Here is a 72,089-nt window from a genome sequence, read left to right on the forward strand (position 1 = left end):
ATTTACATACTTGTGGCTAGATAGAGAATCAAACAGTGTAGAATGGCAAAAGTAGCAGGGCATAACAGCAACAATGAGGCAAGATTGTCATGTCTGAGCCTGTTGGTGCTTGTGTAGGCTCAGTTCATCCAGAAGGTGAGTGCACAGGATTGGCTCAGGGCACAACTTGCTTGCCGGACCTTAGCTCTGGAAAATTGAGGGTCTCCTACTACCTTGACACTCTAAATTGATGATGTTTTGGTTTCAGCTTAAAGAATTAAAAGCAGAGTTGGGGATATATGACATAAAGTATATAAAGCTACATACAAATTAAATCAAAATGTCCACACAACATGTTAAGTGCAAACTAAAATATTATAAGTAAGGTATACAGATGCAAAAGAAGTTCAGAATAAAAGAACTATTATAAAATGGAGAAAGGAAAAGAGCTCCTAAATGAAGTGATTACAAAAAAGGTTTTGAAAAAGAGATGGGATATGCATTTACAGAGAGAAGCAAAGTGGGGAAAATGTCACATGCCAAAATCCCAGGATAGTAATGAAAAGGTATATGAAAAGTCATGCTGATTTTCTTTCACACTTCCACACTCTTTCACACTGTATTCCTCATACTTGAATACTTGCCACTGTGTCTTTACATTATTAGCCCAGACTCCATGCCTAGAATGCATTTATTCCTGAACTCCTCCTAAGATGTGTGTGTTCATCCTTCCTTGCTGTAGAAGACCATGCCATCAGAGAAATAATGACATGACTTGCACTTGACTTTGTTTTGAGTGAGGGAGGACTGTGCAGGTCACCAGCCTCACTTCTCCTCCAGAGCCACCTGAATCCAGTGACCAGATATTCATCAGGATGACTGGAGATGACCCAAGATGAGGCAATTGGGGTTAAGTGACTTGCCCAACGTCACCCAGCTAGTGAGTATCAAGTGTCTGAGGTGAGATTTGAACTCAGGTCCTCCTGACTCCTGCACTGGTGCTCTATCCACTGCACCACCTAGCTGCCCTACTTCTCCTAAGATAATTTTATCTTCAAGATGCAACTCAAGAACCACCTTTTATAAGAAACCTTTCCTGAGCCTCTCAACGAATGCCTTCTTATCCAAACTACCCTGAATTTAACTATTTTGTAATTATTTTTATTTCTCTGTATTTACACTCTATATACACATGTGTGTATGTGTGCACATACATGCATACGTAGAAACACACACTTATGTATTCATATTTGTTGTCTTCTTGTTTTAACATACATTCCTTGGGAGAAGGGACCGTTTCATTGTTTGTGTTTGTATCTCCAGAGTGTAGAACATAGACTGGTACATAATAGGCACTTCATAAATGCTTATCGATTGATTGAATGATTAGATATAATGACTTCTGAAAGGACACAATATAGATTTTCAGGGTGGATGATGAATGAAAACATTATTCTAGCAGAAATATACACGTGAAGTAGGAGACAGGGAAAATGGAGCCAGGAAAACTACTTGATATTAATATAATCCAAGTAATCAAAACACTGGTGACAAAGGGCCCTGAATAAGACAGTGATTGTGGAAATGTAAAGAAGCTGTAGACCCAAAGGACAGAATAAAATGCTACAAGAACTGATTATTTGAATGTGAATTCAAATCAATTAAGATATGAATGTGATAGGCAATTAAGACAGAAATTGCCTTTTCGATCCAGAGATCAATTTGGGACAGGGAAGGGAGATAGAGAGATGACATTTTCATTGTTCAGACCACATTTGGAGTGTCATATTCACATTATAAGAAGGACACTGATGAACAGAGAATGAGGACAACCAGAAACCATGTCATAAAGGAACTGGTGATCATAGTTCTAAAGCTGGAAAGAATGTCGGAGTCCATCCTCAAACTTCTGATGGTTCCCTTCTCCAGTCTCTTAGCTGAGAAACTTGCCTCATGTTTGACTGAAAAAATTGAAGCTAGTTGCCCAAAGATCCCTTGTCTTGCCACCCCTCCACCATCTCTATCACTCAGATTCTTTCTCCTGATCTATTCCTTCACCCATCTTACATGAATACTTGGCCCTTCTCCTACACAAAGCAAATTGCTCTACATGCACGAGGGCTCCATCTCACCTTCTCTCACAGATTGGCCTCTCTCTCAGCCTTCCTCTCTCATTTTGTCCATTCTCTGTCTTGTCTGTTGACTGCTTCCTTACTGCTTGTAAACATGTCCGCAAGTCCCCACCCTTAAAAAACCCTCACTTGACTCATAGATCCCACTAGCTACTTATATTGGACCAGCTACCATCTTGGTTCAGGTCCTCATCAACTAATATCCGGACTACTGTAATGGACTTCTAGTTAGTATCCCTACCTCAAGTCTCTCACCACTCCAGTTCACCTTCCACTTTGCTACCAAAATGGTTTTAAAGCCCAAGTCTGACCAGGTCACATCCCTTCAATAAACTTCAGTTGAGTTTCCTATTACCTTCAAAATCAAATGTAAAATCCTTTTTTGGCTTTTAAAGCCCTTCATAACCTGGTCCCTTTCTACCTTTCCAGTCTTCTTACACCTTAACTCCCTCCTCTAGGTACTCTGCCATTCAGTGACAGAGGCTTCTGCTGTTTCTTGCACAAAGCAAAAAACTGCTGGTTCTTGGGCATTTTCACTGGTTCTTCTCCATGCCTGGAATGTTCTTTCTTCTTATCTCTGATACCTGGCTTCCTTTAAGTCTCAGATCAAATCCCACTTTTTGGGAGAAACCTTTTGTGTTCCCCTTCAATTCTAGTACCTTTCTTCTGAGATTATCTCCCATAACTCCTACCTCTATGTATAGATTTTGTATATGCATAGTTATTTACATGTTGTCTTCCTCATTAGAATATGAGCTCCCCAAGGGAAGAGACTGGTTTTGCTTTTTTTTGTATGCCCAGCATGTAGCACGCTGTCTAGGACATAGTAATTGTTTAAAGTAGTAAAGATATAGTAAAGTTAGGATCATGACTCGTGTTCAAATATCTGAAGAGCTCTTATGTAGAAGATGGATCTGACTTTTTTTTTTCTGTTTGGTCCCCCAAGGCAAATTTGATTGATCAGTGGAATTTACAAAACAGCAGATCAGGAAAAAGAAAGAACTTTCTGACAATTAGTCAGTCAGGTGAAAAAGCATTTATTAAACTATTTATTTAAGCTATTACTACGTGCCAGGCACCGTGCTGTACCAAGGGCTGGGGATGGAAAGAAAGCCCAAAGACAGTCCCTGCCTTCAAAGAGCTCACTGTCTAATGGGGGAGACATGAAAACAACTATGTACAAACAAGATAAATTCGAGGTAATCCAAACGAGGAAATCGTCTGCCTTTTGAAGAAGTGAGCTGTTACTGGAAGTGTCCATGCAGAGAATGGATGAACCTCTTTCAAGAAATTTCTGTGTAGGCGGGAGGCAGTGCTAGAGGACATCAGAAGGTTCCTCCCAATCCTAAAAAACGATGTGGGTCAGAGCAGGTGACTGAAAAACCAGTCTTTTCTCAGCCCCTCACACTGTGCAAGGGCATTGCCGTGACAACGCTAAGAGCCAGCAAGCAGGTGTAGATGCCCTGGCCACGCCCGTGGTAGATACGGCGAGAGACACGATTGGTGGTGGGGAAAATTACCTCGGGGAGGGGACAGGTAGGTGAGAGAAGGCGTAACGGGAGGAGCGAGTTTGGAGACTCATTCTCCTTCGCTGCCGTGGGTTCACCTGTGCTGCTGCGTCTGCAATCCTAAGGTTCAACTCCTGGCTGGGGAGTCCCAGGCAGAGGACCGAGCGAATTCGAATTCTAGAGCATCTGGCGGGGGAAACGGCAGCGGCGTGGAAAGGGACCAGTTTTGAGAAGGTAAATTCTGAGTGTTCATGAGTCCCTAGAGGACGGTCTGAGAAAGATAGAAAACCTGAGCGCCTTTGGGCGAAGTGGTCCAGGGGAGTTGCAACCCCATTCCAGCGGGACATCCCGAGCTGGTTCTGAGTCCAGGAGGTCCAGGGTGTTGGGGTGAGGGAGAATGGAGGGGGTCTTGGGCAAACGCGCTGCTTCCGAACCGGACTGCTGGTGAGGCGGACGTGTCTCTGGCTCTACTCCCCTGACCTAGGAACATTCGGGCTCCTCAAGAACGCCTGCCTCCCGAGTGTTCTTACTCTTGGAAGGAAAGAAAACCCCTCGCCCTTTAAATAAAACTAGGGCTTAGATGTTATAGGTAGGGGACCCTGTGTGTCTCTCCCTTGTTAATCAACTTTTTTTTTTTTGGTGCGGAGTCACATTTGATGATTGACAGGTAATATTTCTAGGGTCTCTGAGTACTGGATAGCTCCTGGGTACTCAGTAAGTTTTGAATAAATGCATTTATCACACAGAATAATTATGAAAATTAATTGGATTTAAACCAGCTTCAAAGATTATCCAGCTAGAATTAAAACTCGATGTTTTTAAACAGATATTCATAGTTTATCAATTCAAGAAATAATTTATTAAGCATCTAGTAAAATCCATTTGAGCAGCCTGCGTAGGCTGCACAGTAGAATGCCAGGTCTAGAGTCAAAAAGACCTGAGTTTAAATCCAACCTCAGACACTTACTTGAACCCTGGGGCAAGTCACTTAACCCTGTTTGCCTCAGTTTCCTCATCTCTAAAAATGAACTGGAGGAGGAAAGGACAAACGACTCCAGTATCTGCCAAGGAAACCCCAAATGGCATCACAAAGAATTCATTTCACAGGACTGAAATGAAATGACTGAGCAACAGCAAAAACAGCTTTAATGGCAGGAAGAATATGTTTATAAGACCTTTGAATTTGAGCAACATTTCTATTATGTCTGGACACTATAGAAGAATTACTCTCTAATTTTACAGGTGAGACTTGGAATCCATCCAGGCAGTCTTTAGCAATATGAATGGAAAGGCTTGTGTTCATTTTTTCAAGCTCTCTGTCCTTTTCTTCTGCTGTACTTTTTTGTAGGACAGAAAATTAAATATTTGGAGGGGTGTGTATCGGTGTTTGAATGTTTTTTTGGATACTTGGGACTATACTGGTATCAGTAAGAGCTTAGTAAATGCTAATTGAATGACATATACTGTACTAAGAAAAAAACTTTTAAATGGTCTGAGACATGGCAAAAAATTGTTTATTATATCAATTTTTTTGAAATGCACATGGAGCAGTCATAAAGTAGTGATTTGGAAGGATGAGAGCAACCAGAAAGCAGATTAGATTACATGACTTTTTACGTGTACCTTACTTAGGAAAGGCTGTAGGAAGAAGGGGCTAGATGGAACTAGAATTAGCTTTGAGAAAAAGTTGACTTGTACATCAGAGTTAGCAGTGCCTTTCCCTGTCTCTATACAGCAAGCTGCCACCAGAGAAGTGTGATTTTTCTAATCTGAAAACAAAAAGATTTTATCTCATATTAGTTTTTATCATAACACTATTATGTTAAAAGCCATGGAGTACAAATTCGCTTTTAGCATTGTATATTAATTCAGATCAAATGCCCTATATAGTTCAGTCTTTATTTGGTAGAAAGGTCAATAGTGGTTGATTATGATTGCTGTATACATTTTTGGTTGGGAATATTTATAGTTAATTACATTTATGAATAGGAAAGAATGATCTAAAAATCTGTGAAACAAGCTTTCCCATATGTAATTTGCTACTGCCAAAATCTTAGTCTGTACTGAAGATATTGAAACTAATCATTGGCGTGGCTAGGCTGATCATGTTTTTCCTGTCTTTATATTACTACTTGCACTGATAAGTAAAATAGCTTATCTCATTGGATTAGTCATGAAATGGTTTAGTTATTTTATACATACAGGTACAGTCTGAATAAGAATCTAAAACTTTTGTACTCAAGTACAAAAGAAACATGTATTGGAAGTGATGAGAAAAGTGTCTATGTAGCATGCAGAGCACTATTTCTAGGATGTGGCAGTAAAAGTATTCACATGCTCCCAAAACACGTCTTTTCATAAGCCCATCTGCTTATCTTTCCATTAAAGGAATAGTATTTGTGCTTTAAGCAAGCTTCTTTTGCTTGGTTAATTTTAGAGGTAATATGTAGGAGACAGCATTGTCCTGTAGCATTCCTTATTGGAAAACAGATTGTTTGTGACTATCCAACATTTATTAACTCATGTAAGCGTTTGAATGAAATGATAAATTGGAAAAATACCATTTCAAGCCAAAAGATCTACTTAATCCCCTATGTGTAACTAATGTCTGCTAATTCCTCCTACAGTGACTCTATTATACTTTGATCTTTTTTTTCTGGTCAGCATTTGGCATTTTATTATAAATCTACAGTATCTTAAACACATCTAATAGCTTAGTTTTTAAATTCTGGGTAGTGATTGAGCAGATTAACCTGGGCCAATAGCTAAATAAGTGTTTGTTGAAAGTATCTGTGGTACTAATCAATTCTGCTTCTTATCACAGGACTATTTGAAATAGAAAAATGTCATTTTGGTTGCTGAATCGAGTTTTCAACCACATGCTACAAAGACCTTCTTGTAGGTATCTGACTCCCATTGTTCCTGTTCAGTTTCTGAGTATTTCAACTCGCCAACTTTCTGATGCCAACTTTCATTCTGTATCTTTTCCTGATACAGAGCATCCACGAGTACTAATTACAGGTTGGTTTTCAGACTTTTTGTTTCATTCTTGTTTTCAGTCATTTGTGTATTACTATATAGTTATTTAATTTTTCTTCATATTCTCCATATAGACTGCTAGGTGATGCAGTGGATAGAATGCTGGGTCTGGAGTCTGAAAGACTCATTTTCCTGAGTTCAAATCCAGCCCCAGACACTTACTAGCTGTGTATTTAACCCTGTTTGCTTCAGTTTCCTCATCTGTAAAATGAATGGAGAAGGAAATGACAAATCACTTCAGTATCTTTACTAGAAGAACCCCAAATGAGGTCATGAAGAGTTAGGCATGACTAAATGACAGCATTAACAAAATTAATACATTCTTCACCCTTTACAAAACACTTAAATTTACATTATCTCATTTGATCTTCTCAGCAACCTTGTGAAACAGAGAAGACAAGTCTCTCAATTTTTAAATGGAGAAACTTGAAATTCAAGGGGAAAGGATTTGTCCATGATTCCAATGTTAGGAAAGGACCCAGATGGAACTTCAACCATAGCTCCTTTAACTCTGAAATTCAATGGTCCTATCTCTATGCCATATTAGATGACATTGATTTATAATGCTATTCATGTGGAGTTGAATTTGGTACAAAGAGGACCTGGTGTGGTAAATTCTCCAAGAATAATTAAGCACTTAAAAACTAAAGGACTTCATAAGACAAATATCCATCTAAGGTGTTTGACTGCTTGGACCCTAAAAATTACAAGTTTTTCATAAAACCATATAAGTCCCGTGGGTATCAATACCTTTTGTTTGTTAATTATATGAATCAGAAATATTTTTCCAAAATTTTAGTTACGTAAAAATAGTTATGCAGTTGGAAAAGGACTTGCCTTTTCATTATTTCAATTGCCTTATTACATAACAACATAATGTTGGCTGTGTGATCCTTAGAGCAGGGATTTAATTACTCTGGAAGACATGGTGCTTGAGAGGGATCCTGAAGGAATCCAGTAATTCTAAGACACACAACATCTAGGCAACCTGCAACCATTGCAATAGCAAAGAAATGGGAAATAGAATGTTGTGTGCAAGAAAGGCACCAGTGTGGCTGGGGTGTAAATTACGTGGAGGTAAATAGAATGCAAGAAGATTGGAAAGGTAGGGAAGACCCAAGTTGGGGAGAATGTTAGAGGCAGGCCACAGAAGGACTTTACATTTGATCCTGGAGATGATAAAGAACCACTGAAGTTTACTGAGTGGGGAGAGAAGGAAGAAATGATCCATTATAATCCTCTCCACAAAAGGAATGGGCAGCTAGGTTGTACAGGGGATAGAGGCTAGGCCTGATGTCAGGAAGACTCATCTTCCTGAGTTCAAATCCAGTCTCAGATATTTAGCAACTGTGTAACCCTGAGAAAGTCACTTAACCCTGTTTGCCTCAGTTCCTCATAGGTAAAATGGGCTAGAGGAAGGAAATGGCAAACGACTTTGTTTTTGATATTGTGTTTGAGATGCCTGTGGGACATTCAGTTTTGAATTTCTAATTGGTAATTGATGATGCAGTAGCAGAAGGGACCCTGGGGCTGGATAAATATATCTGGGAATCATTTTCACAGAGATGATAATTAAACTGGTGAGAGAAAGTAGAGAAAAGATAAAAGGGCCCCTGGACAGACTCTTGGGGGATACCCACATTTGGGATAATGGTAGGGATAATGCCCCACTAAAAGAGACTGAGAAGGAATGGTTCGATAGGTAGGAGAGCCTGGAGAGAGAAGCAATGTCTCCTGGAGAAGAGAGAGTATCCAAGGGAGGAGAGTGATCAACAGCGTAAAAGGCTGCCGAGAGGTCATGAAGGATGAGGACTCTCAAACAGCCATTTGATTTGACAATTGAGAGGTCTTTATAGCTTTGGATAGAGCATTGTTGAATGATTGGTGGAGAATAGTACAGGATCCATGGAGAACTGCATTCCTCTCACACCACCAGTCCTGTTTCCAGTCAAATCCCCAAAGCCATCATTCCTGGGAGCCACCAAGATCTGACCACTGCTACCAATGGGCAGATAAGTCTAAACCCCTCAGGAATAACAGTGCTCCTCAGACCACCAACCCTGCTGTCAGCTTAGCCCTGGGGAGCAGCCCTTGCAGACATGTGACTTGTCAACTGACCTTTCAAACTAAATGTAATGCAGGAATTTCAAACTCAAAAAGTCCAAAAGCGTGTTCCTTATCTTGCATTTCACTTGTTCTCTGTCGCCCCACCTAGTTTCCACTCTCTGGAACCCTTACCAGTTAAACTCATCGTAATCTCATCACCATACTGATAACTCAAGCCTTGATTGATACCACCTTTCTCCAGCACCTTTCCCCTCTATTTCACAACTGACCCTCTGCAGGGGTACTGCAGCTCCTGCCTTCTTAATAGCCACATCTCCTGAAGACCTGGAAAAGAAAGTTCTCACCACCAAAGTCCTTGACACTATCAAATGCTTAACAAAAATGAAATAACTGCTATGCCACTATACACTATACACTGTGGATTACTGGGCTTTTCTAGCTAACCTGCAACTGAAACTTCCAATATTGCTATCTCTGCTCATTATAGATTTTGAGTATTCAGGGACCTTTGCTTTTCTGTTTTATACAGTGCTTTTTTGCATGATAATATATTGTACATAATAATATAGTGCTTAATAATTATAAAGAATAGACTATAATAAAATAATATAATAAACTAAGCAATAGATAATAATAAAATGAACAATAATAACATAGTGCTTAATAAATGTACCCTTGATCCCCACCTGTTCTGGTTTTTCCAGCAGATTGTCCGCACATCATCCCTACTTTTTCTCTCTCATTTTCAGTTTCTTTCTACTGGATTCTTCACTCCTACCTGTAAACAAGCCCAAGTCTCCCTCATCTTTAATAAAAAAAAACAAACCCTCACTAGATACTAATAGCTATTAATCTATATCTCTCCTCTCCTTTTGTTAAATTCCTTGAAAAAGTCGTTTACAATTGTTGCCTCCAAAATCTCTCTTCTCACTCTTTTCTAAACCCTCTGCTATCCGAATGAAACAAAACCATTTATTAAGCGCTATATTATTGTTTATTTTATTATTATTTATTGATGAGTTTATTAGTTGGGGACATTAGTTGGAGCAACTGTTTTTTACCATAAGGTGTTTTGACTCTTCATCCTCCTTAACATGTTTGATACATTGATATTCTCCCTGAATTCCTACTTGAAATGTTTTCCTTTGGCATTTATGATTGTTGTTGAATCATTTCAATAATATCTCACTCTTCATTGACCACATTTGAGGTTTTCTGGGCAAAGATACCTGCGTGGTTTGCCATTTCCTTCTCCAGATCATTTTATAGATGAGGAAATGAGGCAAACAGGGTTATATGACTTGACCAGGGTGATACAGCTAGTAAGTGTCTGAAGCTGGATTTGAACCCAGAAAGATGAGTCTTCCTGACTCCTGGCCCAGCATTCTATCCACTGCACCACCTAGCTGCCCTACATTTATGATACTAAGCATTTAACAAGTGTTCATTGACTGATTTTCTACTTTTTCTGACTTTTCCTATTTCTTTACTTTTCCTCCCCTGCTTCTTAACTGAGTATATCACCTGAAGATTTGGTCTTTGTTCTTTTGCATATCTATATACTATATCTATAGAACAGATAAAGTTAGTAACTTTGGCTACTAACCTATAACTGGAAGAAACCTTAGAAGTCATCTAACATAACTCCTTGATTTCACAGTTGAGGAAAATGGGGTTTAGAAAGATGGTTGCCGAGGTTTATGCTGCAATTAACAATGGCCTTAGAACTGGCCTTAGGACCTACATCTTCTGACTCAGTTAAATGCACTTTCTGTAAAAGCAGAACAATTTAATGTGTTTCTAAGATATGGCCTAGTTCCAATGTCTTATTTCCAAACGCTTATAAGAAATCTCAACCTGGACATCTCATTGTCAATTCTAAGTTGGTGTCTCAAAAATCAAACTTACCATTTTCCCATGCCAACATACTTTCCCTTTGGCCAATTTCCTTTTATCTGTTATTGACACTGCTATTACACTATTCTTCCATTGGACTGTGGTGGATATCTTGGACTTTTGGAGTCTTCTTTTATTCTCTCAGTCCACTCAATCACCTGTTAATTCTTCCTTCAAACACTCAGTTTTATTTCTTCTCTTTTTTCATTTCCTCTACCCTACCAAACTGCTTTTGTCCTAACAATTCTGTAAGAGATAGTAAGAGCAGTAGTGTTTTCATTTTATAGAGGACAGAACTGACATAGACTGTGATCTCATAAGTATTGAACAAAGGATTCTAACCTACTTCACATATTTCACTATAATAGCATCTTTTCCATGATGGTAGAGAATCTTATAGTGGGACAGTTATAAAATAGTTAATATTTAACTTTGGGATGTGAATTTTCTTAAACTTACATTTGAATGTACATTGGGTAATGTTCTGGAAATTCACAACACTTTAAAACTTTGAAGTCACTTTGTGCATACATGAGATTCTAGGAGATTAAGTTTTCCATTCTACCCCCATATCTCTCCTTGCTTTCCCACTCCATGAAGGGACATTGTTTCAGAATTTAGACTAGTTCCCTAAGCTTACCTATCTGGTTCATATTTACCCTGGATTGAAGGAGATAAATGTTTTAAATGTTGACTCTCAAGTAGAAAGTGGTATGAATTATGTTAACTTGGAATTGTGTCTAGCCTGCTTAATTGTGGGTCATAGTGAACTTGGACTTGGAATCTTGAAGACCTGGGTTTAAATCCCAACTCAAATTCTTATGTGGTGTAGGACAACTGTCTAAGTCCCAGTTTTTCCAACCGTTAAATGGAATAATAACGTTTTTGTAGTACCTTTCTTATATGGTAGATATCAGGCTCAAATGAAATAATAGATGTTGAGTGCTTGGCAAACTTGAAACCAACTCTATAATAAAAGCTGGTTATTATTTTTAATGAGCAAAACATTCTTAATGTAGATATTTCACACAACGGTAATTAAAAGTTGATTGAATTTGAATTTAATTTTCAATTCTGTTTTCCTTTTTCATTTCAGGGGGTCTTGGACAACTTGGAGTGGGACTTGCTAAACTTTTAAGGTAAAGAAACCCAAGAAATTAACTCAGGCTAGATTACATTTTTTTTCTCTTGTCTATTGTCCTAGATAAATTGTTGGGTATTGTTACTTTGGATTGCTTATCTAAACTGGAGTAAAGAAAAGGAAAGTATAGACACTTGATTGAAGAAAAAGTAGAAATGGAGCAAAGGAAAAAGGAGGAGCAATGAAAAAGATGAGGAAATGTATTATTTGGGATAGAATTGGATAATTGTGTGATGAGAGAAATCAATATATCATTTTATTAATAACTAATTATTAATTTGTGACCCATCCAGACCCAACTCCTGAAAATATCAGTTGGTCTCTGAAGGACTTGACTGAGTAATAAGATTACTCCTAGCCCCCTGGGACCTCACCCAACAGGAAACCTAATTTCTGTTTAGTCTATGAACCAAAACCAGTCTGGGTGAGCCTTTGCCTAGGAAAGGAACTCCCTGTCCTTGATCCCTTCCATTAGAGTTAAGGGCAACCCAACTTATGAAGGTGAAAAGTAGTTGGGGAAGTCCAGATGGAAATGGCTTCCTCTGACCAGATGGTGCCTTAAGGCTGTTGAATTTCATGATCAAGCTCAGCTGGAGTTCTCATTAAATGTCCACCAATCAGAGTTGAGTTTCATTTGTCAAGGGAGTTCTCTGTCAGAAGGTACACACCTGATAAGGTCTTTCTTGGTGTCTGATTACTGAAATAAATTGATCATTAATTTATTGATTACAGGTTTGCCTAATTAACAAATTGGTAACTAATTACCTAGAAACTCAGTCTCTTGGGGTTTTTATTCATCACAGTGGAAATGGAGCATTTTGGATGAAGGAATTTCTTAGGCTACAGAGTAGACAGAGTGATGGACCTGAAGTCAGGATGATTCAAGTTCAAATTCCTCCTGACCCTTAGCTATGTGACCCCAGGGAACTCATTTAACTCCTCTTAGCCTCAGTTTCCTTATCTGTAAAACAGGAATAATAATTGAACCTTCATCAGAATTTTTATGAGGGTTAAATGAGATACATGTAAAGTGCTTTGTAAATCCTAAAACACTATATAAATGCTAGCTATTATTAATAAAGATGGATTAGAAGGGGGATGTCAGGACTCTCCTAAAATTTGTAATCTTGTTAAAATGAATGTATTACCTGAGTTCAAATCTGGCTTCAGACACTTACTAGCTATGTGACCCTGGGCAAATCACTTACCCCTAATTGTCTCAAAAAAATAAAATAAAATAAAATAAAATAAAACGAATGTGTTTGAATAGTAATGTAACAAAGTATATTAGGTAATCAATCAACAGGCATTCCTTAAGTGAATAAAAAAATCCCTAGGGGCAGCTAGGTGGTGCAGTGGATAGAGCACCAGTGCAGGAGTCAGGAGGACCTGAGTTCAAATCTCACCTCAGACACTTGACACTCACTAGCTGTGTGACCTTGGGCAAGTCATTTAACCCCAAGTGCCTCATCCTGAGTCATCTCCAGTCATCCTGATGAATATCTGGTCACTGGATTCAGATGGCCCTAGAGGAGAAGTGAGGCTGGTGACCTGCACAGCCCTCCCTCACTCAAAACAAAGTCAAGTGCAAGTCCTGTCATTACTCTGATGGCATGGTCTTCTATGGCAATGAAGGACAAACACACACACACACACACACACACACACACACACACATCCCTATTCTCAAGAATCTCGCATTCTGTTGGGAATAAATATGTGCATATAGAAGGATACATAGAATAAATAGCAAAATAATTACAAGATGCCTAAAAGGTAGTTCGTGAGAGAAGGTGTTTTAACAATTGGGATCAGGAAAGACTTGGTGTAGTAGTGAGATGTTTGAGTTGTGTGTAAAAGAAGGAAGGCAAAAATTCTGTGACCCAAAGGTGCAGGAAGCATGCATTTTGGGGATGAGGGATGGATAGTGAATGTAGATGGAGTGCCATATGAAAGGAACAGGGAGAAGGCAGATTTGGTTGGGTCATCAAGCTCAGAGAGGGGTGTAGTATCCAGTGAGGCTGGAAAGATAGATGTGGGCCAGGTTATTGATTTGCTTGCTTTTTTTCAGTCATTTCAACCCCATTTGGGGTTTTCTTGGCAAAGCTACTGGAGTGGCTTAGCATTTCCTTCTCCAGTTCATGTTCCAGAAGAGGAAACTGAGGCAAGCAGGGTTAAGTGACTTACGCAGGGTCACACAGCTAGGAAGTATCTGAGACCAGATTTTAACTCAAGCCTTCCTGATCCACTGTCCTGCCACCTAGCTGCCCCAGGTTATAGATGGCTTTGAAAGCTTCTCTTCCCTTCCCTCCCCCCTAAAAAAGAAGAGTTTATTTTTTATTCTAAAGACAATCAGAAGCTACTCAAGTTAGTGAGTAGGGGAATGACATGGTCAGATATTATGTTTGAGAAAGGTGATTTTAGCAGCATTATGGCAGGTGTACTGAAATGGTGAAAAACTTAAGATGGGGAGACAAACTAGGAGATTTTTGTAATTGGAAGACAAGAGGTAATGAATCCTGCACTAAGGTAGTAGTAATGTGAATAGAAAAAATGGGACAGATTTGAGAAATGTTATAGAACTAGAAAAGGGCAGTATTTGGCAACTGATTAGGTACGTGGGCCGGCAAAAGAGACAAAAGTGGGATGCTAAGACAGGTAAGAGAACTAGAAAAAAAGGTAGTGTCACGAAAATCCAAAGAGGAGAGGATATCTAGAGGGAAAAGGTGGCAAATACAGTCCATAGGTCAAGAAGAAGAAAGACTGAGGAAACACCATTAGATCTAGTCATTTAGAGATAGTTGGTAACTTTGGAGAGAGTGGTTTCATTTGAGTGATGAGATCAGAAGCCAGATTACAAAGATCTGAAGAATGACTGATAGGAGAGAGAGTCGAGATAGCTGGTGTAGGAAGCTTTCTGAAGGAAAGAAGAGAGATAGAGGAAGATAGTTTGAAAGAATAATAGAGATTAATGAGTGGTTTTGAAGAATGAGAGAGTCAAGATATGTTTGAAGGCAATGTGGAAAGGCAAAATAGAGGGGCAATGATTGCGGGGAGCAGTGTTGGAAAAGATGTTATGAAGGACACATGTAAGAGTTGGCTTTGGGCAAGGAGAAGGGTTTTGGGGCAAAGGAGGAGTGTGGAGAATGATAGATATCAAAGAGCTTTTAGATAAAATGGAGGGAGAGAAGTTGGAGTTTATGGTGAATGACCTTAATTCTCTCAGTAAAGTAAGATAAGATTATCAGCTAAGTGGATGGGGGAGAGACTGGCTTGAGGGGAGAAGAGAAAATTTAACATCTTTTGTGAGTGAGATGGGGAGTCACTTAGAGAAGAATTAAAAAAAATGCTTTTGCAGTAAGGGTCCAACTGAAGTTGGGTAACAGATTTATAATGCATTATAACCGTCATTAGGTGGCTTCTTCCAGCTCCATTCAGTAGCATCTGAGCAGGAAAGCAGAGGCAGATGGTGCAAGTAATCCAAGGCTGTGGTTTGATAGTTAGTGAAGGGCAATAGGATAAAGAGAGAAGGTATTCGAGAGTAGAGGACAGTCTAGTTGAATTACTAACTACTGGTTTGAGCCTGGAAGAGGAAAAAAGTGAACTCGGAGCAGGGTAATGATTTGACAATGATCTGAGGGATTTGGAGGAATTAAAAATTGATATGGACAAAGAATATATTTAGGAGGAGTGACATATAGGAGAGATGACAATAGGAATTTATGATGAGACAGAAGAATGTTAGTTTTTGATTAAGAAAATGGAACATTTGTGAGTAACTATGATATCTAGAGTATGAATATATCTAAGGTGAAATGCAGGATTAGATAATAGGATTTAAGTAGATTGAGGAATTGGAGATTAGGGAATTTGAGAGCATTTTCATGAAAATTGAAATCCTCCAATATGAGGAGTTGTGGAGAAGAGGGACACAACCATTCAAGTGCTGAATTTCTTGAAAAAAGGAGAGAGAATGACATTTGTACAGAATGAACATTAGCAGGGAGGTTGTTGAATGATCTTGACAAAAGGAGAGGGTGGAAGTAGTGGTGGGGGAGAGAAGAGAATTTCAACTTCTCTAGAACCAGTGGGTCAGGGCATGTGGATGAGGGGATAGACAATGCAGGAGCTCATGACCAGGACTGTGGTGTGCAGGAGTTGTCTGTTGCTACAGAGTTGTCTGTAGGAAGTACTTGTACTCAGTGATAAAGTATGAGAGGAAGAAGTCTAAAATAATGGGAAATTTGTCCATGGAATTCCAGAGGCACAGTGGAAGAGTATATAGGATTAGAGTGGTACATGAACAGGGACAGATGATGAAGATGGAGATGAGAGAACAAAAGGTAGGGGGTTGAGGATTAGTTTGCTCCTTCTAGGTAGCCAATGATTAAATTATGTTGGGGAAGGCAGAATAAGAGGGAGTTAGAGTTTGCCAGTGGGTGGCAGGTGAATTGTAATTCTCACAATTGGTTTTCCTTCCAGGAAACGATTTGGAAAGGACAATGTGATATTATCTGACATTAGGAAACCTTCTGATCATGTTTTCTACAGTGGTAAGAGACTTGGCAAGCTTATTTTGGAGGGGTGGGGGTAAAAAGAGGAGCTATTTAGCTGTTTGTCTCTCATATTTTCAGTGTGGTTAAATATCACATAGAACTTTGTAATATATAATATTATAATATGCGGTATTATATATAATATATACTATATAGTACTATACGTAATATGTAGTAATAACATCGTAACTTTGGGTAACCTTAAACTTAGTTTTAAGAATGAATGGGTCTGCGGAATTTGACACATTTTTGTCACGTTTCTATGAAATCCTGTCACTACCACTGTTGCTTCTTCAAATGGTAACAGAATACGACAATTCTTTTGAATTTGGCTGGTGTCTGGTCATGGTAAAGTTTTTAGGATTAAAATCCAGTGGATTTTATGCTCTTTGATTCCTTTCATTGATTATATTAAAATTATCTTTGTAGGATCTGAGTTAGTAAAAATGAAGGGGAAAAAGGTTTCTATTACGAAGTAATGGCAGAAGAAATGTAAAATTGTAAAAAAAAAAAAAATGTAAAGCTCACAGGAGCTGTGCAACATAAACTGTGCAACATAAACTTTTGTCTGACTGATGTTAAAATTTCTGAGGAAAGATCCACCAGAGCTTCCCTTCTGTAAGGATCACATTGAGCTTCACAGAAGTTCATGTATATTATTACCTGAATCTTCTCTACTTTTATGTAAATTCATTATTGTCTTTTATTCTGTGAAAATAAAGATTTAACACTTTATGAACTAAGCACTTGTTTATATTCTTTGACCTTACTTTTTTCCTATTAAAAAATAATCTTAGTTTTCTGAATATCTTTTGTTTTCACAATACCCATATTTCCAAACATGTTTTTCCTTCTCCTTTGTTACTTGTTACATCCCTTGTAATAAAGATTTAAGAAAGTAGGTTAAAAAAAAAATCAGATAAAAATTAACCAAAAGATTCCCATTCCTAGTCTCTCACTTTTGCCAAGAGAAGGGAGATGAATTTTCCCACTTGGGGACCAAGCTTATCAACCTTAATTTTTAAAAGGCTTTATATGTCAGAATAATGTGGTTTATAAATAACTGCTCACTACAGATATGTATTTCTGCATTCAAGTATGTAGTCTTCTCCTAGAATGTATTTTTTCCCAAGAGTTTCAGCACTTGAAGTAGACCTTTAGACTGAGATCCTTGAAATATATTTCTATTTTTTCTTTTTAGTTAAAAGCAACAATTATTCATTTAAACATTTTATTAAGGACTGTATGTTGAATATTGCTAAGTTCTGAGGAAGATACAAATAGTCATGGCTTACAATTCAGTACTGGGATATGACAAATTATTACAATAAAAACATAATACATAAGTTCATTAAAGAAGTGCAGATAAAGTGCTGTATGAAATAGGAGGGAAGAAAAAAAATGAAGCTTTGTTATGGGAGTGGGAATAGAATAGAATTAGATATAGGATATGGGAAAAGAATAGAATTAATAGAATGGTGGCATAGAGAGGAGGGAATGCACACAGACAGTATTTCAGGGGTAGAATCGATAGAGTCAGTAGAAGTTTATGAACTAACAGCACTTGGATATGAGAGAAATAAGGAAAGGGAAAGAGTCAAGTAAAATATCAAGACTTTTTGAACTTGGGCAACTGGATAGTGTGGTACTTCTGACGTAAATAGAAAAGTCTGGAGGACAAGCAGGATTTTAGGGAAAGATAAGCTCAGGTTTTTGAGGCATCTTTGGAACATGAGAATGAGGTACTATGTAGACAAAATATGATTCTGGAGCTGGAAAGCCTAGGCTAGAGGAAAAGTTTGGGATTCAAATACATAGTGGTGGAAATCACTTCGGAGTAAATGAGATTGTCAATGAAAAGAATATAGACAAGAAAAGAAAGATGAGGATGGATACTTGGAAGCACCTATCTTTAGTGGCTTGGGAGACTCCTTAGTGACTATTCAGTCATTAAGTGAAGGAGACAGTAAGTAGAAGTTCCAGAAAAGAGGAAATAAGAGAGGAAAGACTATCCAGAAAAGGGGGAGGAGGGAGCCAGCCATTTTAGCTGTTACAGAGAGATCTAGGAGAAGATTAAAAGAAGTCCCATTTATTTGTTTTAAAGTCATTTGGCACTTCAGTTAATTGGTGAGGAGGAAAGCCAGATGTCAAGGGGTTTAAGTGACTGAATGGTGAAGAAATGAAAGAAACAGATGTAGAACAATTTTTCAAGTTTATCAGTGAAAGGGAAGCAAGAGATAGGACTGGAGCTGAATGGGATAGAAGCTAAGGTGGAAGAGTTTTGGGGTTTTTCTTTTTGGGTTGGGGAGACCTAAGCATGTTAGCAGGCAGATGGGAAGGAGCTAGTGGAGGAGAGACTGAGAATGAGGAAGAGGCAGTGATTGTTGGAGCAAAGTTCTGTAAGAGATTGGAGGGAGTGGGATCAAATCACAGGTAGGGTTTAGAGAGTAAGGATACATTTTCCTATGAAAAAAAGCAAAAAAAAAAAAAAAAGGGAATAAACGCTGCTGCTGAGAAATTTGGAAGCAGCAGAGAAAGACAACTGAGGAAGCTCAACTGAATGAATTAAACATTTTTTCCATCAACAAAAATCTCCCTTCTCTTCCTTCTCTCTCCCTTCCCCCAGTCTGAGAAAGAAAATCACACCTGCTACAAACATCCTGCGTTGTTAACAATGAGCTGCTTGATAATCGTTTTAATAAACATAACCTGTGGTTATGAGTTAATATATAACTGCCAAGTAACTAGTGGAAATTTGTAGTGTGAGAGGGTCAATAAAAATGAAAGGCAGAAAAAGGCAAGGTGTGTGCTTGGGTCTTTTTTATATTTGTGATTCAGTCATGACATTCTAATTTCTGCCTCCACTGTAGGGCCATTTATTTATTCTGATATCTTGGATTATAAGAACCTTCGGGAAATAGTGGTAAACAATCGAATCACATGGCTCATTCACTATAGTGCCCTGCTAAGTGCTGTTGGAGAAGCGAATGTACCATTGGCAAGAGCTGTAAATATTACTGGTAAGCTTGCTTGGGTTTTGTCCAATATGATCTGACCATTTTTTCTAGTTCTTTGATCAGATGAGGTTTCTTTAGATCCTGATAAATATTGTTTGTTTCAGGTTTGCATAATGTTCTGGACATCGCAAAAGAACACAATCTGCGACTCTTTGTGCCTAGTACTATCGGTGCTTTTGGGCCTTCTTCCCCTCGGAATCCAACCCCGGATCTCTGTATTCAGAGACCCAGAACCATCTATGGAGTGTCCAAGGTTCATGCAGAGCTCATAGGAGAAGTAAGTATTGCCTGAAACAAATACATTCTATGGGTAGAACCCTTTAGAGCTCTTTCTTAATTTTTTGGCTTATATTTTTATTATATATTAAAAATATTTATATTTTTATTATATGTCTACATTTTTACTATAAATTAAAAATATACTTTGTATTTTAAATTTTTCCATTGAAACCCTATTCCATTGCCTCATACTGGTTTAGAGATGACTGGTTCCCTGAAAGATAGACTAGCTGTAAACTTTTGGCAATTTGGAAAGGCTTCAAGTATTCAAAAGATTATATGTCTGTTGTCCAAGAACTAATATAACTAACTTCAGAGATGTCATCAGTAAGTTATATGATGAATGTCAGGTAATTCTTTTTTCTTTTTTTGGAGGGATCATAGCAACTCTTGAAGATTATTTATTAAATTATAGTTAGGTTGTGATCTGTATGGGTGGAGGAAATACCCACACTGGTGAAATAAATCACAGAGCCTTAAAGTATTGAAGTACTTTAAATAGTTAATGATTCATATTTAGGGAAGAAAACAAAATATTAACATTAGTTAAGCTTTTGTGTAGACTTAAATGTTTACTCTCAGTATAGGCCTCTTGGATTCTAAGTCCTCTTATCTAGTCTGTTCCACAGATCTGTTTTACTATTTTTCAAGAACTATCAAATAATTTTCTTTATAGAGTACATCTGATATCATATATAGTATCAGAATTTTAGAGTTGGAAGATCTTAGACGTGTATGATCTTAGAGGTCATTTAGTCCAATGTCCTCATTTTATAGATGAAGAAAGTGAGCCCCAGATAGCTAAAATGACCTTGATTAGGTTTCTCTAGAAACTCAGATTCCGAAATACTCTTGATACATCTCACATGTGCAGCCTTCCTGCTGCAAATATAATAAATTATAAGGCTTCAGGACAAATCAGTACTAGTGCTTCCCCATAAAAGGCTGCAGATTCCTACCATAAAACATAAAATTTTTCTTCCTTTTTGGAGTATTTTCAAAAAGAGAATATTTTGCTATTTTATTTCTCATAGAAATTATAATTCTTTGTGATGACAAGAAGATGTAATGTAAAGGTAGACTGCTTTAACCTCTGTGTTTGTCATTAGAAAAAAGTTAAAGTCTTTAAGACTTTAGTTTAGTCTCAAATACATTTTTCTTTATTAGGAATTCCACTCAATATTTCGATGTATAAAGAACAACAGAAAAGGCAGATTGAATTATTACATTTAGAACATTTTTAAAGATAATAGCATGGAATCTTATATATCACCTTGGGGAAAGTAAGCTATTTCTTTGTCAGGTTTCTCTAAAAGATTTTAGTTTTTAAAATTCTTACATTTCTTTTTCAGTATTATCATTACCGGTATGGCTTAGATTTCCGGTGCCTGAGGTATCCTGGAATCATTTCTGCTGACTCCCAGCCTGGTGGAGGAACAACTGGTAAATTTTGCCTCTGTTTCTTAGTGTCCAAGGCATATTTTTAAAAAAAGCTTTCTCCTAAAGAGTTAAAGTCACCTTGGGATCAGAACTTTCATGGGGAATGTAAGAGTGTCATCTCTCTATAAGCTATAATGCATTTTATTTTATTTTGATAGTATTTTGTTTTCATATAATAGCTACTTCCTAGTAAGCAATAAACTGCTTCACTTTAAATGAAAGTTCCCTTCACTTAAAAAACAGTTAAAACAGTCTAATATGATTATGATATGATTTTTGACAGTATATATAACTTTGCACTTTGATAAGACACATTGAGACTTGACTTCATGGTGATGTCATTTTGTTCTTCTTCAAGAATGAAGGATAACAACCAACCAGTTTTTACCATACCTTAGTAGGAAGGAATTATGTTTTAACCTCAAGTCATCTGGAGCCAACATTAGCCCTTGTATCTGGTCTGAGTTTTATTGTCATTTAATATTTACATTATGACTATCCTTTATATTTCTTGGGTTCTTTGCTCTATATAAGTTCATTCATGTCTCACATTTCTCAGAATTCTTCATGTTGTATTCCTTATAGTGCAGTAATATACCACATAGTTATATACTCTAGTTTGTTGAGTTACTTACTAGTTGATAGAAAAATGTTGACAATTACCCTAGTAATGTATTATATTAACATGTCTTGTTATTATATTAATATACTTCTACTCTCATGACCATCTGTGGTGCAGTTGGATGGGTATGAGCTGGTATTTCAGTATTTTAATTTGTATTCCATTTTTAGTGATGCGAACGTACAATCATAATGATCTATTTTGTCATTTATAATTTTCTCCATCCTTTTTAATGAATTTTTATTGTCAACAGAGTTGTGAAAGACAATACTCTTCTAACTTTCCTCTGATTTCTTATGGCATGACCTTCATCATGTTTGGAGGGATTTATTGTGGTTTATAATATAAGATGTTGGTCTAAACCCATTTTCTGCCTTTTTTAAAAAAAGAGCAGTTCTTGTTCTTAGGTTTATTGAACCTTTAGTATAGGCTAGTTGGATTCTAGGCCCTCTTTTTCAGTCTTTTCCATTCATCTACTTTATTATTTTTCAAGCAGTACCAAATAATTTTCATCAGAGTACAACTTCCTTTTTTTTCTCCATCTGTCATCCTCAAGGAAATGTCCTTGACATGAGACTCTGATGGAACCCATCTATCATAAGCCTGTTATTGACTGTAGTGCATTGCAAATTCTGCCTATAATATCTCAAGTTAGCCACACTTGTTGCAAACATATGGGACCAATGGTGGTATGAAAGATCTCTACTATTCTTTGAATGTAGCCCAATATTATGCTTATTAATGGAGATATACTGCATTATAATTGATTTTGCATAATATTTCAGGAAGTTCATTCATGAAAAGTTTTGTTTTTATGTATTCAATTTAACTATTAAATAATGGGTATGATCAGATTCCATTTCAGGAATCCTGGTAGTATACTTGATAAAGTTATTCTGTGAGTGACTTAAAGTAGGTTTTAATTTTAATACTTAAATAATATCATGAACTTTTTTAGAAGGCAAAGTTCTTGTTATCTCCTAAAATAAAAATCAACTAATGTGACTCCTCTTAGATTATGCAGTTCAGATTTTCCATGATGCTATAAAGAGTGGCAGGTTTCAATGTTACCTGAAACCAGACACTCGGCTTCCCATGATGTACATTGATGACTGCCTTAGAGCAACACTGGAAATCATGGAAACTCCTGAAGATTCTCTCCCCATGAGGACTTACAACATCGGTGCCATGAGTTTTACCCCTGAAGAGCTGGCACAGGAAGTTGTTAAGCATGTACCTGAGTTTCAGGTCACGTATAATGTAGATACAGTTCGCCAGGCCATAGGTGAGTACGCTGCTACAACTACCTAAAATAGTCAAAACTAAGCTTCTGTTTTCAGCACTTGTCTCCTCATAGCTCAAATGAAGCTCAGATGGCTTTAGGTGGTACGGATGAGTTTAAGTTAGTGGAGAGCTGTAGAAATCGGTGTTCTTCCTCTCAAGATCATTGTAGCTAGCGCCTAGAGGTGCTAGTGGAGGAAGATAATCAGCTTTCTAGTAGAACCTGTCAGAGACAACAACTGTATTTCCCCCTAAAGTTTTATAACATAAGGTAGGTGAAATGATGAAAAAAATTGAGGCTAGGATTAAATATTCCTTGTAGTGCTATTTCAAAGAACTGGTTTGTATTTTACTACTTCTAAGGGCTGGTTATTTTAAAATTAAATTGTATATAAAAGAAATGGAAATATGTCATATGTTTTGAGTTGCCATTCTATGTAGTGTTAAGAGGAATAACTAACATTGGATGGCAGAGCCATAATCCAAATACAGTGTTAGGCTAGAATATTAGGATGAAGGTAATAAGAAGAAATTCAATACAAAACACACACACACACACACACACACACACACCAGTTTTATACAAGTTACAAAAAAATCAATTTCCCAACTACAGGGGAGTAAGTTATAGCTAAACAGTGGTTGGTTTGGAAAAGTTCTAGGGATTTTAGTCTCTCCAAAATCAAGATGAGTCAATTTTTTGCTATGACATCTAAACGAGCCATGATCTTAGACTATATTTAGAGAAACATGATGTCCAGTAGAGGAAAGTAATGGTTCTACTTTATTACACTCTGGTTAGACCACATCTAGATAATTGTGTTCAATTCTAGATGATACATTTTAGGAAGGACCATATGGATGATTTGGAGTGCATCCAGAAGAGAGCACTGAGGATGTTTAGGGGCACCAAACTCATGCCATCTTAACCTCTTTGAAGGAACATATGAACATTTATCCTGGAGAAAAGAAGGGGGCAATACCATCAAGAAGGGCTCATGTGGAAGGAGAAATAGACTTACTGCTTGACCCCAGAAGGCAGACCTGGAAGCAATGAGTGGAAGATATAAAGGCAGATTTTAGTTTATTATGAGAAGATAGTCAATTAGAATGATTCAAACATTGAACAGACTGCATTTTGTGGTTTATTGTTCCTCATCACTGGAGGTCTTCAAGCAAAAGGGAGCATCACTACTTAACTAAGGTTGGATATCTTGGTCTTCAGGTTCCTATGAAAGAAGGAATTCTGACTGGCAGCAGCATCTTATTTTAATAATAGGCTTCTATAACTTATAAATGTGACTATCTTATGCACATGTTATACTGGTCTTTTGCATTTTTCTCTTTCTAGCTGATAGTTGGCCAATGAATTTTGATGATAGCAACGCTCGAAAGGATTGGGGATGGAAACACTACTATGATCTTCCAGAACTGGTGACAACTATGTTCAATTTCCACACCTCTGAGTCCAGAGCTGCTCATGCCAGTTAAACAAAAGGAATGGATACTGAGTTCCCAGGGAGTGTGAAAGAGAAATTCTGAAATTAGTTTGCCATGTTTTGTAGCTTGTACATTATTTGGACTGAAGGATTGTAGTTGGCTCTTGGGTTTAACAATATTTCACTGCTTGGTAGGAGACTTCTCAAACCAATTGCACAGTATTTTTGAAACAGAGGTTCTTAACCTTTGTGTATATCACAGACCCCTCTGGGAAGTCAGTCTGGAGGATCTTATTATCCCCTTGTCAGAATCATGGTTTTTAAATGCCTAAAATAAAGTACATAGGAATTAAAAGAAAACTAATCATTTTGATATTTGGGTGTACTTTTTTTCACATTCAAATTAATAGATTGAACTCTATAGATATCTATGTATGGTTTTCATCACATTTGAGATAAATAGTTCTGATTTATAGGAAACTGGAGTGTCACTGTTTAATATTTGGGATTGTTTATTTGATTTATGTTTTAAAGTAAAATTTTTGAGTAATGAAACAGTTTTCTGTTTTGGATTAGAAACATCAGCAATTATTAGTTTAAAAGACTTGTAAATAATACACATATTTAAAAGCTTTATAATAATTTTGTGACAGAATAACAAGAATCGATTAAATTTGTATATCACTTTTAGGTTTACATAATGCAAATATTATCTTCATGTTAGGAAACTGAGCCCCTGAGAAATTAAATGACTTGTAAATGACTTGTCCATGGTCACACAGCTAGTATAGGGCTTGGAGTAGCTGGCCAACTTAGGTCTCATGATTCCAAAGGCAATAATCTTTCACTATGCCATGCTCCTTTTTAGGAAAAAATGGCAGAAAAGATTTGTATTAAATTCATATTAATTCTATATGAAACAGAAGATGGCTTGATCATATGCTACTTTAAAAATTATTTCTAAAACACAATTTCATTTTTTGTGGGAATATATATCTGTTTCCTGAAAAAAAAAATCATCCCGGCAGGAAAGAATTTCACTTTTATTATTTTGGCTGATGTTTTCAACTTTATTAGGAAAAAAAAACAAGTTAGATGGGATTTCATTGAATGAAGGAAGGAATAAAAGTGTTTATTATATGCAAAGCACTGTGGTAAGGGTACGGGGGATACAAAGAAGTAAGGCAGTCCCTGCTCACAAGAAACTCATATTCTAATGAGAGAAACAACATATATAGGTTTCAGAAAAAGCCCAATGGTCCTTAGAGTACAGCAGCAAAGCTGATGGTAATGACTTTTTTTTCATTCAACAGAATTGGTTTTGTATTACTTTGCATTGATGACTTTTTTATTTTTACATTACATTCATTTCTAAATATATTATCTCTCTTTCCCTCAGCAAGCCTTCCCTTGTTACCAAGATTTAAAATGACTAAGTATTTTTTCTTCAAATTGCCTTCTTTTTTTAAATTGATTATTTGTTTTCAGTTTTCTACAATCACTGCCATGAATATTAGATTTTCTTCCCTTTCCTCCACCCTCCCTCCCTGAGACAGTATGCAATTTTATATGGGTTCTACACATAGATTCTTACTCAATACATTTTCATCTTAGTCATGTTGCATAGAAGAATTAAAATAAATAGGAGAAACCATGAGGAAAACCAAAACAAAACTAAACACAGGAGAAAATAGTTTGCTTCATTCTGCAATCCAGTTCTATAGTTCTTTCTTTGGATGTGAATGGTATTTTGCCTCAAGAGTCCATTGGGAATTTTTTAGGTCCTTGCATTGCTGTGAAGTTCTAAGTCTACCAGAAAAATTCCTTGCACACTGTGGTTGTTGCTGTGTACAAAATTCTCTTGGTTCTGCTCCTTTCACTCAGCATCAGTTCATATAACTCTTTCCAGGCCTCTCTGAAGTCTTCCTGTTCATCATTTTTTTATAGCACAATAGTATTCCATTACATTCACGTACCACAGCTTGTTCAGCCATTCCCCAGTGGGTGGGCATCCCCTTGATTTCCAGTTCTTGGTCACCACAAAGAGAGCTGCTATAAATATTTTTGTATATGTGAGACCCTTTCCCACTTTTATGATCTCTTTGGGATACAGGTTGAGAAGCCATATTGCTGGGTCAAAGGGTATGCACGTTTTTTGTAGCCCTCTGGGCATAGTTCCAAATTGCTCTCCAGAATGGTTGGATCAGCTCACAGCTTCACCAGCAGTGAATTAGTGTTCCAACTCTCCCACATCTTCTCTAACATTTATCATCTTCCTGTTTTGTCATGTTAGCCAACCTGACAGGTGCGATGTGGTACCTCAGAAGTGTTTTGATTTGCATCTCTCTAATCAATAGTGGTTTAGTGCATTTTTTCATATGACTATAGATAGCTTTAGTTTCTTCCTCTGAAAACTGCCTGTTCATATCCTTTGACCATTTATCAATTAGGGAATGACTTGTATTTTGTACATTTGAAAATGAGTCACTTTTTAAAAATTTCATTTTTAAATGATTGGGGAGCAGGGTGAAAAGTCAGTATTTTTTTCAAAACCTATATAGTGCTTTAACAAAGATCTAAAAGTTGTTTCTGGTTGTCTATCTTATTCTTGAGATCGTAGATTTGTATAATGTTATAGGCTTTTAAACAGAGGGGTACTTCTATTCAGTCAAAAGTACTTAAATATTTTTGGAAAGATCTCAGGTTGACAATGCTAAAGAGAAGTTCTTCATATTGCGTCATTTTATTTTTGACTTGATAGGAATCCGATGGAAGGTTTCATGTTCTCCTCTCCCTTTCCCCCCTTTTTTTTTTAAAAAAAAGTGCTCACTCCCACTGAAATTTTGAGTAAGGGGATCTATGTGAAAGTATTTTTTTTTTTATGGCTTCATGTGCATTAAAATAAATTTATTTCCCTTGCACACTTGTCCCTTATCAGTGACTGGAGAGGAAGTATTGTGAGAAGTAATTCATTTGGATCCCTACTCTATTCAAATCAATATTAATCAATTTGATATTCTACATGAATCATATAGATAGGTTCTTAGAGTGGGCCTCAAACTTTAATGTAATGTTTACTACTTGTTTACAAAATTATGAGGCTCACTTGCATAACTATGATAATGCTGACAAAGATATCTCTATCTTGTTTTGTTCAAATTCCATTCTAAACCCAGCATGAGTGGGGTTGCCTTGATGCTTTAGAAATTCTCCCAATTTATTTTTGGACCTCTAGACCTCTCATGTCCAACATGAGCAAGTGACCACTTAGTGGACATGCATGCATCACCCAACCTGTGACCCTTCTGCCAATATGTCATTTTTGACCCTCAAGAGAAAGGTCTATCATCCAGTGAGATTCTGTATTTCATGATGTCTCTTTTGCTTATTTGGCTATCAAACTGTATAAAAACAAGGTATCTCCAATCATGAGGAAGATCTGAGGTCCACTTCAATAAAGAGGACCATATTCCCTTTAATAAAGTGACATTAGCTTATAGCTCTGCCTCAGTCTCTTGTAGGCTGGACAACTGCATAATAATATAGGCTTTTAAACTATTCAATGAAAAGTAATTAAATATTTTTTGAAAGATCTCAAGTTAACGATGCTAAAGAGAAATTCTTCATCTCATAGTGACTGTCTTGGTAATCATGTGCTACCAGCAGCTGTCTTGCATCATATTTTATTTTTGACATGATGGGAACCAGGTATGAGAATTCATGTTCTCCCTTTTAAAAAACTGCTCAACTCCATTGAAATTTTGGGCAAGCGGATATATGTAAAAGTGGTTTATTTTTTTTAGTGGCTTCATGTGCATTAAATAAATTTAGTTCTCTTCTACACTTGAGCCTTAGCAGCGATAGTAGGGTAAGTACAAACAAAAAATTGCTCAGTTTCTACTCATCAGAAGTCCTCGTTTTAATAATTTTTACATCTTTGAGTTCAATTTTGTGCTCCTCTCTCTCTTTTCAAGTGGGCACATTAAGTTTGAAGGTCAGCTAGGTGGCTTGCTGGATAGAGTGCTGGGTCTGTGGTCAGGAAGACTTGATTTTAAATCTGACCTCAGACACTTAACTAGCTGTGTGACCCTACACAAGTCACTTAACCCTGTTTGCCTCAGTTTTCTCATCTGAAAAATGAGCTGGAGAAGGAAATGGCAAAATATTCTAGTACTGTTGCTAAGAAAACCCCAAATGGGGGTCACAAAGAGTCAAACACAAATGAAAAATGACTGAACAATAAACATGAAATTTGGTATCATCTTTTAAACCCACATTCTTATGTACCAGATTATCACTTGTTTCCTAAGGCAAAGTTTAGCCACTTTATCAGGTAATGAAAGTTATAGCCTGGAGATCCAAAGAATCTGGATTTTATGCGTGCCTTCTATTAAAGTTACATTTTCAGATTTCCAGTTGAACACAAGTACTGATATATTTTTTTAAATATTTATTTAACTTTTAACATTCATTTTCACAAAATTTTGGGTTCCAAATTTTCTCCCCTTTTGTCTCCTCCCCCCACCCCAAAACACCGAGCATTCTAATTGTCCCTATCACCAATCTGCTATCTCTTCTATCATCCCTCTCTGCCCTTGTCTCCATCTTCTCTTTTGTCCTGTAGGGCCAAATAACTTTCTATACTCCTTTACCTGGATTTCTTATTTCCTAGTAGCAAGAACAGTACTTGACAGTTGTTCCTAAAACTTTGAGTTCAAACTTCTCTTCCTCCCTCCCTCCCCACCCCTTCCCTTTGGAAGGCAAGCAATTCAATATAGGCCATATCTGTGTAGTTTTGCAAATGACTTCCATATTAGTTGTGTTGTATAAGACTAACTATATTTCCCTCCATCCTATCCTGTCCCCCATTACTTCTATTCTCTTTTGATCCTGTCCCTCCCCGTGAGTATTGACCTCAAATTGCTCCGTCCTCCCCATGCCCTCCCTTCCATCATCCCCCCCACTCTGCTTATCCCCTTCGCCCCCACTTTCCTGTATTGTAAGATAGGTTCTCATACCAAAATGAGTGTGCATTTTATTTCTTCCTTTAGTGGAATGTGATGAGAGTAAACTTCATGTTTTCCTCTCACCTCCCCTCTTTTTCCCTCCACTAAAAAGTCTTTTGCTTGCCTCTTTTATGAGAGATAATTTGCCCCATTCCATTTCTCCCTTTTTCCTCCCAATATATTTCTCTCTCACTGCTTGATTTCATTTTTTTTAAAAATATGATCCCATCCTCTTCAATTCACTCTGCACTCTGTCTCTGTGTGTGTGTGTGTGTGTGTGTGTGTGCATGTGTATGTGTGTAATCCCACCCACTACCCAGATACTGAAAAGTTTCAAGAGTTACAAATATTGTCTTTCCATGTAGGAATGTAAACAGTTCAACTTTAGTAAGTCCCTTATGACTTCTCTTTGCTGTTCACCTTTTCATGCTTCTCTTCATTCTTGTGTTTGAAAGTCAAATTTTCTTTTCAGCTCTGGTCTTTTCATCAAGAATGCTTGAAAGTCCTCTATTTCATTGAAAGACCAATTTTTCCACTGAAGTATTATACTCAGTTTTGCTGGGTAGGTGATTCTTGGTTTTAGTCCTAGTTCCTTTGAGTTCTGGAATATGATATTCCACACCTTTTGATCCCTTAATGTAGAAGCTGCTAGATCTTGTGTTATCCTGATTGTATTTCCACAATACTTGAATTGTTTCTTTCTAGCTGCTTGCAATATTTTCTCCTTGACCTGGGAACTCTGGAATTTGGCCACAATGTTCCTAGGAGTTTCTCTTTTTGGATCTCTTTCAGGCGGTGATCTGTGGATTCCTTGAATACTTATTTTGCCCTCTGGTTCTAGAATCTCAGGGCAGTTTTCCTTGATAATTTCATGAAAGATGATGTCTAGGCTCTTTTTTTGATCATGGCTTTCAGGTAGTCCCACAATTTTTAAATTGTCTTTCCTGGATCTATTTTCCAGGTCAGTTGTTTTTCCCATGAGATATTTCACATTATCTTCCATTTTTCCATTCTTTTGGGCTTGTATTGTGATATCTTGCTTTCTCACAAAGTCCTTAGCCTCCATCTGTGCCATTCTAATTTTGAAAGAACTATTTTCTTCAGTGAGCTTTTGAATCTCCTTTTCCATCTGGCTAATTCTGCTTTTGAAAGCATTCTTCTCCTCATTGGCTTCTTGAACCTCTTTTGCCAATTGAGTTAGCCTATTTTTCAAGGTGTTATTTTCTTCAGCACTTTTTTTGGTCTCCTTTAGCAGGGTGTTTACCTGTTTTTCATGCTCTTCTTGCATCTCTTTCATTACTCTTCCCAGTTTTTCTTCCACCTCTCTAATTTGATTTTCAAAATCCTTTTTGAGCTCTTCCATGGCCTGAGCCCATTGGGTGGGCTGGGATACAGAAGCCTTGACTTCTGTGTCTTTCCCTGATGGTAAGCATTGTTCTTCCTCATCAGAAAGGAAGGGAGGAAATACCTATTCACCAAGAAAGTAACCTTCTATAGTCTTATTTTTTTTCCCCCTTTTCTGGGCTTTTTCCCAGCCAGTGACTTGACTTCTGAATATTCTCTTCACACCCACTTGGCCTCCAGATCCTGCCAGCCAGGGCTTGGGCTCTGACATTCAAATGCTGCTTCCCAGCCTCAGGGCTTTGGGTGGGGGCAGGGCTGCTAGTCAGTGTGAGATTAAGTTCAGGTGCTCAGGTAGGGGCAGGGCTGCCTCACTGGGCTCAGTTCCCTCAGAGAGTTTATGCGGAGACTTTCAACAATGTATCCTGAGCTCCTGCCTGCTTGGGGAGCCCTTGTCTGCTGCCGCATCTGTTGCTGCCTCCCAAGGTGGTCTGAGTTATGGGGGCACCCCACTCCCCTCTCTGCAAGCCTAGAAGACCCTCTCACCAACCTTTGGGGCCCGTGGGTGGAAGGACCCTCGTGGCTGCTGAAGATTCCATCCCTGAAGCCCACTCGCATCCGCTCCTCTCGGTGCTGCTGCCACGGCAGGGCTGGGTTCGGCTCCCAGTCCAGGGCGCTACGGACCTTTCGCGTCAGGTCTCTCTGGAACAGAAGTCTCGTCCGCTGCATTGTTCTGTGGCTTCTGCTGCTCCAGAATTTGTTGCTCCAGAATCTTTTTTACAGATATTTTATGGGCTGTGGGTTCAGAGCTAGCGTATGCATGTGTTTCTACTCTGCCATCTTGGCTCTGCTCCCAAGGACTGATATTTTTTGAGAGCTGTACCTTTGAAGTTTATCCTAACAAGAATTATGTCTAATTATGACTGATATTTTGCATGCTTCATAAGGCACTAGACAAAACAGTAGCAAATTTCAGAACTGACCTGAATTATGGGCTAGACCTGGATAAGAACTGAAATTTATTATCGTTTCTCAATCAGAGCCTTAACTCTGCAATCCTCATCACAACTTTTTCTTTAAAGCTTCCATAGAGAACAACATAAAGTATTGGGAGATCTTTCTCTGCCCTTTGACCATCTTTAAAAACCTCCAATTGATTTGCATGCCCCTAAATGGGAATCACTGGATTAGAGTAATGATCCAGTCATTTCAATTAAAAAATTGTTACATTTGTCCTGCCAAAGAGGATCAATGACATCACATGGATTGGATTTAGGGGAGGCAGAGTTGCTCAGTCATCAGTCTCACTCTCTCCTCCAGAGTCATTGAAATCCAAGTGAAGACTGTCAAGTTTCAAAAAAGTCAAGACAATTGGCACATGGTGCAGTGGTGACCTTAGCCTTTCTAAATTAAGATCTTTCCCAGGTCTCGGTTTGTGGCTAGGTAAGAACTGAGATAAAATGGCCCAATTTACCACCACAAAAATATCACTCTGGCAGGGGAAGACCCATGTCTTCCATGGCCATAATCTATCCCTGGTTTTTCTCATTTGATTTTATTATTATGCAGTTTCCTTCTGTACTCCATTTTGCCTCTTCTGCCCTTCCTACTAATAGATATCTGGTAACTGATTTTCCTCCCTATCAGTTGGTAGCTTCTTTCCCTCATCTCCTGAAGGTATTGGGTCAGGTCTTGATCAGAATAAGTTCTTTTGATTACTTCTAGCTACGCAGTGAAGAGGGAGAGAGGGGGAATTGGGGAGAGGCCTTACTGGCTTTAGGGAGATGCTACTACAAGGAAGTTCCTGAAAGTTGATATAATATATTCTATTTGATGAAGCAGAATGTTAACCCTAAACTGTGTAATACCTTTTTACAATACTGTGAAATTTTCTTTTCAAGATCCCTACAAATGTTATTTCAAAATATCTGATGTCATATCCAGGGACATAAAAGAACTGTATTAGTTTGAACATTTCTCAAGCATATCAATGTTTGAATTTAGAATAATAATGATGATATATAATTTTTTCAACACCTCTGTCTCTGGCAAAGAAATTGATTTAATTGTTGCTACAATTTTGGTGACCTTTCTACCTCTTTATCACAGTTAAACTTTAGAATTTTTAAAGAAATGATGGTAATCAGTGTCTTTTTGTCCATTTCTCTGTTTTGTTTTTTGGAAATATGTGAATTTGATGCTTACTTAATTGCACACAATATCTTGTCTTTTTCTTAAAACATATCAATGTCAGCTATTTCAAACTATCACAGATTTCTTTCTTTTAGTTTGGTATTGATTTTTGTTTACTTTTACCCTAATCAGTAAGCTAGCTGAGCACTGTTGCAGTATAATCAATTTTATTTTTTTTATGATATTGTTTGGTACTTATATTCAGTGTTTTCTGACTTTTTGAATAAAGTGTTCATGATATGATATAAAGACATGAGACTTCTAAGTAGTCTACAAGACCCTGGCTTTTCATTTCTTCCATCCCATGCCATATTTTCCAACATATTTTGGGGGAGCCATTCCTCCTCATTTCCATCTTCATGTTGAAGTCACTGAGAGTCAAAAATATAATGATTAACATTTACATAGAACTTTAAAATTTGCAAAGTGCTTTACATGTACAATACCATTGGCAAGGAATTAACACCATGTTGCAATAGAGGAAACTGAAGCCAAGTTAAATGATTTGCTGTTGATCGTGTCACTGGTAGTATCTAAGCTCCGGTCATCCTCATGTTGGAGTTCTGCAGAGAATTTTTCTGTGTGTTTGTCTTCTGCATCCAATGATGCACAAATTACAATTATTTTCATGGTGGTAATTAACTTTTGTCCTCCTTGTAAACATTGCAGACAAGATGATTGTAGTGTTCTATAGAGGTATCTAATGAAATGTTTATTTTCTTGGGGCGTACAATAAAAGCATCTTTGGCATCTCCTTTATCTCTTGCTGTGAAGATTACTTATTAACCATCCTTCCTTTTAACTGGCCCTTCTTTTGTCTTCTAGTTTCATTTTTATCAAGAATATCAGTATGTATGATGTGGCTTTTGTCCAGGAGTATGTCAACTTATTGGTCATTAGTTGATGATCTCATATTGAGTACCAACAATTAATAACTGTAAGTAGTATTTTTAAAAAGTATTATTTGTGTGTGTGTGTATCTAATGTATAGCACCTTAAGGTTTGCGAAGAGTTTTGCATATATTAGAAACCCTAAGATTTTAATTCCTGTAGCTATGTTAAAATTGTCTTTGGTGTTTCAAATTAATGCCATCAGTGCTAGGATTTCCAAATACAGGAAGATCAGCTTTAAGAAATTTGGGGGATGAATATACTAAAATTTGAACTATTATTACTCAAAAACTGTGATTGTAATTGAAATACTTGGTTTGGTTCCGATGTTCCACTTCATTGTTTGTGTAGTTTTAAGTGCGGGCCTCCATCCTCATTTTAATTTTTTGAGAATGGAATGTTTCTGTCTTCTGCCATGATCTAGTTTTTCCCCAAAGTTGATTTGATTGCTACATAGTTCCTTCTGCATTCATGGCTTTTTCTCTTGGGGACCACCTGCCCCCCTTTTGTCCTTTCTACTAATAGATATCCACTCCATTTTTTTCTGCCAGTTAGCTATTTTAAAAATCTGAAGAACACATTGACATCATTACTGGGAAATTCTCCAATTTTCACTGCCTGGGGGAGGAGTCAGTGTTCTGCCTGCTTACCTGTTATTTCAGTTCAGATACTGCCATAATGAGGAATCTGTTCACATGTCTACTTTCACGTACACATAATACCAAAGGAAAGTCTACAAAATAAATGTCTTACAGATACTGAAACCTGGTTAACACCTCTAATTTTATTGATCAAGTTTTGACTTAGTTTCACTCTGTATTTCTTTATCATCCTTTTGTTACCCATTCCACATTATATCTATCTGCTTGTATATAATTTCAATAATTATGAAGTTCATGGATTACTCATTTCTAGTTTTTAATAATGCCATCTTCCTTTCTCTTAGTGCCTTTTCTCTCATCTTTAACCCTACATGGAATCACAGAACTCAACTTATTGTGTGCCCAGATTCACATCCTCCAAATACTTGAAACATTGACCCAAACAATATTTTCAACTAACTAGCAATATTTGATATGGAAAAAAGGGGATTATAATGCTCATCCCTTTCTTCCTGCTCTAAGAGCCTCCATTCCTACTTTTCCGTACCATTGAGCCTGGCTCACCTCCAGTCTCTAACTACCCCATCTTGAGAAGCAGATGTCATTCTAGAATGATTCTCATTTACTAAGTTAATGGAATAAAATGAAAACTCTTTCAAAGAATTGAAGCTCAGCTCATCTATCATTAATTCCCACCTCAGTGGTGTGGATAGAATCAGTGCCCTAAGAGTTAAAAATAATATTAAGGAATGACTTTGTGAAAGCCCTGGTTTATTTTTCTAACCAGAAAGTGCCCTAAGTCTCCCCTTACTGCAAAACTTCCCCCTTATCCTGGACCATGGAATTCCTTGTCCCCACCCCATCCTGGGGAATTGGATTTCCTTATCTTGGGTCCTTCATAGTGCTCACCCTGTCCCTTTATCTTGCAAAACTTCTTTATCTTACAATACTTAACTCTAGTTCTCCAACCCCCCATAAGGAAACCCTAAAATCATCCTATATAAGCCTGGTCCTTTTCCTATCTCACTGCCTTTGTTTAGCTCCTTGCTAAACCTCAGGCCCACTGCTTTTGCCTCAATCAAGCTCCCAGTGGCTACAGAGAAGGTCTAAGTGAATTCATTCACATTTTGATCCAGCTCTCCCATCTCTCTCTTCAACATCAGGACTGGTTGATAAAAGGATCAGGGAACTGAAGCCCAACCTTGTTCTCTATGTGCCTGACAATTTTTATTCAGGTCATGGCATAATTGAAAGCTTATAAATATGAGAGAAATGATTATTAATAACCAATGATTTGAGGAGATCCAGAGTTCACCCCTTTTTCTAAGGCCATCATTTCAAGAGCTCAAGACTCTGAAGGTTGAAATCACTTTCTGCTCAGTAAATTCAGATCCCACTCAGCCTTACTCAGAGTCTAATCTAATGCGAATTCGTGCCCATTGTGTTCTACTTAGTTTTGGGTGGGGGTAATTTAGAGGGAAATGATATAATCTAAGTTTATTAGAATCAGTCCAGCTTGAGCTCCGCTGCAAGGATTGTCCTTGGCAGTTGAGAGTGCCACTGACCTCTTTTATTAAAATGCTAGCATTATTAATGAAATGACTAATTACCTAGAAATTGTCTCTGGAACTTTCTAAGCATCATGGATGAGGGGATCATAAGGCAAAGCCAGGTACATAGACATAAGCATCTGATCTCCAAGCAGGGTCAAAAAGTGATCTGAAAAGTACAATTCATAACCTCTGCTCATGAAATTAATTGTTCTTAAGTCACTACTCTCAATGGTGTATGGTATTGGTTTTCCAGGAGTCAGGGTAAACAGAGGTTCTTTTTTCAAGTCATGGGTTTATATTATATACAAGAGGCTTGTATCTTCTGTATCCATTAAATACTAAACCATCTTATGAATTCCTGTTGCATAATGAATGGGCTGCCTTTTTTTCTTCTGTCTTTTACTAATACCACACTCTTTCTACATCTCAGACAATATTACTCATCATCTCCTATGCAATCAAACTTCATGCTTCTGTTTGGAATGACTTCCTCCTGTGTTCCTTTTATAAGAAATTTCTAAAGTGTTACTCTATGAAAAAAAACCCCCAGCACCTTAAGGGATGCTGAGAGATCATCCTAGTAAGTCAATAAACATTAATTAAGTATCTACTACTACTGTGCTAAGCATTGGGGATGCAAAGAAAGGTAAAAGACAGTTCCTGTCCTCAAGCAACTCATGATCTAATGGGGGAGACAACAAATATATACAAAAAAGCTATATCCAGGATAAATAATAAATAATTAATGGAGGAAGGTTCTAGAATTAAGAGAAATAAGGAAAGGCTCCTTGTAAAAGGTGGGATTTTAGCTGAGAATTGAAGGAAGTCAGAGAAAACAGATGGCAGATGAGGACAGAGAATTCGAGGTAAAAGGGTCAGCCAGAGAAACTGCCCAGAATTGAGAGTTTTGTATATAAAAGAGCCTGGAGGCCACTGTCACTGGATTGTGGAATGCGTGCTGGGGAGTAAAGTGTAAGAACACTGCAAAGGTTGAGGGATAAGGAAGTTAGATTATACAGGACTTTGAATGCCAACCAGATTTTTAATTTGAATCTGGAGGTGATACAGATATATAGGATTTTATTGAGGATTATAGGATTGGACCAGTGCTTTAGGAAAACCACTTTGGCAATTGAATGGAGGACAGACTTCAGTAGGGAAAGAATTATTGAATATTTCAGACATGCGGGTAATGAGGGCCTGTGCTAGGGTAGTGACAGTGTCAGAGGAGAGAAGGAAGCATATTTAAGAGATGTAAAGGTGAAATTAACAGGCTGTGGCAGTAAATTAGCTATGGGGGTGAAAGATAGTAAGGAGCTTTGGGCGATGCCTAGGTTATTAAGCTAGGGGACTTCAAGGGTGGTGGTAGAATTTGGAAGCAGAAGATTTAATGGGCTGTTGTGGTTCAGCCATTTCAGTCATATCCATTTCCTAGTGGCCTCATTTCGGCTTTTCTTGGCAAAGTTACTGGAATGGTTTGCCATTTCTTTCTCCAGCTCTTTTTACAGATAAGGAAACTGAGGCAAACAGGGTTAAGTGCCTTGTCCAGGGTCACACAGCTAGTATCTGAAATCAGATTTGAACTCAGGAGTATGAGTCTTCCTGCACTCTATGCACTATGACACCATGTAGCTGTAATTAGACAAGAGGAGTTCAGTTTCAGATCTGTTGAGATTAAGACATGGATGTCCATTTTGAGATATTTGAAAAGGCAATTGGGGTGAGAGACTGAAGGACAGCAGAGAGCTTAGGACTAGATGAGTAGATCTGACATATCTCAGCACAGAGATTATAATTAAATCCATGAAAGTTGATGACATTACCAAGTAGTATAGAGGGAGAAGAGAAAAAGCCTGGCTAGTCCAATAGACTCACTGGGCTGTGATGTGTTTGACACCTCTGATGTAGTGCACCCAGTACTGGACTAGGTCAAGGTTTAACATTTGACTGCCTGGATCTAGGTTCTACTCCTGTTCTTGATTAGTTGTGTGATAGTTGGCAGATAGTGTGACTTTCAATAACCTTTCTAAACCTCAGTTCTTCATCAGACAGGTAGGAAAACCGGGAAAGGGCAATCTCACCAAAACCTAGAGATTAGAGAATATCCAGAAAAAGAGAAAGAGCCATTTGCTTTGTCAGTTAAAAGATCACTGGTAACTTTGGAGGGAGCTGTTTCATCTGAGTAATGACATTGGAAACCAGATTGCACAGTGTTTAGAACAGAGTAAGAAGAAAGGATCTAGACACTTGTCTGTCAGTACCAAAGTGGTCTATTAGCACGCAGCTCAGTTCTGTTTTACTGCACCTGGACATTCATTTAATGTCAATTGAGTAAGCTTTAGAACCAAATGCAGTGGAACTATTTTGTGGCTACAGGTATACTCTAAGGCAAGCATGGGGAAGGCCACATGTGGCCTCTAGGTCCTCAAGCATGACCCTTTGAATCCAAACTTCACAGAACAAATTCCCTTAAAAGGATTTGCTCTGTAAAACTTGGATTCAGTCAAAAGACACCCAAGGACCTAGAACTGAAGACTTCAGGTGCCCCATCCCTGCTCTAAGATATTAGGGAAAGGAAACAAACTCTCATGAATTGCCTTATCCTAGAGAAAGGAAGTCTACTAGTCAGTGATCCATTGCTGAATGGTAGCATTCTCCCATTCCACAGGATAGTAAACTCTTTTCTTTTTTTCTATTTGTATCTGTTAGAGATGAACTTGACACACAAAAAAGGTATTAAGAAAAATTTATTTAAAATGGAGTTCAGAGTAGGGAAGACCTATGTTCCTTCTCCTGAAGGAATGGGTAGCTTCCAACATGGCCACTGGAAGGACTACAACCAGGTCAGGATGAGGTAGGACACTTATAGAATTCTGAACTTTGGATTTCCTGAGATGCTGTCCCCTGGCCATGTGACTTCATGTCCTCCTCTCTGATAGGCCCTTCCTCACACAGCTCCTTGGGCCTGCGTACTAGTTTCTGATCTCTAACCTGTCCATGCTAGGTCACAACCCCTATCACCTAGGAATGTGGACAACAGAACTTTCTTACTTTCCACAAAATTCCTCCTCTTTCTTTATTAAAATTTCTGTTTCCACACCTAAATCCAATCAATAAATAGCTCCTCACATTCTTTCCCCTATGAATTCTTCCCTTCATCTTTCTCCTTTTTATATGAATATGGGAAGGGAGCAAACTTGACTAATGCATTGACAAATTACAAGGGACAGTCCCCTTGTTAAAAGTACAGATACAGAGAGATTCAAAGGAAAAATCATCTGATGCAGTTTTCTAGTCTGGATGCTCCTTCAAGCAGTCTTCAGCACAGAATCTCAGCATCTTCTTCCCTTTATCTTCTTGTAGAAATGCAGATGTCCACTCTCCTACAAAACTGACCTTAATGCAATTTTAGATTATCATTCCTATCACTCCTAAAAAATCAAAATTGAAACTTTGGCCAATTGTCATGTTTAAGAAATTCACATTAAAACGTGGCTTTTACATTTTACATTAATTCACTATTCGTTTCCCCCATCAGGAAGATGAGATTTCACTAAGGAGTCAACACCAGCCTCCAGTACTTACATAAATACAATAAATAATCATTTTTAACACAGTACATATCACATCATAAAACAATTCCAACTTCTGGTCATGTGATGCTTCTTTTAAAGCATTTACAATATAGTCCACAAACCATTTTTCTTTTAACATTAACCAAATGAGAAAAAATAGCAACTATGCATGCTAGTCTCACAAGCCCTTGACCTGATTGTCTTCATACTGTTACTAAGAATTAAAGGACCCTAAGTCATTATTGTGGGTCTAAAGTCCTAAGCCTAATAGCTTAATTTTAGACTGAACCTCAGATGTTCCCCTACCAACAATCTATTATTCAACAGATCTGGCATTATGCTTACAAAACTTTTGATTTTAGGAATTTGCCATTAAAAGTAGGGACACTGCCGGGAAACAACATCTCCCTAACCTCATGTCAATTCCAGCTGGCATTCAGCCAGGCTTAAAGTCTGCCAGGTGTCAGTGGGGAGAATCCTACCTCAGCCCAGGCTGAACAGCTGCTCTCCCATCCTTCCCATGAGATCACCATTTTTCAGTTCATACCAGCATCTCACAGGCTTACTGGCATCTTGGATTGGAGGCTCAGACAGCCTCTCTTGCTATCTATACCTGGAGTTAGACTCTGAAGAACAGTCAGTTAATAGTCCCATAAAATCTTAAAATACAAGCTCCAATAATCAGTTTCAGATATGGCTATAATTTCACACTGGCTAAGGAATATCTTTTGAAGCAAATCTTAAGTGACTTACTTTCTATACATGCTCTAGTTCCTGATTCAATAACAATCATAAGTTAATGCTCTAATAGATTTACATCTGTTTCCCAAACTACTCTGTCCCTTCCTAACCCTGCTCATGAGCTATACATGTGATAAGTTCAAACACTAACTTGAACTTATGTTCATGAAATGAATTCAAATCAAAACAAGTATTTAACTTTTCCATCAATGCCAAATATCACCAGAGGCTACCTGCCTCTAAGAAAATTAGACTAACATTCTTTTCCCCAAACTGAAGATGTCTCTGATTTAGTCTCAGTATTCAGTCAATTGTTTTAATACTAATTGCTTTTACATCATTTTGTAACATGTAAAGACCTCATTCCAAGTTGGGACCTTTGTCCATTACCCCAAAAGAATTTTAGTCCCATTTGTCTGAAGGCCCTGGAAAACTTCACCTTGAAAACTCCTTGGTTTTCCTGGCGTGAGCTGGCTCTCCTGAGGCCCACTCAATCACTATGCCCAAATCTCTGTTCTATTTCCCACTCTTAATCCTATCCATCCAAATCTCCAGGTTACTGGCCACTCCCATCAAGGCCATCCCTGGAGCCCCCAGACCACCTGGGGCCACCCTTTCTCAGTAAGAGACTCCTTCCCCAGAGTCCCTCTGTAGATAAGATACAATTACAGTTATCCTTAAATTCCAATCTTGTTCTGTGGAACAATGACACAACATCACAGTATACTTTGGTTTCCTTTCTTTATCTAATTATTCCCATTACATTCAGAAAGAATGTTCTCAGGGATTTCATTTTACATCTTAGATCTTAAATTTGTCCTAAAAGCCAATCACTGAAGATTATTTCTACACATTTTCAAATTCTCACCAAAGCAAGTTCTATATACAATCTCCTCAGCTGCTGGGGCTGTACTTTTTGACTAGCCTGAGGACTGCTCCTTTCCACACATATACACACACTGTACCAGCTTTAAGTTTTAGCATTAGAACTATAAATGGCAAACTTACAATTTTCATAAGTGATAACAAAATTGTTTTAGCTGTGAACCCAAACAATAAATTTCAGATGACATCAACTGCATTTTCATATCATATGAAAATTATCGACAGAAGGATGGGCTGTCTTACCAAATGCAGACAGCGACTGGCTGGCTTCTCCATCCTGACCCATCCCTCTTCACCCTCTACCCATGGCTGTGGCCATGTGCTGAACCTAGATACTTCCAGCTGTAGCTGCTGCCCCTTCAGTAGAGTAATCCCATCATGGGTCACTAGTGGGAATAGCAGCTGCTCCTGGGGGATATTGTGGGGTCACTGCTAGCCAAAAGATTCCCAAACTTTTGGGCTTCCCTCAGTAGTGGGGTCTTCCGAATACCTCCCCAGTTTCTCTCTAACCTGAATGAGGGCTGAGATGGAACATGCACTCTCATTGTCCCACCAGAAGCAGGTACTTCCCTCAGGGCAAGAAGCCCAGATGGCCCTGTGGAGGTGGGGTTTAGGTTAGAGACAGGAAGTCCCACTTCTTGTGAGAGGGGCTGGAAAATACTGCCTGAAGGGGATTAGGCTGCAAGGCTAGGGGATCTGGCTGGCAAGGGGAAAGATCAGCTGACACCTGAGGAAAGGAAGGGGTCAGCAGGGGAGATACCAGAGTCTGCCTCAGGGAGAGGGACTGCAGAGGGTCACACCTCGGGAAGACTGTTGCTGGGACTGGAGGAGAGGGCCAAAGCCCTGAGGGTTATAAGGGGGATCATCAAAAATGTCCAGTTGACCCCCGTTGCTCTTTTTAAGGGGCAGTTCTAGCTACAAGCATCTCGCAATCTTTCCTGAGAACAGGGTCTTGAGAGTGTTCAACAAAGGCCACTATGTAAGAAACTTCTATCCCGTTTCCTTCTAGGCACATAGTATAATTCTAACTGTAAGAGTATTCATTTTTAAAGTTCCGAAAACGGGCCATGCTTTGTGGCCCTCTAGGCGATACTGAGGCCAAATAGTGTTGCAAAAGAACACCAGCTTTTTCCTTTTAGGTTCTTTAGAGAAACTAAATTTTCCCCAATTTTGTAAAAGACAAACCCAAAGGCAAATTTTTGTGATTGAAGAGCACTGACCCATTACACGCGTGGGGCTGGAAGTCCTGCCCTCCATAAAGCAGGATGTGGGAATAAGGCTTGGAAAAAGATACAAGAGGAAAGAAGTAACTGATGTTTCCCTCATTCCCTAGTGCCAAGGGAATTTGGAGAGTTGGGTACACACTTCCTGATAGGGCATCCGTCCTTGTCTATGCTTTGGAGGGTGTGCCCAGGTCCATGGCCTGGACTGAAAACCTTAGTGTGACAGCCTTCTAGCTGCCTGACCTACTGGGACTTAAAACTTAAAATAAACCATCAACCCATTCAGCTTACCACCATGTGGGAACACTCTATCACCTGATATCCTTTCAGACAGAGTCATCTCGAATTACATGATTTTTTTTTCTCTTCTTAAAATACTTCCTCACACCCTCACTACTTACTGAAACCATCTGCAATCAAAACCCTTATTTTTCTAAGACTCTCAATCCCATTACTCAAGATTATCCAGCCTTCCTCCACATTTTAACTATAACTGTCTGCGCTGGAATCCCCTTCCAGCTTAAATCTACCATTATATAGCAAACACCAACATTTTCGCTGCTTATTTATAACCAAATATAAGTTTCAAGTTATCATATTTCTATCACATCCTTTCAAAACTCCAATCTATATGTAACAAACTACAAATTTAAAAATCGTGTAACAATTACATTAGATTAATGTTGGATTTAACATAATGATGGGGTTCAGATTCTGGGAGCCTCCTTGAGCTCCCCTTGAATCTTCCCACTTAATCTGCCCTTTCTTACTCAAATCTAATCTTCCCATTTGTTCCAGCAGTCTCCGGAAGCCCATGGGCTTTTAGTTATCACAGTTCTCAGGTCTTCGTTGTACTCCCCACCCTTGATCCTATCAAAACCTCATTCCCCAGGCTGCTGACCACTCCCATCAGAACCTCCCGGGATTAATCTATCAATTTATCAAAAGCTATCTATTTAATCTATCAAGACCATCTCTGGAACCCCAGAGGACCTGGCAACACCAGCTTCCAGTCCAGGCCCTCCATTGTCTGATATCTTCTGATTGCCTCTAGCTGTTTCCAACCCTTGACCAGTCCCTTTGAGGTGCTCCTTGGACTTCTCAAGACCCTCCCTAAATCCCTCCTCCCATCACCCTAGGCTACCAGACCACCTCCAGATCTCTCCTAGTCTTTTCTGTATTTAACTTCCATCTCACCTCCACGAAGGCGCTCAGATTCAATCCAGCTCAGACTCTTGTCTAGTTGAGATTCTATCTGACCCTCTTGTGAACACAGGCGTTACAAATGCTTAGGCTCCTTAAGAGTCATCCCAAGGTGGCTAATCTTTAATAAGCTTTGTTTTCCTTTGGTTTAAAGAAATCTTGAGTAGAATTCATTCGAGCAGGGCCCGGTGTGTCAGTATTTCGGGGTCCCCAGCACCCCTGAACCCCAACAACATCCATCCTTGTGTGAAGCCCTTTGCAATCATAAATGCTAAATAACAGTATCTTTTCTGCTTAATCCTGATAGGAAGAGCATTCTCATGTGCTGCTTTGTATTTCTTTTTTCTTTCCTTAAGTAAAAGAAAACTTCCCTAAAAGGACCATGTGGCTGGACATTTTCAGCTCTGAATAATCTTTTCCCTCTTACTCTACTTCCTTAAAAGAGCAGAAACGCCATCCTCTGACTCCCCTCCCCCCTCCCAGGTCCAGCAGACCAGGTCTCCCAGTCTCATCCCAGCCTTTAAATCATATGGGGGAGGGTAACCTTCCCCTTGTCCACATAGTCTGAGCACATGGATGGAGTTGATGCTTCTAAAAGAAATCACTGAAATTCTAAAGTGAATTTGCAGTTTTACACACATCATATTTTGGTATCAGATACATTGACCCAATTCAAACCTAAAGTACAGAGTTTAGCTTTGAGATCTCATTAAATCAGAACTCAACTTTTAACTACAGACCGACCGCCAGTATCGAATCCTTCCAGTATCCCCTGGGGCTCTCCTTCCCACCAAGGCTCAAATTCCCAGGATTCTCCAAGTTTTCTCCATTTGCTTAGTGCCAACAAAAAACTTCCAGACAGGAAAAGGGGCCAACAAAGAGTTTGCCACTCTGAACTCCCCTTCCTCAGTAAAAGACTGATCCAGAGTAGAAGCTCTGGGGTGACCTGATCTTTGCCCAGTATACTGACTTACGTGGTCCGCCGGGAAAGTTTCCTTCCTTCCTTCCTTCCTTCCTTCCTTCCTTCCTTCCTTCCTTCCTTCCTTCCTTCCTTCCTTCCTTCCTTCCTTCCTTCCTTCCTTCCTTCCTTCCTTCCTTCCTTCCTTCTCCTGCCTGTGATCTGAGGTCACATGGTTGGACTGGAGATGTAACTTACAGGGACTGTCAAAAAAACTTTTTACAGGAGCGCTCATCCTGTAAATTTAATCTCACTTCCTCCAAGGCAGTGAATGGAATGCCCCTCTTTTGGGGGAGCCCCACGTTAGGCTCCAGGTTTGTTAGAGATGAATTTGATGCACAAAAAAGGTATCAAGAAAAATTTATATAAAATGGAGTTCGGAGTAAGGAAGGCCTATGTTCCTTCCCCTGAAGGAATGGGTAGCTTCCAACATGGCCACTGGAAGGACTACAACCAGGTCAGGATGAGGTAGGACCCTTATAGAATTCTGAACTTTGGATTTCCTGAGATGCTGTCCCCTGGCCATGTGACTCCATGTTCTCCTCTCTGATAGGCCCTTCCTCACACAGCTCCTTGGGCCTGCGTACTAGTTTCTGACCTCTAACCTGTCCATGCTAGGTCACAACCCCTATCATCTAGGAATGTGGACAATAGAACTTCGTTACTTTCCACAAAATCCTTGAATTGAGGGCAGCTAGGTGGTATGGTAGAGGGCTGAACATGTAGTCAGGAAGACTCATGTTCATGAGTTCAAATATGGCTTCAGATACTTACTAGCTACATGACCCTGGGCAAATCACTTAACTCTGTTTGCCTCAGTTTCCTCAACTGTAAAATGAGTTGAAGAAGGAAATGGCAAACTTCTTCAGTTTCTTTGCCAAGAAAACCCCAAATGGGGTCACAAAAGAGTCAGACATGATTGCATAACAACAACAAAAATTCTTGAATAAGTCCATGAAATGTTGGAAGTGAAAGGGGTTTTAGTGATTCATTTAAACCTACCCAGTCAGGAAAATGAGGCTTAGATTAAATGACCACTGAGCTAGGACTAGAATCTAGGTCTCTTAGTTGCAATTCAGTGTATTTTCCTAGATGCGAAATGATTTTCTATTTTTTCCTTCTCCCTGGTTCCTCCTTTGGCTTGTTAATAACCTTAATTCATCATCTTTTTTTGCTGAAAAAGGCTGTCCTATTCCTTGACCCAGTAAATTGAGTACACTTTGCAATGCAAAACAGCACAGACGACATCTGGAGAACCTACATCAAGATTACTACAGGGAAGACACCTTTTTTTGGACATTGCCTATGTAGGAATTTGTTTTGTTCAATTATGCATATTTGTTGCAAATTTTGCTTTCTTCTTCAATGATGAGAGAAAGAAAATTGATTTTTGTTCATTACAAAAAATAAGATTTAATTTTTAAAAATTACTAGAGGATTGGTTTTGTCCTGTGGCCTTCCCTGGGGGACCATTTATCCTGGTGGCATACCAGAGGTCAGGGATTCTTATAAATGTACTTTGATCATGGAAACTTTACAGCATATGCCTCAGGCTTTGGAGGATTGTATTTCAAAGAGTTTAAAGACAAATTAGGTAGATCTCAGTGGTTTATGGAATGCTCACAGTGAAATTCTGACAACGCAAATATGCATGATTCTACTCCAAAAGAAAAAAAGAGAACAAATAATGAGGGACAATGGAGAAAAGACTGCTTTATAACTTTTTGCTCCTATAATTTCCATCAAGGAGGATGAACTTTACACAGGGAAATAGAGAACAAATTTAGTTAGCAGAGAATTAAAATCTAGAATCAGCGAGGAAAGGGTGAATAGTCTAGCTCAGTAAGAAGTAGATAAGAACCCATAGTTGAATTTAAGTCATCAGGCTTCGAAGGATCACATCCCATGACACCAAAAGAAGTGACAGATGTGCCTGCTTAGTGGCTCTTAGCGATCTTTGAAAAATTGTGGAAATGGAGGAGTGGCCACAGGACTGAAAATTAATGTGGTCTCAATGTTGAAAGAGAGTAAAAAGATGGCTTCTTCAGTGAATTTCCGGGCCAAATGTCAGAACACATTTTAGTGATGGGGAATGGTTTTGGAGGGATGAATTTTGTCATATCCACAGACTCAGAAAGCACAGAATCCTTGAGAGGGAAGGAGTGTTTGCTCAGAGACAGTATGTATTCATCAAAAGTGTGCTCTGCTAAATCTGCCAAACTCAGTTGTTTGACTAGAATATCAAGAGGCTGCCATAGAAAAAGGAAGGATACCTGAATTTCAGGCAGAGCTGTCACTGAAGTAGCACGGGACAGTGGAAAACCATGTTGGATTTGGAGTCATGCCAGGCCTAGAGGCCTGAGGGCTACCCGAGTCTTACCTTACCTGTATCGGAGGTCTTCGGCTGGCCAAACCGGATGCTCGTATGAGAGAAAGGACGTTCCAGAGTCGAACAAGGGTTGAGCTTTATTTCACCTTACCTCTATCGGAGGTCTTCGGCTGGCCAAACCGGATGCTCGTATGAGAGAAAGGACGTTCCAGAGTCGAACAAGGGTTGAGCTTTATTTCAGGGTCTAGTTACAAGTGCAGGGAAATTCTTCCTTAGGAGGGAGAGAGAAAGATCTCCCAAGGAGGCAAAGATCTTACAATAAGAGATTGGAAGTAGAAGTATAAGTGGGGAGAGAGGGGGAGGGGAGAGAAGAAAGAGGAAATGCGGAGCCTTCTGTCCACACACGTGGCCCCTCCGCCCAAGAGAGCTTTCAGGCTTTCCTGATCCTACTTAAGCTCTCCAGCCGCATAGTTTGCATCTGAATACTGTGCTGTTAGATAACAATAGTGTGCCCAGATCCGGGACAATCTCGAGGGCGGGGAGAGCTCTCTCCCATCACGTTTCTCATGGGAAGAGGCGGAAATACACGAGATAGCTCGGTTCACCTCGATTCCCAGTTGTTTCCTGGGGGGCCTCGTGAGAACTCTAAGATTTAGAAGTTCCCACCTTTACCCGCCCGAGACTGTCCACATGGAATTGAGCTTCCACCCCCAGCAGAGTCAGATCATGATTTAAATCCTAGTTCTGTTATCACTTGCTATGTGGGTGATTTATGCAAGTTACCTATTTGGATGAGCCTCAGTTTTTTCATCTGTAAAATGAGGGGGTTAGACTATATGATTTTTGTACTTCCTTTTAGTTGTCACTATGAACCTATGAACAGGTAAGTTAGGTGGCACAGTGGATAGAGTGATGGCTTAGAATTCAGAAGACTCATCTTTCTGAGTTCAGATCTGGCCTCAGACACTAACTAGCTGTGTGACCTGGGCAAGTCACTTAATCCTGTTTGCCTGTTTCCTCATCTGTAAAATGATCTGGAGAAGGAAATGGCAAACCACTTCAGTATCTCTGCCAAGAGAACTCCAAAATGGGGTCATGAAGAGTTGGACATGATTGAAATGACTGAACAACAAATGACCCTATGAACTTGGAATATTGTGATTAATATGGAGATAATAATAGTTAATATTTATACAGCATCTTAAGGTTTGCAAATACCTTTACAAATATCTCATTTTAAGCTCAAAGCAATCCTGGGAGGTAGGTGCTATTATTATCTTGATTTTACAGAGGAAAGGCTAAGCTACACAGAGATTAAATGACTGGCCCAGGGTCACACAGCTAGTGTCTTAGTGGGGTTGGATCTGAACTCTGGTATTCCTGACTCCCAGTCTAGTACTCTATCCACCTAGCTGCCTGTATAGATATATGAAGTGGGTGAACCACTACTCTTGCTTATTGAAAAAATCTCTTTGACTCAAGTTACATTTTTTATCCAGTTACAATTTTTCGAGTAATCACTAAATAGGGACAAATATTCCAAAAGAGAGGTAAAACTTGAGCATAAAATTCTAGGTGGTAAAGCCATGTACTCATTATATGTGATCCCTACCTACCCATGTTCCCTATATGTATGTCCTCCATGTGTGTTCCATGCATACATGCCTTTCTCTAGTGCTAGTATGATGATGGGAGATATGGATATGGAAAATCTTTTATGTCACTTAGCTAACTGTACTATTTAGTTCAAAATTTAATTTAAAATTAAAATTAAATTCAAAATTTAAAAATTTATTTAAAAATATTTTACTTTGGAGGGGTGGAGCCAACATAGTGGAGTAGAAGGATAGACCTGCTATAGCTCTACCCCCAAAATCCATAAAGTACCTGTAAAAATTATTCTGAACAAATTCTAGAGCAGCAGAAGCCAGAAAAAGACAGAGTGAAAGAGATTTCCAGCCCAAGGTAGCCTGGAAGGCTGACAGGAAAGTTCTGTTACACCAGGCTCAGAGCCAAGCACAGCCCAGCATTGGCTGTGTGGCATGGACAGGACCAGAGCAGGCTTCAGGGCATGGAATCCCAGGTAGCAGCTGCATGTTCCCAGATTCCTCAACCCACAAAACACTAGAGACAGCTTAAAAGGTCAGTGAGAAAGCTGTTTCACCTAGGTGAGAAGGGAGCAGGGTTGTGCCCTAGCCCTGGCCCAGATGGCCACAGTGTCCATTTTTGGAGCATTTGGCCTAAAGACCCTGGGGGAATAAAGTGGCTCATCTGAATCTCAGCCCTGAGTGGTGGCCCTGGGGTGAGGAGAAGCACTGGTGTGGTGGAGCTGGAGGCAGTTGTGGAGAGGGAACCCTACTCCCAGTTCCTGGGCAGAAAAGCTTGTGGTTGCTCCCAGACCAGAGCGCAGGCCAGGAGAGGAGAAAACTCCTTGGAGGAACTGAGAACTTACAGGTCCCTAGAGTATGCCCTCCACTTGACAAAGGACTCAAAAGTCAAGTTACTGACTGGGAAAATACCCAAAAAAAGGGAAAAAAATAAAACCATAGAAAATTACTGTCTAGGTGAATAGGTATTTTCCTCTGTCCTTTTGGACAAGGAAGAACAAAGCATAAAATTAGAAGAAGACATAAAAGTCAAGGTTTCTTCAACCAAAACCTCTAAAATAAATTTGCAATGGTCTCAGGGCATGAAAGAGCTCAAAAGAGATTTTGAAAATCAAGTAAGAGAGGTGGAGGAAAAATTGGGAAGAGAAATGAGAGTGGTGCAAGAAAATCATGAAAAGTGTGTCAATAGCTTGCTAAAGGAGACCCAAAAAAATGCTGAAGAAAACAACACCTTTAACAATAGGCTAACTCAACTGGCAAAAGAGGTCCAAAAATCCAGTGAGGGGAAAAATGCTTTAAAAAGCAGAATTAGCCAAATGGAAAAGGAGGGTCAAAAGCTCACTGAAGAAAATAGTTCTTTAAAAATTAGAATGGAGCAGACGGAAGCTAAAGATTTTATGAGAAACCAAGAAAATTACAAAACAAAACCAAAAGAATGAAAAAATTTGAAGACAATGTGAAATATCTCATTGGAAAAACAACTGACCTGGAAAATAAATCCAGGAGAGACAATTTAAAAATTATGGGGCTACCTGAAAGCCACAATGAAAAAAAGAGCCTAGACATCATCTTTCACAAAATTTTCAAAGAAAACTGCTCTGATATTCTAGAAGCAATGGGTAAAGTAAATATTGAAAGAATCCACCAATCACTTCATGAAAGAGATTCCCCCCCCCCAAAAAAACTCCTAGGAATATTGTAGCCAGATTCCAGAGTTCCCAGGTCAAGGAGAAAATATTGCAAGCAGCTAGAAAGAAACAATTTGAGTATTGTGGAACTGCAGTCAAGATAACACAAGATCTAGCAGCTTCTATATTAAGAGACCAAAGGTCTTCGAATATGATATTCCAGAAGGCAGAGGAACTAGGATTAAAATCAAGAATCACCTACCCAGCAAAACTGAGTATAATACTTCAGGGGGAAAAATGGTCATTCAATGAAATAGAAAACTTTCAACATTCTTGATGAAAGGACCAGAGTGGAATAGAAAATTTAACTTTTAAACTCAAGAATCAAAAGAAGCATGAAAAGGTAAACAGGAAAGAGAAATCATAAGGGACTTACTAAAGTTAAACTGCTTACATTCCTAAATGGAAAGATAATATTTGTAACTCTTGCAACTTTTCTCAATATTTGGATAGTTGGAGGGATAATATATATACAGACAGAGGGCACAGGGTGGGTTGACTAAGAAGGGATGATATCTAAAAAATAAGGACTGAGAGAGGAATATATTGGGAGGAGAAAGGAAGAAATGGAATGGGGAAAATTCTCATAAAAGAGGTAAGAAAAGCTTTTTCAATGGAGGGGTAAAGGGGGGAGGTCAAAGGGAAAAAGTGAAGCTTACTCATCACATTTGGCTTAAGGAGGGAATAACATGAACACTCAATTTGGTATGAAAATCTATCTTACACTACAGGACAGGAGGGGAGAAGGGGATAAGTGGGCTGGGGGGGGGCTGATAAAAGGGAAGGTAAATGTGGGGAGAGAGTAATTAGAAGTAAACACTTTTGGGGAGGGACAAGGAGAAAAGAGAGAATAGAATAAATGGGGGACAGGATAGGATGGAAGGAAATACAGTTAGTCTTTCACAATATGACTATTATGGAAGTCTGTAGCAAACTACACATATGTAGCCTATATTGAATTTCTTGCCTTCACAGTGGGGATGTATGGGGAGAGAGGAAGGGAGAGAAGTTCGAACTCAAAGATTTAGGAACAAATGTTGAAAATTGTTTTTGCATCCAACTGGGAAATAAGAAATACAGGTAATGTGGTATAGAAATCTATCTTGCCCTACAAGAAAAGAGAGGAGATGGAGATAAGGGAAGGGAGGGGTGTGATAGAAGGGAGGGTGGATCGGGGGAAGGGTTAATCAGAATGCACACTGTCTTCGGGTGGGGAGAAAGGAGAGATGGGGAGAAAATTTGAAACTCAAAATCTTGTAGAAATGAATGTTGAAAACTAAAAATAAATAAATTTTAAAAATTTTACTTTGAATAAACATGTCTTTCCTTATTGGTACAGTAAAAGAAACATATAAGTGAGGACTTATGAGCTATGATTTTAAATGGATGCTAACCCACATCCATAATGTGTTTCAAACTACAGATAGCACTCAGTGTGACCCAAGTATTATGGTTGTGGACCTCCCTAAGCATGTACCCACACACCCACGTACATCCTACACCCAGGACTGCTCTTTCTAAGCAACAAACATCCATTATTTATTAGCTATATGAAACCATGGAGTTTTGTATTTCTGAAGGATAGGACCCAAGAAAATGAAAGCAGAAAGACCTGTACAACCTCTTTTACTCACCTGCCCTCATTCTATTCTAAATCTCCATCCCTCTTGGAAGTTTCTCCACCCTAGAAACAGGATTTAGTCCCTTCCCTGACATAAAATGTAGACTCCAAAGTTACACAATGGATTCAGCTACATTCTAAGGTGAGTTGGGGGAAAAAAAGTATAATAGAAGTGAAAGAAATTACTCTCATATGATTATTTTTACTGACCAATTATTAATAAATTACTCTCATATGATTATTTTAATGACCAATTATTAATTTGTGATCCATCCTTTCTCTCCTATTTCTGTTAAAAAAGTCAGGCAGTTTTAAAAGGGTGTAACAGTGAGGGTAGTCTTTCCCTAGCCCCAAAGCATCTACCTGGGCAGGATCTGGTGGTTCTGTAAATAAAATCCAGCCTCAGCTAGATCTTTTCCCCAGGCCATGTTTCCTAGTCCTGGATCCCCTCCATTAGATTTTAGGGAAGCCCAGTTCATGAAGGAGAAAACTAGATAGAAGAGGTCTGGATGGAAATGGCTTCTCCTGCCCAGATGCCTTGAGTCTGCTGAGCCTCATAGCTAAGTCACTTCCTTAATACTTAGAGCTGAAGCCCACTTCCTCATGAAATACTCACCAATCAGGGTTGAGTTTTGCTTGTCAGAGGAGTTCCCCTAACTTCAGAAGGTACACATCTGATTTAAGATATTTCAGTTTCCCTTGGTGTCTTCGGTTACCGAGAGGAACCACTGACCATTAATTTATTTGTTATTAGCTAGCCTAATTAATAAGTTGGTTATTAATTACCTGAAACCTCTGTCTTTTGGGGTTTTATTCACAACAAAAATGAATTTTTACATGAAAACCCTCAATCAAAGATGACATTTTTTCCTCTATCCAGCAGAAGAACCATGGTAACAACAAACAATCCACCAGAGATGGACTCTGATTGGCCATGTGGGTAGGTGGTACTAGATACCAATAACTTCTTAATTTTCTTCCTTTGTATAAAAGAAGCACCCTATTTTGGTCAATCATCCTCTAGTTCTCCTGAATTAAGCACTAAAGAAAAAAAATTATTTAAGTGTCTGGATCAACATTATTCCAATGTTCGATTGCATGTAGGAGTGAACACATTGGGAGTGGGGGAGTATAAAGAAATTAAGTTCAAAGATTTTATTTATGGTACTTGGCTATTGAATGTTTCATTCTATTATTCTGCCTGGGAGTGGTGAAATAGATGATTGGACCTCTAATAGTATTAATCAGTTAGTGATTTTATAGAGATGGCAATTAGTAGTAATTATCAATACAATATATTATACAAATGTGTAATCAATATACATTTAGTGAATCAATCAAAGTAGCCAACCAATCAATCAATATATTATGCCTGTTATAAATATGAATGTAGTTAATCAATTAACACACTTTTTAATATATAATCAGCTAATCAGAAATACTCAAATAGGATAGATTCTCTCTTATAAAATTCAAACCTTTTATGAAAAGTCCCAAACTATATATTTCATAATCAAAAGGTGTCTTACTAAGAAATTTGCTTGCCTAATCATAAGAAACTAACTAGAGGAGCTCCACCCTTTCTTCTTGCTAATCAGGGGACCAAGCCCAGTGTGACAGATGTGACTCAATTACATAAAAAGTTCCACAGCCATTCCACTGCCCCTCCACCCTTCATTATCTCTTTATTTCCCAATATGAGGAGATGGCTATAAAGATTTGTCCAATGAGTGAGGCTGGTTACCAGGCTGCTGCCTGCCTTTCTATCAGCCCATCAACTCAGGTAGTTATTTTGACTTTTGCTCATCAGCCCAACCCCATGAACCTACTCCTCAATTTTGGTGGGACCTCATGGAAGGTCAAGACACGTCTGTTAAGGTCTCTTTGCAAGTCCATCTATCAAGCAATGGGATCCTATATTTTGTGTGCTGGGCCATCTCCAGTTGTCCTGATCTATATCTGGCCACTGGATCCAGATGTCTGTGGAGCAGAAAGTGAGACTGGTGACCTTGCACATCCCTCACTCACTTAAATACAGTTGACTTTCAAGTCATGGCATCATCTTCCTGTTGTCATGGTCCCCTTGGAGAATGAAGAACAAACAACAATGAAAAAACTTGGAGAGTTAAGAGCAAAGTTTATCTACCAGACTTTGTATTTTTGGCCTGTTTACCTGTTATTATCTGGGTAACAAGCGTTACAAAAGTAAGGCCCTGGAGGAAGGGGTCATCTCAGATCACAAGGAAGGTCTGAGATCCTATTCATTAAAGGGAGTCAAGTTCCTTTAATAAGTGGTTATTGGCATAGAGTTCTGCCTCAGTGATTTTTCTTGCTGACAGGACTTTTTTGGCCTTCAGTGGGAGAGATAAAAGAGAGGAAGGGACAATATGCAACAAGTCAAAGAAGAGGAGGTTGTGGTACAGGTTGGACTGGATAAACTCACTCCTGACTATGAGAGTCTGTGACTGATTCAGAAACAGGTGGAAGACTAGTCAGCTACACAGATGAGGTGAAGAGTAGGAAGACGAAAACAGAATCTAAACCTATTGTGTTGCTAAAAGGGGAAGGGTAGTCTGATGCAAAGGGGCTGTCAATCTCCTGAGTGGTCAGTCTAGGGGAGAAGGAAAGCACTGGAGGTAGCATTGGTTATTGAAAAGTGAAGGTGGATCAGTTGTGGTAGCTATGGAGAAGGCTGAGACTGGAGGAATCTCAAGAGTATGGAAATTCTAAATTCTAAACTGGAGTGGGCTTTGTAGATCTGATGGCTGCACTAAATTCAACATTTTGCTTGCCATTAGCATGTTTGGGATGGGAAGTTGATACCAGGATGTAAGGGAGGGACAAATTGACCCAAGTTGGAAATAGGTTAGGTCAAAGCATTGGTGCCGGTCAATAGTGGGATTCAATCTGTGAGTAGATCCAACATTTCCAATTTGGGTAAGATGGGGAGACCCAGGAAGAAAAGGAAACAAGAAAAGAAAAGAAAGAAAAAGAAGAGAAAAAAAGAGGTGAGGTGGAAGGCATAATACAGAAATACACAGATAGAACCTGAGAGAATTGTTAATCTTGCCCATCTCATTTCCAAATTCCAAACATTTTGCATTGCTATGCAGGGGTTGGGAAATGTATACATCAGTACTAGATCTCAAATAGTGCTACACAGCAGCAATCAGTGACATGATTTAGTGCGGGTTTTAAGAGAGAGAAAGGGGCGGGGGTGGGGTGGGTGGTAGGCAGGGGAAGGGAGGAAAGGAGGGAGAGAGAGAGAGAGGATGAGAGAGGGAGATTGCTTAGTGGAAAAGAACAGATTAGGTATAGTAGCATAGTCTTGGATAATACCTCAGGTGCTAGAGAGTGGACTCACTATGTAACATAAACTGCTGGGAAAAGTGGATAGCAGTCTGGCAGAAGTTAAGTTTAGGATAACTCCTCGAGGATACCAAGATAAGCTCCAAATAGCTATGTAACATATATTAAAAGCCACATCATAAACAAATTAAAGGAACAAGAAAGAAATTAACTTACCTTATGGATAGGGGAAAAGTTAAAGACTAAATAATCGGCGGAGAGGACCACATAAGATAAAATGGACAATTTTGATTCCATAAATTAAAAAGTGTTTGCATGAACAAATCCAGTACGACTAAAATTAGAAGGGAAACAATTAACTAGAAAAAGAATCTTTGCATGAAATGTCTGACAAAAGTCTTATTTCCAAAAATAATAATTCAAATTTAGAAGAATGAGTCATTTTCTAATTGATAAGCAGTCAAAGAATATGAACAGATAGTTTCCAGGGGAAAAAAAACCAAACTATCTATAGCCATACGAAAAAATGCTCTAAATCTCTAATAGTTAGAGAAAGGCAAATTAAAGCAATTTGGGAGTTCTTCCTTACACCTATCAAACTGGCAAAGATGATGAAAAAGAGAAAGATTAATGTTGGAGGGACTTCAGGAATACAATAATTCACCGTTGATGGAGTGGTGAATTGGTCCAACCTTGCTGGAAAGCAATTTGAACAATGCTCAAAAAGTTATTATGCTATGCATACCTTTTGACCCAGCTTTGCCACTATTTGGCTTATACCCTCCCACCCTCTTCCCCTCTCCCAAAGAGATCAAATAAAGAGGAAAAGAACTTCAATGTGTAAAAATATTTACTGTCGCTCTTTTTGTGATGACTAAAAATGAGGGAGTAGCTAAATAAATTGTGGAATATGAAGATAATAGAATATTATTGTGCTATAAAAAAACAAAATGGACAGTTTCAGAGGAAACTGGGAAGATATTTATGAACCGATACAGGAAAGTGAGCAGAACTAGAGCAACCTAGACAATAATAGTGACATTATAGAGGAAAACAGCTGAAAGACTACAAAACTGATCAACGCAATTATAAACCACAAATCCAAAAGAACAGGATGAAATACACCACTCAATTTGGATGGAGAATTGATGAATTTAAGATTAAGAAAGAGAGATACCTTTTTGGGGGGACATGGCCAAATGTGGGAACATGTTTTGCCAGACTACGCATATTTGTAATGAAGGTTTTCTTTTACCTTTCTAAAATTTGCACAGTTGAGGAGTGCAGGGAGAACAGATTAGTAAAAAAGATTAAAGATAGTGAAATCTTAGATTTCAAAAGATAGAGAAAGTAGGAAATAGTGATACTTGGTAGACAAAAATAAAAAGAAGAGGAGAGAAGAGTCACAGGAGATATGATGTGAACAGGCCTAGACCTTTGGAGTGCCTCCCCACTGATCTCTGATAATATCATAGCTCCATCTAAGAAATGAGAATTGGCAGACATGATACGAAGTTCAAGGCCAAATGACTTCCCTCCTTAATCCAGTCTCCTACCACCTGTTAGTCAGTTGCTGAGAGAGGGACTATTTTATTTTAGCTCCTGGGAATTCGGAGGAAGCCCCACTTCTGAAGCATTTTATCCTATTCAGATAAGGCAGAGAAACTGAGAACTATTTGGAACGGCAGTTAGCAGGCAAACAAGTGGTTGTTAGACCCAGAGGCCTGAAGTGTTGGGTTTGATTAGGTCTAGAAGTGGTGAGTAGTTGGTGAGGGCGGATTGATAGGGATGTTCTCCATTCAGCATAGGTCAAACCAACCTTAGCTGAGAGGTAAAACTTAGATGGTGGTGAAACTCTCTATGTTCCAGAAGATTTCAGGACTGCCCCTACCTGAAGGTGATATAACAGTTCCTCTTGCTTCCTGCTTTTGTCTCATGCAGACATAAGGGACTTCCCTTCACTTATGGGTCACCAGAAAGCCATTTCAGTTCTCAGGCAGTTTATGGCCTGGCAGGCCCTCAAACCCATAGCTAAGGAGTCCCTATCTATGTGTTCTTTTACTAGACCAACCAGAAGACACATTAGTTCGAAATGAAAGGCATTTAATCAAATAAAATAGTAACTAACTGAGAAGGGCCTCCATAGAGATAGAGGTAAACTCTCTCACTAGTTTTCACCTTGAGGTGGGGGGAGGGGGGGAAGGAGGAGAGAAGTGGACACCCACAGTAACAACGTACAGCAAGGGAACATGCAGAAAATGACGTTTATGTAGAGATCACATGTTACCAGAGAACAAGTATGGCAGGGGCACTTCTAAAGAGCCACTCCTCTGGGTATAGATGGGCTGTTCTTTGTTTAGCTCATCCATTAGATGGATTGCGAGTTCCTTGAGGACAGTGACTATTTTGGTTTTGGGTTTTTTTTGTCTCTTTGTATCCCTAGCAAATTTGGTTCCTGGCACAAAATAGGTGCTTAATAAATGTTCATTGAATTAATTGAATGAATTTATTGAATGAATCTGCTTTCTATAATACTTGGCAGGGCATTCTTTATACTCATAATAGTCTGTTATATTTATGTACCACCATTTGTTTAGCCATTTCCCAACTGATAAACATCTATTGTGTTCCCACTTCTTTGCTATTGCAAAAAGAGCTGCTATAAATATTTTAGTGTGCATGGAGTTTTTCTTTTTATTAATTACCTCTCTAGGGAACATGTCTCATGTTGGGATCTCTGGGTTAAATATGTTTTACCAGTACCATTTGTCTTTATATCATAGTCATAGCAATCCTTGCTGCCAAAGCAATTGAACAGAAACAACTCAAAAAGTGAATACATCTTTGTGCGTGTGTGTGTGTGTGTGTGCGTGTATATATATATAGAGAGAATATGTTGTTCCAGTAATCCTTCACCCCTCTGCTTTGAAAGAAGAGCTATATTTCATTATCTTTTCTTAGGGGACTGTCATCCATCATTTTTTTCAATTTGTAGTTTGACTTCTTTTTAGTTTAAACTTAAAAAAAAATCTGAATTTAAAAACCAAAAAAAAAGGATTTCTATAGCTATATCAGGACACAAAGAGAGATCTGTATATGGAACTGTCTCCATTTCATAGCACTTGCTTTTTGAAAATATATATATAAACATATATAATATATTCCACATGTGACTTTCAAAACTATCTTGTTTGTCTATGTCTCTTTCTGAATTTCCTTCTTTTTTCTTTTGTGCATCTAAAAAAAGTGAGCTAACAGCCATTGTTTTTTTCCGTTAGTGTTATTGCTAACCTATTCTCTTCTCCGCAAACTCTACACCTCAGTTAAAATTGGAGGTAAAAAAGCTCTTGTAATACATAAATGTAGTTCTCTCTTTCAAAAAGTCAGGTTAGTGGTTTTTCAATTGAGTTTTTCAGATTCGATTCGATAGCGGTCCAATTTTGTTTATCAGTTCCATACCTTTTTCAAGTTTTTTTCTTTCTCTAATTTTCAAAATTTTTATTTTAGGGTTATTGATTTGTTTATTGTCTATTCTTAATTGCTTGCTCAGCTAAATAAACCTCCCAATTATTTTACTAATGCAGTTTTTCAGAGATGCACATTTTCCTTGGGGACGATTTTAATATGTTTCATAAGTTTTGGTATGTTATTTCATTATTATCATTCAAATAGTTACTGTTTCTATGATATTGTATTTCTGAAAACTTGCATTCATAAACTAAAATGGGAAGATCATTTAACTGGACCAACATTGTTACTATTTTTATTTCCTTATGGTGTATAAATAAAGGATATGTTAATTATATCTGCCTTTTAATATTTACTTATGTTTCCTTTCTGCCCTTGTATATTTTTATAAATTTTTATGAAAATCTCTGTATTCCTTAATTATCTCATTCAGAAGCTGCCATAGGTCTGGCAGATTTACTTTACTTAACAATTCAACTATAAAATAGGGATCATGGTAGCATCTACCTCGAAAGGTTGTTGTAAAGATCAAAGAAATATTTGGAAAGAGCTTAGCCCAGTCCCTGACCCAAAGTAGGTGCTAAATAAATTGTATTATTATTATTGATTACTACTAAGGTAGTCTATCACATTTTTGATTAGGTCTAGTTGTTAAGAAGTTCTTATTGTCTTCAGAAAGCTTGCATCCTCCTGGAGGTGATGGTGGTGAGGAATACAACGTATCTACAGATAAGGATATATTCATCTGTTTTGTGAAGGAAGCTATGCCAATGAGTTGAGTGAGTGGGAATCAGGAAAGGTCTGGAGGTGGCATTGGTGTTATGGTCTGAAGGAAGCTATGATTATATGGAAGTGAGGAGAGATTACATTCCACTCAAAGGAAAGAATGTCAAAATAGATGCACTCCCCAGTAACTAGTACCTAATAATTGCAGGGCAGTTCCTCCCCAGGCAGTGCAGTTCATCACAGTACCTAAATGGTTCAGGGCCAGAGAGAATGATGGGTTTTTTACAGTAGCATAAATAAACTGGCAACACAGGACCGTGAACATTATCTCTTTGTTTGCTCTGTCCTTGCCCTGAAGGCTTGGCTTAGACCTTGAATGTTAACAAAATATTGATTCTCTTGCCAAAGTCAACATGTGAGGTTTGTGTGAAGGTGGCTGTAGATTTCCCAGCCCGAAGAAGAATTTATGCTTTGTTATCTTTAGGGGCCGAGCAAATCCCCGGAGCTTTTCAGAGTGTCACCTCCTCTCTCTGCCATATCACTTCACTTACATCCATCTTCCATCAGATCAAAACTCTATCCTTTGCTTCTGATTGAACCAAGGGGTCCAGCAGTGGGCACTGGACAAATGTGGGCACGAGTGAAACATACCTTTGAATAAAATACAAAGTCTTTTTTCTCCTTGTTGCCTAGGGTTATTTTCTAGGACACATCCACTTTCAAAGTTCTCCAGATTGTGACCCAGTGAACATTTCAAAGAGCCTGTGGCTCTCACCTCCCATAATTTTCAGAGCTCCATGTTATCACTCTGATCTCTGCCTTATAGTTCACTTCTGCCTGGATCTCAGAGCAGGTGGGGCAAAAGAACAGAGAAGCAGAAAAAAGCAAAACAGAGGTCCCTTCCATTTTAATTTGAAGGTTCCATAAGACCACAACATATACACACACAAAATGCTTATGATCCTAAGAATTTCATTCACCTCCCAGTGATGTTGGGTAAATGCTTCTAGAGGCTTATACTGAACTCTATGGGAGATCAAAGGGAGAGGCCCTCTGGAAGGCTTCTTAAACCTCTGAACATTTCTTTCTTCAAAGTCTTAGAGGGTTGAATCCATAGACACCTGAAGATGAGAAGCAGCTATAAAGACAATAGACTATGTAGTTCAGTTCCAGCTCCACCATCTCCTCCTCCTTCTCCTCTTCCTGGACCCTTTTCTGGTTTCTTTTTGTATGTCATCTTCCCTCATTAGATTGTAAGCTCCTTGAGGGATCATCTTTTTTATTTGTATCCCCAGCTCTTGGTTTGGTGCCTGGCACGTTATAGGTTCTCAGTAAATGATTATTGTATCATATTGTACATTGGAAAGGGAGCTGGGATTTGGAGTCGGAAGAGCAGTCTTTGAAACCCAGCTCTAGAATTTCCTACTTGTATGACCTTGAGAATGTCACCTAATCTTAATTCTATCCACTCTTTTATTAATAGATGAAACAGATGCCTAGAGAGCTGAACTTAAGGCTGCTCATCTAGAGAATGACACCACCAAGACCTGAAACCAGCTCTTCTGGCTCCTTGTCCAGAATTGGTTCATGACATTTAGAGTTGTAAGGGATTTTATGCATTATCTTCTCCAACCACCTTATTTTCTTAGGTTAGGAAATTGAGACCCAGAAAAGTTAATTGGATTACTGAAGGTCAAACAAAAGATGAGGATCAGGGATCTCTGACTCCAAAGCCACCACTCTTTGGTGACTCAGTGAAAGAGTCATCTTTGTGAGTTCAAATCCAGCCTCAGAAACTTACTAGCTATATGACCCTGGGAAAATCACGTAACCCTTTTTGCCTCAGTTTCCTCATTTGCAATATGGTCTGGAAAAGGAAATGGCAAACCACTCTAGTATCTTTTCCAAGAAAACCCCAAATGGGGTCACGAAAAGTCCAACACAACTGAAATGATTAAACATTGCCTGCAATGTTTTTATCCTGGCTTAGAGTGTATATAACAATTGAAGTCAGATAAGGAGGAAAGAATGGGGACTGCTTTACTTTTTAAAAATACATATTTCTTCAAATATTTCCCAATTACATGTAAAAAAATTTAATGTTCATTTTAAAAAATTTTGAGTTTCAAATTCTCTTCCTCTCTCACACCCCCTCTTCCACCTCTTGAGAAGGCAAGCAATACATTAATTAAACATTCACTGTTTATGAATTGCCTATGTCAATAAGGAATAGTCAATACAGCAATGGATTGGAATGAGAGGGCCTGTGTTCAAGGCCTGGTGCTTAGAGGTACAGAGCTCACACAATAGCTGTGCAATCCAAGGCAAGTTACTTAATCTCTCTGAACCTCAGTTTCCATGGCTATAAATTAGGGGTTGGATTTGATTTCTGACATTCCCTGACAGGCTCTAAATCCTATGATCTGATATTTCTGGGCCGGGGGGAGGCTGATATAAATTCGTGGGCTGGCAGATTTGTTTACTTAATTTTGTAAGTCAAAGGGAGTCACAATCTAGGTCACTCTGTTCCATAGCATACATAAAACACCTGGAACTGCACCCAGACACAGAGATCAGGCAAACTCCAGGGTAGAGACTGATTAAAACTGAAACGTGTTTATAACATTCTCTCCAGTGGGAAACGGATAAATATCTCCAGATGGCAGTAAATATCAGCTACCAGGCTCTCTTTCTTTCTTATGATATGTTTGCTGAGGGGAAGCAGATTCTTCAAAAGCATGAGTATGCTCAGAGAGGCACTGCAGGATGGTGCAGTGGATAGAGTACTAGGCTCTTCTTCCTGAGTTCAAGTCTGGCTCAGATGCTTACTAACTGTGTGACACTGGGCAAGTCACTTAACTCTGCTTCAGTTTCCTTATCCATAAAATGAGCTGGAAAAGGAGATGGCAAACCACTCCAATATCTTTGCCAAGAAAACCCTAAAAGGCATCACCAAGAGTTATATACAACTGAAATGACTAAACAAATGTTCAGAGATAATTTTACAAAGAGGTTTTGACCCGTCATGGTTTCAAAGCTCTCTCCAGAAAAAGGAAAGGACATTTCCATTTGACATCAGAAGACTAATTCTAGTACAGGCTTTCCTACCCAATAGCTGTGTGACCTTTTCAAAATCACTTTCCCAACAGCTTTCTCGTGTGTGGGAGTTGAAACTAGATGATATCTAAGGTTCTTATATATCTTCTTTGACTAACACTCTTTCAAACTATAAACACCCTAGACACATAGAAAGAAATGAAGACTCTCCCAAATTATCCCTCTTTCCCTGACAAACATGAAGAACAGCTGTTTATCTGATTCCTGTGGGATAACACTGCAGAGAGCTACAAGAAACTCGAAGAGAAGGTGAGGCTCATCACCCCAGAGATGGAAGTGTTACATTGCTCCCTCAGCCAGGATCTCCACTTTAGCCACCATAGCGATGGTCATTCCTTAGACCTTCCTGTGACCAATAGCTGAACCACCTTGACCCGTAACTCTGAAATTCCCTTCTTTGATCATAACCACCTCTCCTTCCAACTCATCTGTAAAATAAGAATAATAATAGCCCCATTGTCCTCAGTTTGTTGTGAGGATCAAATGTTATAATATATGTTTAATGTTTTACAAAGCTTAAAGCACCGTGTAAATGTTAACTACTATTAGTCATTTACCATGCTCTACTCCGGAATCTCTTTCCTCCGTGTTCTATTGTTGCTCACACCTTGCCAGCCTTTGGTTGTTGCCCACCACCTACCTTCTCTGCTCCTATGCAGACTCCACATCACTTAAAGTCCCTGGCGAAGGGCAACATCCAAATTTGCTCCATATATGCTCATGGCTCTAGGCCTTATTGAATGAATGAGTAAAAAAATCACTTATTAATGTATACTGTGTACAAAGCGCTGGAGATGCAGAGAGAAAAGTCAGATAGCCCATGCTCTCAAGGAGCTTACATTGTGATGGGGCAGACAACAGCTAAAAGAGGTTTCAGCTGCAAGTCAGATGGAAAGGCCCCATGATCCTCAGGGCACCATTGCTCCTTCTTGGTCCTAGCTCCCACTATTCCAAGGGTCCTTGACCTGGTCCTAGAACTCCCTTAGCACTGTGATATTGTTGGTGCTTGGTACTTCTGAATCCCCCAGCTTGACCCAGGAACCCTGCAGCTTCTTAGTTGCCTTAATTTCTTCCATCCTTTGGGGTCCCTTTGGCTCAAGCCTTCTCCCTGTTGGTGTGTAAACTTCTCCCCAAGCATTTTTTCCAAGCCCAAACTCAAGGTTGTGGCCCATGTATGTGAACTAACCATGCACTAGATCATCAATGTGGTGTCATTAAGGCAGTTGAGTCACAGAACAAGTCAAGTTTATGCTTATCAAGGACATATTATCAGTACAGAACAAAGGACTAGATCAATGAGGCAACAAGGACCTAGAGCAAATTGGGTGGTTATTGAATTGATCAAGTTCTGAAGTCTTTCAAAGTTGTGTCTTTCCATTGTTTTTATTATTGTATAAATTGTTCTCTTGGTTGTGCTCTGTTTACTTCACTCTCTATCAGCTCGTACAAGTCTTCCTAGGTTTTTCTAAAACCATCTATTTATATTCATATATTATAATTTATTCAGTCATTCCCCAACTGATGGGCCACCTTTGGTTCTTTGCCATCACAAAAGAACTGATACACGTACACACACACACACACACGTATATATATCACACATATATATGTATGTATGTATTTGTCTTTCCTCCCTTTGATCTTTTTGTGGTATTAGTTATCTAGCTGTGGTATTATTCTTTTTAATAACTTTTGGAGCATAATTCCATGGTGCTCTTCAGTTTGGTTGAATCAATTCACAGCTCCCCCAATGGTACATTAATGTGCCTGGTTTCCTGCAGCCCCTCCAACTTCTTATTTTCCTTTTTTGGGGGGGTAAATTTTGTTAATCTAAAGGGTATGAGGTATATAACCCCAGAGTTGCTTTAATTTTTATTTCTCTAATTACTTTTGCTTTAGAGCATTTTTTCATATGGCTGTTGATAGTTTTTGGATTTCTTCCTTAGAAAACTATATCTTCATATACTTTGACCATTATATCAATGGAAGAATGGCTTTTTTTCTTATAAATTTGAATCTGATCCTTATATGTCTTGGAAATGATACCTTTATCAGAGAAACTTGCTACAGAGATTTTTTTTTCTTGTTGCTTACCTCCCTGCTAGTTTTAGCTGCATTGGTTTTGTTTGTGCAAAACCTTTTTAATCTTATGTAATCGAAGTTGTCCATTTTACCTTATGTGATCCTGCATTGTCTGAATATGAATACTTCTATCCATAGATCTGAAAGGTAATTTCTTCTTTGCTCCTCTCTATTGTTTATGATGTCATCCTTTATGTCTGTTATGTATACATTTGAAGTTTATCTTGGTATACAGTATGAGATTTTGGTCTATGTTTAATTTTTGTCCTGCTTTCTGGTTTTCCCAGAAGCCTCTTACCCCAGTAGCCAGACTCTTAGGGCTTATCAAACACCAGGCTACTATGGGCTCATAACATGTGCCTGATCTGTTTCATTGATTAATTTTTTCTCTTAACCACATCATTTTTGAAGGTTACTATTTTTAGTATAGTTTCAGATCTATTTAATGCTAGCCTCTCTTCTGTTTCCACTTTTTTCATATTTCCCTTAAGATTCTTGACCTTTTATTCATCTATGAAGTAAAAAAAATTCTGACCTAAAATCTTTTAGTAATATGATTTATGTATCATTGAACAAGTAAATTAATTTAAGTAGTAGTGTCATTTTTTTTATTTTGGCTTGACCTACTCATGATTGATGAACTTATCTTCCATTATTTAAGTCTGTTTCAACTCAAGAAAGCCTTCTGGAAGAAGGTAGTACTTAATCAGAAACTTGAAGATGTTGTGGTTTCATGGTGTGTTGTGGTGACATTTGTGGGAGGTATGTATGTATGTATGATAAATAATAATATATAATTATATATATATATAATATATGTAATTATAATAAGCCTCTCTACGTCACAAGTTCACCTAAATGATAGCTTTTGATATTAATTATTAATTATAATCTTTTGCTACTTAGGGAAAGTCCCTTCTATTGTTCTGGGGTCTATATTCTGCTTTTGCATCCTGGTGGTACTCTTTTCTAATTAGCTGAGTATTGTGGTCCTGTCTAGACTAGATGGATGTGGTTGTGGTTGAATGCATGGACACACCTGCTGTTTCTGTGGGAAATATGAGGAATGGGTCTGGCGGCAGTGTCTAGCTAGAGACAGTGGTTGGGATCCCATCACATTGACACACCTGCTGTTTCTGTGAAAAATGTGAGTTCGTGGACACACTTATTGTTCTAGTGAGCAGTGAAACATATATGAGGAAGTTAGGATACCGAGTGGGTATGTGTGTGTAAGTATTTAGGTGGGGGCAGTGGGCCTGCTGTTCAGTGGGGTCTATAAGGAAGTTAGAATATTTGGGCTGAAGGCAGCTTTATTAGGACTCCATCAAAGGAAGGTAGGGAAAAAAGCCTTCCAGGTATGATGACTAGCCTGTATAAAAGTGTGAGAATGGAACAGCAAACAGTCTCGTTTGGCTGAGGTGTAGTCATATGGCACCATCCTGGAAAAGCAAGCTGGAGCAATAGTGTAAAGAAGTCTTTAAATGCCAGATGGAGCCCTTTGTAGGTTATCCTGGAGGCCATATGAAGCCTATGAACCTTCTTAATATCTGGGATGATTTGGTCAGACCTACGCTTCAGTGATATCAGTTTTGTACTTGTGTGGAGGATAGAGGAGAAGGGAGTCCAATTAGGACCCTATTGCTCCAGTGCAGAGGCCTGGTGAATGAATAGAATGAGACAGACATAAAAGATGTTTGGCAACTGACTAGATAAGGTGGGGGGTGGGGGTGAGTGGGCATGAAAAGTCAAGGATATCTCCTTGTTTGTGAACCTAAGGGATGGGAATAATGGTAGTGTCTTTGACAGAGACAAGGAAGAAACAGGATTAGGTTTAGAGTGAGATAAAATGAATTGTTTAGGACATTATGAGTTTGAGATGCTTTTAGAAAATTTATGTGAACCAGTTAGGTGGTGCAGTGGATAGAGTGCTGGGCCAGGGGTCATAAAGACTCATCTTCCTGAGTTAAAATCCAGCCTTAGACACTTATGAACTGTGTGAGCCATGGCAAATCATTTAACCCTGTTTGTCTCAGTTTCCTCATCCGTAAAAAAAAAAAAAAAAAAAAAAGCTGGAGAAGGAAATGGCAAACTACTTTGGTATTTTTTACCAAGAAAACTCCAAATGGGGTCATCAAGAGTTGGTCACAACTGAAAAACATCTGAACAGTGTCCAACAAGCAGTTTTATTCCTAGCCATATACTCTTTGATCCAATGACAATGGTCTTTTTTCTTCTCTGGGCATTTTCTCTGACTGTCCCCCATATCCGTAATCTCTGCCTCCTGGCTTCCCTGACTTGCCTCAAGTCCCAACTAAAATCCCACCTTATACAAAACAGCCTTTCCCAACTCTTCTCAATTCTAATGCCTTCCTTATTAATTATGTATCCTGTATTTAGCTCCCCTATTTGATTGTGAACTTTTTTGAGGGCAGGGACTGTATTTTGACTCTTTTTATATCCCTGGTGGTTAGCACAGTGCTTGGCACATAGTAGGTGCTTAATAAATACTTATTGACTGACCACAACAGATGAAGACTGCAGTTCAGAAGACTGGGCTACATGTGTAGATTTAAGAGTTATCTACGTCATGCTGATACTTCTTACATTTATGGAAGCTGATGAGATCAAGAGAGAAAGAGAGAGAGTAAAGAAAGAAAAAACCCAGGACAGAGCAATGGGGTACACCCATACCTAGGAGTTCTGAGATAAGTGAGGGTGCCACAGAGACTGAGAAGATTTATTTAAACAGGTAGGAAGGAAAGCACCAGGAGAGAGCAACGTCCCAATGACCCAGGGAGGAAAGTATATTCAGAAGATCAGGGACATTTATTTATTTATTTGTTTGTTTCCTTATCAGGGCTATGGGGTTATATGACTTCTCCAAGGACATAAAATTAGTAAGTGTCAAGGGTCTGAGGCTGGATTTGAACTCAGGTCCTCCTGGCTCCAGGGCCCTTGCTCTGTCCACTGTACCACCTAGCTGTCCCTACCAGAGGTATTTATTAAGCACCTACTACGTGCTCAGCACTGTGCTAGTCTAGCACTGATAATTGGGCTGTACTAATTACTGAGTTCTCTAACTATTGGGCTCCAGGTGAAACCCTCTGACCTTTGCTTTTCTCTTGGCAAATGGCATACTAGGCCTTATTTGCTTCTACTTAACTGAGTAATCCCCCGTGTGGCTTTGGGAAAGTGTGGGCTCTGTTTTACTATGTTTATTGAGGAACGGGGGGGGGGGGGGGGGGGGGGGTGTATTGTGAAAAAAAATGAATAGATTTGAAGTTGGGAGAGCAATGATAATAATAGATAGCATTTATGTAGCATTTAAAGGTTTTCAAAGCGTTTGTATATCCTCACAACAGTGCAGGGGATATTATTATTCCCATTTTACAGATGAAGAAACAGACTGAGAGAGGTTAAATGACTTGCCTAAGGTCAAACAGATAATAAGTGTCTGAGGTAGGATTTGAACTCATGTCTTTCTGCTTCCAGGTCCAGCACTGCTGACTATCTTGCGATCTAGCAACTTAGTTCTGTGCTAGTCCTAAGATCCTGGTCCTGTTTCTGTTGTCAGTTTTGCCACCAGTTCTGTGACTACAGGTAAATTATTCAACCTATCAGAGCCTCAGTTTCCTTTTCTCATGGAAGAAGCCAGAAGAAAAAGATCTAATAATTATGACTCATATTTTCATAGTGCTTTCAAGATTTATTTACAGAGCAAAGGGGGTGGGAACTATTTCCAAAGAATTGCACTGACATCCAGAAATGGCCCATATAGGAGAACAGGTGCCAATGAGAACAGCCGAAGTGTGCAGCCCTCATGACCTGGAGACATAAAGGCAGGAGGCATTGCTCCTATCAAAGGCCCCAAAGTTACTTGGGGCTTCAACTTACGTTGAAGTTTTAGATGGAGCTAGCCTATTATTAGTGGGGTCATCTGGACCAATGAAAGGAGGGCATTCTCTGAATTGCCTAATAACAGATGAGGAATGAGGGCCAGGAAGCCCAGAAATTCAACTAGCTATATCCCAAGGTAAAATTGTTTGTTTGTTTTATTAAATTTATTTATTTAACTTTTAACATTCATTTTCACAAAATTTTGGGTTACAAATTTTCTCCCCTTTTATCCCCTCCCCCCACAAACACCAAACATTCTAATTGCCCCTATGACCAATCTGCTCTCTCTTCTATCCTCCTTCTCTGCCCTTGTCTCCGTCTTCTCTTTTGTTCTGTAGGGCCAGATAGCTTTCTATACCCCTTTACCTGTATTTCTTATTTCCTAGTGGCAAGAACATTACTCAACAGTTGATCCTAACACTTTGAGTTCCAACTTCTTTACCTCCCTCCCTCTCCACCCCTTCACTTTGGAAGGCCAGCAGTTCAATATAGGCCAAATCTGTGTAGTTTTGCAAATGACTTCCATAATAGTTGTGTTGTATAAGACTAACTATATTTCCCACCATCCTATCCTGTCCCCCATTACTTCTATTCTCTTTTGATCCTATCCCTCCCCATGAGTGTCGACCTCAAATTGCACCCTCCTCCCCATGCCCTCCCTTCTATCATCCCCGCCACCCTGCTTATCCCCTTATCCCCCACTTTCCTGTATTGTAAGATAGGTTTTCATACCAAAATGAGTGTGCATTTTATTCTTTCCTTTAGTGGAATGTGATGAGAGTAGACTTCATGTTTTTCTCTCACCTCCCCTCTTTATCCCTCCACTAATGAGTCTCTTGCTTGCCTCTTTTATGAGAGATAATTTGCCCCATTCAATTTCTCCCTTTCTCCTCCCAATATATTTCTCTGTCACTGCTTGATTTCATTTTTTTTTAAGATATGATCCCATCCTCTTCAATTCACTCTGTGCACTCTGTCTCTATGTGTGTGTGCATGTGTGCATGTGTGTGTGTGTAATCCCACCCAGTACCCAGATACTGAAAAGTTTCAAGAGTTACAAATATTGTCTTTCTATGTAGGAATGTAAACAGTTCAACTTTAGTAAGTCCCTTATGACTTCTCTTTGCTGTTCACCTTTTCATGCTTCTCTTCATTCTTGTGTTTGAAAGTCAAATTTTCTTTTCAGCTCTTTTCAGCATTCATCAAGAATGCTTGAAAGTCCTCTATTTCATTGAAAGACCATTTTTTCCCCTGAAGTATTACACTCAGTTTTGCTGGGTAGGTGATTCTTGGTTTTAGTCCTAGTTCCTTTGACTTCTGGAATATCCTATTCCATGCCCTTCGATCCCTTAATGTAGAAGCTGCTAGATCTTGTGGTATCCTGATTGTATTTCCACAATACTTGAATTGTTTCTTTCTAGCTGCTTGCAATATTTTCTCCTTGACCTGGGAACTCTGGAATTTGGCCACAATGTTCCTAGGAGTTTCTCTTTTTGGATCTCTTTCAGGCGGTGATCTGTGGATTCCTTGAATACTTATTTTGCCCTCTGGTTCTAGAATCTCAGGGCAGTTTTCCTTGATAATTTCATGAAAGATGATGTCTAGGCTCTTTTTTTGATCATGGCTTTCAGGTAGTCCCATAATTTTTAAATTGTCTCTCCTGGATCTATTTTCCAGGTCAGTTGTTTTTCCCATGAGATATTTCACATTATCTTCCATTTTTCCATTCTTTTGGGCTTGTATTGTGATATCTTGCTTTCTCACAAAGTCCTTAGCCTCCATCTGTGCCATTCTAATTTTGAAAGAACTATTTTCTTCAGTGAGCTTTTGAATCTCCTTTTCCATCTGGCTAATTCTGCTTTTGAAATCATTCTTCTCCTCATTGGCTTCTTGAACCTCTTTTGCCAATTGAGTTAGCCTATTTTTCAAGGTGTTATTTTCTTCAACATTTTTTTGGGTCTCCTTTAGCAGGGTGCTGATTTGTTGTTCATACTTTGACTTCATGTCTCTCATTTCTCTTCCCAGCTTTTCCTCCACCTCTCTAACTTGATTTTCAAAATTCTTTTTGAGCTCTTCCATGGCCTGAGCCCATTGGGTGGGCTGGGACACAGAAGACTTGCCTTCTGTGTCTTTGCCTGATGGTAAGCATTGTTCTTCCTCATCAGAAAGGCAGGGAGGAAATGCCTGTTCACCTAGAAAGTAACCTTCTATAGTCTTATTTCTTTTCCCTTTTCTGGGCATTTTCCCAGCCAGTGACTTGACCTCTGAATATTCTCCTCACACCAACCTCACCTCCCGATCCTCCCAGCCAGTGTTTGGGGTCTGAGATTCAAATGCTGCTTCCAGCCTTAGGGCTTTTGGCGGGGGCAGGGCTGCTATTCAGTGTGAGATTAAGTTCAGGTGGTCAGGTCAGGTCAGGGCCGCCTCTCAGGCTCAGTTCCCTCAGGGGGTTTATGCACAGACCTTCCACAATGGATCCAGGCTCCCGCCCGCTTGGGGAGCCCCAGTCTGCAACCTCCTCCCAGCCTCTACCTCCCAGGGGGGGCCCCGAGTTATGGGGGCACCCCCCTCCCCTCTCAACCCGCCAAAGAGACTCTCTCACTGACCCCCGTCACCTGTGGGTGGAGGGACTTGTGCGGCCGCTAGAGATCCCGTCCCTGAAGCCTGCTCAGGTCTGTTTCTCTTGGTGCCATGGCCGCAGCAGGTCTGGGCTGGGCTGGGCTCCGTGTCTGCAGCGTGATGGACCTTTTGCGAGAGGTTTGCAGGTCCCTCTGGAACAGAAATCTCCTTCTCTTCACTGTTCTGTGGCCTCACTGCTCCAGAATTCACCGTGAGTTACTTTATACCGGTGTTGTATGGGTTGTGGGTTCGGAGCTATGTGTATTTGCGTCTTTCTACTCCGCCATCTTAGCTCCGCCCCCCCCAAGGTAAAATTGTAAGGAATGGGGAGAATCCACATAGAGGAAAAAGAGAAAATAGCCACATTTAGGCCAAAAAGGATAAAAAGGAGAAAGAATAAAACACAAGTGAACAGAAAGAGCAAGAACAGGTGGTGTCACTACAATGGAGGGAGGATAACATGGCGAACAGTCTTCAACAAGTCATACATAAAGTTAGACTAATCACAGGATGTTGGGAGTCGGAAGGGAACAGACATGAACGGAATCTTCATTGCAAGGGTGAGGAATGAGAAAAGGCTGTGGGATTTGGCAGCTAGAAGGTCACTGAAGACCTCTCTGAGAGATTTCAATCCGGAAAAAGAAGAGGAAATCAGATTATGGAGTGTTGAGAAGAATGGGAAGTGGGGAGAGATGGGAGATAACTGATTAAATGCCTAAGACATCTATCTGTCAATGGGAGGAAGGAAAAAAGAGAGAGAGAAAATGATGGTGAAAAGGTAGGAATAGCATGTTGAAGGATTTCTTTAAAATGAAGAAAAACAGATTGTAAGGCAAAGGTGTAGGGAGAGGGCAAGCATTTATTAGGTGCCTACTGTGTGCCAGGCACTGTGCTAAGTCCTTTACAAGTATCATCTCAGTTGGTCCTCAAAACAACCCTGAGAGGTAGGTGCTATTATCACCCCCATTTTACAGCTGAGTAAACTGAGGAAGGCAGGTTAAGTGACTTGCTCTGGGTCAAACAGCTAATGTGTAATGGAGAAACTGGAAATATTAGAGA

The 72,089-nt window shown here is 38.9% G+C and overlaps 1 protein-coding gene across 1 annotated transcript; it reads left to right on the forward strand.

The window, feature by feature from the left end:
• Positions 1-3,629: 3,629 nt before the first annotated feature.
• Positions 3,630-24,951, forward strand: LOC140520712 (L-threonine 3-dehydrogenase, mitochondrial-like). The gene is made up of 9 exons (XM_072634848.1): positions 3,630-3,853; positions 6,444-6,640; positions 11,718-11,760; positions 16,245-16,315; positions 19,189-19,338; positions 19,440-19,612; positions 20,967-21,057; positions 22,692-22,961; positions 24,309-24,951. The coding sequence occupies exons 2-9, from the start codon at positions 6,463-6,465 to the stop codon at positions 24,446-24,448; spliced, it is 1,116 nt and encodes a 371-aa protein (XP_072490949.1). The 5' UTR covers positions 3,630-3,853; positions 6,444-6,462; the 3' UTR covers positions 24,449-24,951.
• The last annotated feature ends 47,138 nt before the right edge of the window (positions 24,952-72,089 follow it).

This window comes from Notamacropus eugenii, chromosome 1, assembly GCF_028372415.1.
Source record: "Notamacropus eugenii isolate mMacEug1 chromosome 1, mMacEug1.pri_v2, whole genome shotgun sequence".
Lineage (NCBI taxonomy): Eukaryota > Metazoa > Chordata > Mammalia > Diprotodontia > Macropodidae > Notamacropus > Notamacropus eugenii.

What these genes read in the sequence shown, in the direction of transcription:
- LOC140520712 (XM_072634848.1), top strand. Translation starts at nt 6,463, where the DNA reads ATGTCATTTTGGTTGCTGAATCGAGTTTTCAACCACATGCTACAAAGA. An exon ending in TGATCATGTTTTCTACAGTG is followed by an intron (nt 16,316 to 19,188) that starts GTAAGAGACTTG and finishes CCTCCACTGTAG; the next exon opens with GGCCATTTATTTATTCTGAT. An exon ending in ATGCAGAGCTCATAGGAGAA is followed by an intron (nt 19,613 to 20,966) that starts GTAAGTATTGCC and finishes TTTCTTTTTCAG; the next exon opens with TATTATCATTACCGGTATGG.